This window comes from Vidua chalybeata, chromosome 6 (genome assembly GCF_026979565.1).
Source record: "Vidua chalybeata isolate OUT-0048 chromosome 6, bVidCha1 merged haplotype, whole genome shotgun sequence".
Lineage (NCBI taxonomy): Eukaryota > Metazoa > Chordata > Aves > Passeriformes > Viduidae > Vidua > Vidua chalybeata.
The window spans coordinates 6,021,058-6,091,933 of NC_071535.1; the positions used below are offsets into that span (position 1 = coordinate 6,021,058).

General features: G+C 42.9%; 2 protein-coding genes across 2 annotated transcripts; both read left to right on the forward strand.

Moving 5' to 3' along the window:
* The first annotated feature begins 14,864 nt into the window (after positions 1–14,864).
* On the forward strand, positions 14,865–49,170 carry HIF1A (hypoxia inducible factor 1 subunit alpha). Its single transcript, XM_053945021.1, has 15 exons — positions 14,865–14,981; positions 29,232–29,422; positions 30,370–30,515; positions 30,610–30,694; positions 33,944–34,056; positions 35,113–35,315; positions 36,915–37,021; positions 37,205–37,352; positions 38,235–38,455; positions 38,640–38,920; positions 39,444–39,566; positions 39,788–40,182; positions 41,031–41,139; positions 43,800–43,926; positions 44,086–49,170. Exons 1-15 carry the CDS (start codon positions 14,947–14,949, stop codon positions 44,235–44,237), a joined length of 2,436 nt encoding a protein of 811 aa, XP_053800996.1. The 5' UTR covers positions 14,865–14,946; the 3' UTR covers positions 44,238–49,170.
* Positions 49,171–52,508: 3,338 nt separating this feature from the next.
* On the forward strand, positions 52,509–61,277 carry SNAPC1 (small nuclear RNA activating complex polypeptide 1). The gene is made up of 10 exons (XM_053946740.1): positions 52,509–52,710; positions 53,428–53,587; positions 54,601–54,741; positions 55,203–55,307; positions 56,262–56,420; positions 56,826–56,900; positions 57,528–57,590; positions 58,535–58,673; positions 59,361–59,441; positions 60,879–61,277. The coding sequence occupies exons 1-10, from the start codon at positions 52,583–52,585 to the stop codon at positions 60,911–60,913; spliced, it is 1,086 nt and encodes a 361-aa protein (XP_053802715.1). The 5' UTR covers positions 52,509–52,582; the 3' UTR covers positions 60,914–61,277.
* Positions 61,278–70,876: the final 9,599 nt, after the last annotated feature.

Sequence of the window (70,876 nt, forward strand, 5' to 3'; positions counted from 1 at the left end):
TGTATAAGCCTGAGCAAAATCCTGCTCAGGTAAACATTTACATATATTTACAAGCAGAAGCTCATTGCTTCCTTTGTTAAAAAAAAAAAAAAAAAAAAAAAAAAAAAAAAAAAAAAAAGGGGAAAAAAGAAAAGAAAAATGAGATCTTTGAAGTTTTTTGGCTAACAGAAAAACATCTAACTAAATTAATTAACTGGCCAAGATCCAGAATGAATTAAAAACCCATTACAATTTTTCTCACATTAGTAGTACTAAGTAGGTAAAGTCCCCAATCCAGAAGAAAGGAGATCAAGGTGTTGCTTAGCATTGTGCATAAGCAATGGCACTTCCCTGGCTATATTGGGTCTACCTTTGAAATGCTGTAATTCCTTCTCCTGTCAGACCATATTTTAACAATCTCCATCACTTGATGCTTCACTAAAATATTTTGTTCTCTCTGCAGTCTTAAATGCAATATGAGAAGGGGAAAAAATGAAATTAGGTTGGACAGGGGAATTTAGAGACTGTAAGCACATCTGGATTTAAATATTTAACCCCTGCTGACTTGTTTTTTACTGTCCTGTTCAGAAATACTTTCAGTGTAAGATCTGTTGTCAGTGGTGAGGCCTGAAAAGGGCTGATGGTGATGTGCCTGGCTGCCAGCAGCTTTCTGGCTCATCTTTCCCCAGAGGAAGTGCTTGAGCTTCAGCAAAATGAAGGATGGGATCAAAAGCTAAGGAAGGGTTGGTCTTGCCACAGAGCCTGAGCTGTTGCCATCATCCTGGGTCACATCCTTGGGAATTACAGCCCAGAGGGCAAGTACCACAACAGTCTCAAGAAGAGTTAAATGCCCCCACAGATGTGTGGAAAGGTAGCAGAGGGTGCTGGAGACAGACCAGATCTTGGGGTCTCTGTTGCATTCCCTGGCCCAGAGCCCATTCCAGCTGCCTTACACCCCTTGCTGGAAGGAAGTGGTTGTGCAGTGACACCTGAACACATCCCACAGGAGTCAAGCTCAGTGCACAGACCCCTGAACCCAGCCTTGGCAGCAGCATCCCTCCCTCCCTCCATGCTGGTTTTGCTTTAGCAGAAAGTTCTGCATCATGCCAGGAGTTTTTCTTCAGCCTTCTGTGGTTGCACTGAAAGTTCTCCTCTAGCAAAGCTCCTTGTCATGGTTTGAGCCTTAGATTACAGTTTGGGTCCAAATATGCAAGTGTGTCACATTGGGAATTCCCACAAATAGAGTAAAAGTAATGTAGTTGGACTAAGTTCATATTTAAATGCAGTAGCTTTTTTTTTTTCTAAGCCCTTGTGAACTTCACCTTGATATAAAATTATATTTGGGTTCAAATTAATCTTTTGTTTTTTCCTCCTCTTCTTCCCAAATTCATCTGATCAAGCCCTTGTCAGTTTTAAGAACACCTAGCTAATCCATTTATATTAATTACCCTTTGGAATATTCTTGTCTTATTACCTTTCCCTCCCATCCCTTTTCATCCTCTTTTTCCTGTGGTCTTGATTCACTATGGCTTAAAGTCCCATGAAATGAGAACAGCCACATTAGTAACAATAAAAGGATAAGGTTCCTGCAAGGGTAATTGAGTCTTTTTAGGATTTTATCTGCCTGACCGTGTTAGCAAAAGGACTATTAAGGAAATGTGAAATTTAAAACTAGGTATTGTGTATGATATATTGGCTTCTACAGTGCACCCATGTGATCAGCTGGATGGGTGATTCATCATTACAAGGCTTAGTAGTGCTCAAGAGCTGGACAAGGCAGCATTCATCAGGTTCTCCACATTGACTGCCCTGCCCTGGACTGCTCTGACCCAGCTCTCCTCTGCCTCTCCCTTCCCACTTATTCACCAGTTTGATCTCCCAGATCTGGCTTCAGACCATCACTGCAGATAAACTCATCTATCCAATGGGTAAATACACCCATAGACATGTTGTGGCAGGGTGAGGGTCATAATATTTTGTCCATACAATTCTGTGAGTCACACTGAGTCCTTGTGTTCACAAGAATGAGGAAAATCCTTAATAAGCGTTATTACTATTGGTGTTTAGTGACAGTCCTGTCACTGGCATAGGTGTTCCCATGTAAGCATATATTAAATGCCCATTTAAAATCCTCAATCTATTTTTTTTCTACGCTACAAAAGAGCTGATAAATGATTGCAGCCTTTTGGGATTATAACATGAATTGACATTCAAAAAAAAAAAAAGTTCCAGCTCCATCTGTTTAGGTTACATAACTCATGATCTCAAGCAATCTCAGGGGCAGGATTTTCTGCATAAATAGTACAATTTCCAGTAAGGAGATTAAGGCTTCTTTGCTGGGAAAGGAAGAAATTACCAAAAAAGCTGTCATGTCAATGGACACAAATAAATCATGCTCCAAAATACACAGGAAGACAAATTTATGTCATTTAGTCCCTCTGCCTCAGATGCTCCCTCCCCACCTGTCAGAAAAAAGCATTTTGCCACAAAATACCATTCATCCTTTAAACATTTACGAAACGCGGTCAGCTCTATTTTCCACATGTTAACTCCTTAAAAAATCAGTGCTGCTATTAACATTGTACATTTTTACAGCTTTAATCCAAGTGTTTTTTGGTTTTTTTTTTTAATATCTAGTGGCTTTCTGCAAGTGCTGGACTTCAGTGAATCCAAGCGCTGGGAATCATAAAATATATTCCACCAGGATAAAGAGAGGCACTCAGAGCAGCTACTCTGGGGCAGCCTGGCAGCAGATCCTGCTCTGTGTGATGGAGAGAAAAGCTCTCCCCCAGCACCTGACAGCGCTGTGTTCGTGCTCCATGAAAGCACGTGAGTTTTAGGTTAAAAACACACCATTTGTGTGTGTGTGTGTGTGTGAATAAGGAGAAAACTCCTGGTTTGGCCTCTTTCTGCACACAGACAGGCAAGTGTTTCTGCAGACAGACTGTTACCACACGTCACATCCTCCCGAGGCAAAGCTCCCATTAAAAAGCTGCTGGCAGAAAATGTTTATTAAAGAAATTCACAGCGATGGCAGCGCTGCCCCACAGCCAGCACTGCACAGGATCACTGCCCCAGCCAAAATTCCCTTTGCTGGAGGGGAGAAAAAGCAGAGCCCACCTGGGAAAGCCCCAGGTCAGGCTGTGTGCTGAGCCCCAGCTCAGGGCAGGTGGGTCGCTTCCCCAGCATTGCCCAGACCTCTGCCAGGCTGTGGGCTCTCTCCAGGGCTCACCCTCTTTCTGCCCCTGTTTATTTTTCATTTCCTGCTGCAGCTCTTATGTGCACCAAGGCCCCTCTTATGTCTAAGGTTTAAGCATGGACCAAGCCATGGCTACTCAGCAGATCCCTGTTTGTCCTTCCCGGTGTCTTTTCCTTGGAAAGCCAAGCGAGTCTGGTGTGTGGTTAACAGGAAATGTTCTGCTGGTGGCTCCCATCTTGCTGCTCGTGCATTACCATCCCTCTGCTGAAACCACTTCATGCCTGAGTCATGTGTTCACCATCCCTGTGGTCTAGGGCCACATCCATTCTTTTACTCATCCCCTGTGTGCTTCAGGAGCTCAGGGACTTCCAAGGATGTCCTGGGAAATCCTCCCTCTTCCTAGGCTTGGCTATTTGCTTCTCCACCAAAATGGCATGAAAAAAAAAAAAAAATGAGGAGGCCCTCATGCTGCTCTCACTCACACAAGTCCCCAGGACTCTAAAATAACTCTTTATCTCCTTGTTTCACAACAGGGGAAATGAACTTGCCCATGCTGATATGCAGAAGGAACAGAGCAGCAAAGGGGGTACGGCTTGCCTGGAAGCTCCTGTGCTCAGCAGCATCAGCAAACTGAGTCAAAGTGCTTTGGAGCACTGTCCCATTTAATTCCTGGGAAACTGCTGCTTATGACCTACCACAGCAAAACATCACAGAGATGACTCAGGAAAACAGAGATTGCTTCGTGTACGGGGGAGATACTCACATGAGTCAGTGCCTTCCTGCTGCCTGTCCTCCCCTCTTCTGTGCACATCCCCTCAAACTGGCAGTGGACAGTCTCCATCTCCAGGGGCTATCACACCTGCTTCCCTCCCCAGACAACAGTTTCCCATCAAAACCCCTTTGCCTCAGCTTCACAAAACCCCATCCCAGCTCCTCTGCACTTCCAGCAGGGTAAATGCAGACGTGGGTTTCCAGAGCTGGTCCCCATATTCCTGGAGATAAGCTGAATGTTGAAGGGGGAAGCCCTGGGTTTCCCTGTCCTGTGGTTTTGTGGGAAACTGTCAGTGCTACATAGAGAAATGACTGAAGAGTTCCAAAATGCCACTGCATGTATGACTGACTATGAACATTTCCCATCATCTGAAAAGAGAAAGGACAACTTCTGGCCTGGCCAAGTGGAGAAGAGAGCAGCTGCTGGAGCAGGAGCTGCCTGGGAGCAGGGAACAGAGCCAATGACCTGAACCCAGCCCCATTTAACTCCTGCTGCCCTGCAGAAGCTGCAGTCATTTCCTAAAGGTCAAAATGGTGTTATAGCAGGACATGAACCCTGGTGTTGTTTCAGAGGGATGGATCAATACTCCTGACATGGGAAAGTGGCCAGAGATGAGGCAGAGCCCCACTGCCACGGAGAGGGCTGGCAGCACTGTGTGGCTTGCAAGCCAGTTTACAATATAGACTTGCTAATGTACTTATGCTTTAATTGCTATTTAGCAATGAGGTGTTTGGGAGGAGTTGCCCAGACAGGAGAGATTAGAGAGGACCAACAGAAGAGATGCTAATCAATGAGATGATGGACTTTCTCTGGTCTGATATGTTGGCTAACTCCAGGAAATTATTTTTTTCCTCATACCCTTCTTATAAGCCAGCAAGAGCTTGGCCTGATTTCACTGATATTCAGCACTTTGAAGGTGGCCACATCCAACATCAGGATGTGTCTGACACTGGCCACAGCCCTGGGACCAGCAGCTGCCTCTGCTTAGCAGCACTTTTCAGGTGATTATCCATCTGCACCATTAACGTTCTTGCACTGAGATGTGTGGTTTTATAATTTATTTTAAAAAATAAACCAGTCGTGCTGTCTCAGACATGATTGACAGAACTTCATTACTCTCTCCACGGGGCTGCAGCAGCAATTTCTTTACCATCACATTCAGTAGAGGCTGCAGGACACTCACAGGCTACAGAAACTCTGAGGTCATGCGGAAACTTTCCACATTAATGAGGGCTCCTGAACAGAATTCTGTTCTGCAAAATAAACATTGCTCCTGGGTAGTTTTTGCTCATTTAGATCACTTTCAGCCATTTTTTACCATGAGTTTGCTTAGCAGGGAAAAACAATAAAAGATGTATGATGCAAGCTACTTGTCTTTTCTTGATGGGGTAAAAACATATGAGGGACTTTTTACTTGTAAAAAATCTCTGTCAGGGTGACTGTGGTTACCTCACAGATCTGTGAATTTGGAAACTGTGAATCCCTGAGAAGCTGACTGGCTGTCTACGTGATCTAGAAGAAGTCAGTGGGCAGACAACAACCTTTGGGTTGAGCCAAGCCTACTTTGAGGGGAAAAGGGGTGGGTTTTGTTGGGTTTTATGACTGTGGCTGTTTTCTCACATCTCTGATTTTCCACTGAGAAGCCACAGAGTCGGAGCAGGCTGCCTGTCCCTGCCTTTCCTGCAGCCCAGAGCACTGGGGACACCTCACATGGGCTCTGCCCCCTCCTCTGCACATACCTGTGGGGAAGAAAGGTCACACCAAGATACCACATAGTGGGCACTGCTCAGCCAGCCAGGCTGGCTAGAGAGGAGCCTCAGATCTTTCTGAGGTGATTCCCTAAGGGATTGATTTTTGTTTGCTCATTTTCAAGCTTATATCAATTAAAAACCTTTCAAAAGTGTTCCTGTTACACCAGAATGGATTCTTCCCTCTCAGAAACCCACTCTCTACTCCTGCAATTAGATTTTTTTTTCTGTTGCTTTGGGAGAAGTTGTTCAGCTGCTGGTCCTATCAATAATCCACGAGCTGCTATACTCAGGCCTACGCTTGCTTTTACCTGGGGGAGATTGCAGCAGTGCTTCCTTCTCTGACTTTTGCGTAACAATTCCAGTAAAATAAATGAGTAGTAGAGATGCTCTTGCTACAATCTTCCTGCATTTTTAAGAAGAAAGTCATGAAATGGTGATGAAATTTAACTGGTTTTTGGCCTTGCCATCCAGTTTTTTGATGACGCGCTTTGTTCACGATGAACCAAGGGTTTCTCAACTAAAAATGAAAATTACATCCATGAACGAACTTTTTTTTTTCTTTTCCAAGAAAACAGGAAAACTAAAATTGATTAGCTTGTGTGTCTCTCTCTGTTGTAAGCATGAATACCTATATGTACTAAAGGTTTGCCCTGAGCAAAAGCAGTCAGCATAAACAAATTTTCATTTGGTTCTGAAAATGGTGAGGTCTGTGGTCATTCTTATCTTATCCTAGAAAATCTTTATTTCCCACGCTCATGAGTTGCCTCTTATTGATGAACATTTCATTATTTAGGGCATGATCTCAGATAGCAAAGTGAGGTTTGATGCACCAACTTTGTCATTATGGTTCTGAATTTTGCTTACTCAGTTCCTTGGCAGGCAAACTCCTTCTATCCTGTGTTGACATCTTATAAACCCAGGGGTTTCTTGGGCTCTGAAATGCTGGGCTTGTCAGTTCCTACCAGGACCATGCCAAAGTCTTCATTAACAATAGAGAAATGCCCCCAGCCCATTCTATGCCTCCATTATATTGCTTTTTCTGATTTTCCCACCTGCCAAAGTGCTCTGAGAACCCAGCACTGGTGGTCCTTATTTCACTGCCCTTCACTTCACACTTCCTGTGCTCCACAGCATCTCCAGCTAAAGGAATGTGGAGTTTGAACAAAGAAATGGCTGGAAAGCCATCAAAGGGGATGCTGGTCTCCTGCTGCTGGCTAAGGTGGGTAGCACTAAGGAGAAGACACCAGGCAGAATGCTCAGATGCTGCTTTGTGGCCAAACACCTGGAGCTGCTCAGTCACTGCCCATCCTCAGCTATTACTTGGCCTTGGCTTTTTGTGACAGGAGTTGTTCTGCTGAAAGTACCTATTACACCTTTCCTAAGTGGAGAACTCAGTCTTCCAAAGGACCACATCCACAGACTATTTATGTATCTAGGTCCAACTGATTTTTATCTCAGCTGCCTGGATACCTTTGCATATCTGGACCCGAGTGTTTTGTCTGTGGTCACGAGGGAAGTCTATGGTAAGCAGAGAAATGAAAACACAGCGCAAGCTAAAGCTGTAACTACTTGTGCCACTCTTCCCTTCACTGGGAATGTTTTGGGAGCTGGAGAAGATCTCAGTCTGCTGTGAATAACAGCAGTATGTTGCCTCTGCATTTTAATATTTGTCTTTAAAATAAAACCCCATATCACTGCAGCGAAAGATGCCTATTGATTGTCCCCTCAGAAGCTGGAGAGCTCATTTCAGCTGGCACTGCTGTGGCTGAAAGCCAGCGCTGCAATTGATCATTTAATTAACTGGAAGAAAATTAAAGGAACTGTAATCTGTGTCTCAGCTCTGTTGTTATCAAGCTGGCAAAGTGCTTGTTTCTGCCTAGAGCAATGATTGGCTCCTTGACCCTGTGATTTAAAACACCTGTTTAGGCATCCCCCCTCACCTACCCACCTGGATTTCTGCAAGGCAGGAAGCAATGCAGCTGGATCCTTCCTCCATCTTCTTGTGCTTCCCAGATACTTCAGGGGTACCTGACACCTCTCACAGTGGGCTGGAACAGCTAAACCTACCTCTCATCACCTCCATGAAGGTGAGATTAATGTGAAGAACCATGAAGGTTCAAGATCAATAGGTGGAAAATCTGGAAAGTCTGGAAGAAAAATGAACGTACTGTAGAAGTCATTTATTTAGAGGCTGAAATGAGAACTTGGGAGCTCTTGAGTTCAACATTTCCTTAAAGGGATTGAGATATTGATTTTTATTTTGCTACTTCAAATAAGTAAGATGGAACAGTGTGTTTGAGAGAAAAACTACTGGTCCTGAAAATCTGGCAAGCTCTAAAGCTTTGGCTTAAACAAGCAACTTGAGTGGTCTGTGAACACAGAGAGGAAAAAAAGAAAGGTATAAGAAGGCATTGTTTTAACAATTGTGTTGCCATATCAAGAGAATAAAGACAGCTGCTTCAAACTTGTCTTTGCATGCCCAAGTAATATGTTAATTACCTCGTTCCCCCATACATGCCTACAGTCCTCCAAAAGGCATGTTAAAACAGACATAGTCATTAAAGCTTGCGCTGCATTTTAATGTGTTGCTGGGAAAACAAACAAACAAACAAATAAAACCTCAAGCCCTTTGTCTTTTAGCTAGATCCAAGTTGGGGAAATGTTAGGCAAAAACACTTAAGAAACTGTGTAATTGGAAAGAAAGTGTGTTTTAATATCAAACCAGGAAAAATCCCCAATCAGAATTTGAAACTTCTTTATGTTGGATCAGGTAAAAGAGTTTGGTCACCTTTACATTTTCATTACAAGTGCAGCCCATTTAATTTCATCTTTTTTTGGATATTTTGGACTCTTTCTTGGTCTGTGTGAGAAACTTGTGGTCCAGGCTGTGAAATAACAAAGGGCTTCGTAGGAGGGATGAAAAGGATCAAAAGAAGGAAAAAGAAGCCTCTTTCTGAATGTTCCTGTGGATCATAACTAGCTGTAGGAGTCAGAAATCTGCATGAAATTGAAAGCACTCCTTCTGAGAAAGGCATATTCCCTCTGCTCTGGGTTATAACTTATGCAAAGACTGTTGTCCCATTCACGCTGCTGCTGCTGGCTGCTCATCTGGCTTCCCTTCCCTGTCCTCAAAGAGCTTCACTTGTGTTTATAGTGCCTTCAAAAGGGAAGAAGTGCAGAGAAGAAAGTAAAACTAGCCTGGTAGGTCTGAGGTGTTACGAGCTGATTGGCAAATGAGGAGTGTCCTGCTGGCTCCTGAGATGTGGGTTAAAACCACTTTGCTGGTCACAAGGAGAACCAGCTGGTGTCCTGCTTCCCAGTGTGATGACAGACTGTGCTGCCCTGGTCACCACAGCCTCACAAGAAAGCTGTGCTTGGAGTGTGCGAGCAGAGCAGAGGAGGAAAAGGAGGTGTCTGTGTCTCCATCTCACACAGTGAGACTGGTGGCCATGAAAACAGCACGTGGTGAGCTCAGGAGCACTTAGGATCATGCCAAGGAACACCAAGCCCACTGTTCAGGCACTCTGAGTGGGGAAAACTCTGCCCAAATCTCTTTTGCCTGGTGTGGTGAGAGGATTTAAACCCAGTTCCTTCATGTCCCCAATGTTCCTCTGGAAACTGCAGTTAAGGGGCTAAACTGAAACAGCTCCCAGAGGAGAGACAAAGGGAAGCTTTGACCAAGTTGTTGCCAAACCTTACTCTGAGCTGGACAGGACAGGGGCTGAAGAAGCATCTCTGGCCTCCAAGAGAGCACTTTATGCCCCAGACTTTGGCTGCTCTTTCCAAGTCCTGTTGCTGTGCTTTGCTGCAGGGTGGAGTTACCAGCTGGGGATCCTGAGCACAGACATATCCTGAAAGCCAAAACCTGGACCTGGATTTGACAAGGTCCTTTTTTTTTCCATATTTGCATTGTGGTTGTCTCTTGCTCCCTCCTCAGCTGGTTCCTTAGGGTTCCAGAACTGCCAGTTTGCTGCATGGGGAACTGGATTTCATGTATGGCACGCAGTGGATTCCTCCACTCAGCGCTGTGGCAAAGCATTGCAGCACTGAAAATAGAAAGCCTTTCTCTAAGTGAGTTGTGTAGAGTCCTACAGGAAGCCTGGAACCAAACCTCGGCCCCCAGAGCCTTTGTTCAGGGCTTAGACCACAAACCCATCTTTTCTGTAAGGACAATTTTAAAATTCCATGTTGTTTTTTGTCCACATCAGGAAAACCACTGTACAATTGGCAGTATCTGCTCAGGAGGGACCTGGGATAGGCAGGATGCAGCTAACTGGTGAAATTGTACAGTGTAGCCTGCTGAGTGCCTGCTTGCCTTATGCTTTCATCTGTTAAACTCATTTCATGGGTAGAAAATCCTTCCCCAAATCTAATTGCACTGAATTGGACATAGTGCTTTTATTACACTGAAGAATTTGTTATCATATTGGGGTACCTGTATAGAAACAACAGTCCAGAGAGTATTTCCAAATGCCTAAGTGTACACTGACCCAAACAGACTTTAAGAGGTGGTCATAGTTAAAAAAATGGGGATTGTGCAGATGCAAAAGGAAAAATAAACAAGATCTTGGCACAAGAAGGAAAGAAGAAGCACTGAGGTTAGAAAAGACACGAGGAAACAACAACAAGGAAACAATCTCCAAAGGGAGATTCTGTCTCCCATCACGTACTCTCATTTCAGAAAATATTTTATATTTGAGAAAGAGCAGCATTAGGCTTCCAATGCCAATGGTTTGGTTTGAATTAGATTCAAATTTCAGTTCATTTTTCTATTGTGAAATGAGTTGACCACCAGAGCTCTCAGGTTCTTGCACTGTTAAGTGCAGTAAGTTGTAGTAACAGCTATTAGCCTGTGTTACAGAGCCCTGGGTCTGCACAGCATTTGAGACCTCATGGCATTCCTCTGTCAACTCAACACTTCACAGTGGTGCTGTGAGCAAGACAGGTTTTTTGGTCAAATATTGATAGACTAGAATGTACCCTTCATTGTAGCTCAATTACTGAACCAGTGAGTGTTAATTCCCTACATGTAGGTGATGCTGTAAGCTTTAGTGTTCATATTTTTCAGATTCTGTACTGCATTAGTATATAGCTCTGAACTTCATAAAAATTGTTCTCTTCACAGTTTAGTTAGAAAAAACAATCCTTTTCCAGCCCAAGAACCAAGGACACCCTTGCAGCTTCAGCCCCAAAAAGTATAAATAACAGGAGGATGGGACTTCATAACCTGAAGCTGTAATTGGACAATTAACCCCAATATGTAAATGGACCAAAACTTATAAAAGTGTGAAAACTCGTATCCCGCCATCCATCTTGGGTATAGTCTTGGCCAGGCTCTTGTACTGCCCAAGGTGTATCCTTTGAAGACTTTTAAAATAAATATGTACTTTATTCCTTTAACACTGTCTGGCTTTTGTTCTCAGTAGCCTCTCAAGGCAGCATAGGGGGCTGTACAATGAGGCAAAAGCCCAGGAAAGCCAGTGCTGAGGGCAGGTTGTTTGTGACATCCCCTGTGATGTGAGCTGCCGGCTCCAGAGAGATAAATGAAGCTTCTCTTGAACACCCTCTGCCTGCCCCAGCGAGTCCCTGCTCAGAAATGGTGAGTGGTTTTGGGAGGTAAGATGCCTTAACTAAATCCCTGATTTCTTCCCACCGAAGTCAGAAGTTCTACCAGTCGTTATTGATGGGGATGCACTTGGATCCTAATAGTAAATGCCTGCAGATCCCATCACGGTGACACCTGACTCTTCAGCAAACAGATCCGAAGCCACAGGCAGGAGCACTTCTCATATCTTCACCCGGATTTGTTCTGCTGCCCAGTCGCTGCCGCTGTCCTCCCGAGCCGTTTGCTGACTCATCAGCTTGTGCATTTGCCCTAATTAGTCATTTGCAAACACCATTGTGTTCAGGAAGTTCTCTAACGTAAGCGTGAGTGTGAACTTAGAGCAGCAATAAAGGTCAAGAAAAGTGACTAAGGCATCATATACTGGAATAAGTTTCTGTTATCAGCCACTGGGAAAGCAGGAAAGAAAGTGTATATGCAGACTATTCGAGGAGTGGCACAAAAGTTTAATAAAGGGAAGGATGTGTGTGAGGGAGAGCATTTACTTAACATCTCTCAAGAGCTGCTGCAGTATGAAATGCTTAATTGCAGAACAAGTTTCCACTAACACCCTTCAGAAACACAGCTGGGTTTTAAAGCATTATTCTTTATTATGAGCTCGGGATAAGCATGTTTGGCATGAAAGAAATGTGTCTCACAAGGAGACCACAACACTTACTCACAGGTCCCCAGACAGTTCATGCTGGGAAGTCTGATATCTTTGAACAATCATTTGAGCAGCATTAGCAAAGTGTAGACCAGGAATTTTCCTCCAGTGATTTTTACTCAGGGGTCACCAACACATCTCGAGCTGTTATGTCCAAGTGATTTAAAGTGAGCAGAACCTTAGGTAAGAATACTTAATGGGAAACCCTTTTGATGTGTTACACATTATGTGAATTTGCACAAGTGAACTCTAAGACATCCATGCTTATAGACACTAATATTGTCATTCCAAGAGTGACAAGAGTTAAAATAAAATCCTATTGGGTAGGGTAAGGCGGGTTCTGTAGGTTACAACTCAGCAGTCCCTGGTCCAGACCGCATCAAGTGCCTCTTGGTCTTTGAAGGACACTGAGATTGCAGTCAAAGTAAAGAAGAGGCTTTCACTTTCAAGTGTGCCAGGCTCACCAGGAACCACTTCAACCTCAATCTGAGCGATTAGAGGAGCTGCAACGGCTGCTCTGAGTTGCACCAGCCTCCTCTAAGGCATGGGAAGTACCTCTGCTATCACCACTTCACTACCAAAACTCCCCAGATGCCTTCCAGGGGCTCTGGTGGGGAAGATTGCATTGAGCTGGCCTTGTCATTTCTGCACCCACCAGGAGATCCCTCCCCATTTAACCAGAAAATTCTCTAGGGGCTGTTATGGTGATTCTGTGAACAGACTAAAAAAACCTGCACAAGCTGCAGTGCACAACTGAATTTCTTCCTATGTTTGAGCTGCCTAAACCTCATTTTGAAAGATAAAGTTGTCTGTGAGCCCTTGGGGAGGGCTTCTTGGCACTTATGCAAGACACTTGAGTTTGAGTCTTCCTTAGATTGTTTTCTTCTCGAGGCTCCAGTGAGCAGAGAACAACAGAAATATCAGTAGTTCACAGCCACACTGCCATGGGCTATTGTGTTGTCACAGCTCATAAGCAAAGCAGAGCTGGGCTTTGTCCATGTTTGGATGGAAAAACCTTGAAGGAATGAAAGTAGTCAGAAGCACCTGTGCCTCTTCCACGTATCTGACTGCTGTGGGCAGAAGCAATCATTTTCTTACAGGAACTCCTTGTGATTGCTAACAAATGTCACTGTCACTGCTTTTTCTTTTTCTAAACAAAAAAAAAAAAAAAAAAAAAAAAAAAAATTAATAACCCCCCTCAAATACAGAACACCCATGACTGTATGCCTAAACCAACTGCTTGTTACCTGGAAGTTGGGAATCCACAGCAGAAGTGTTAGGAAGGTGCAGAAACACCATCACTTTGCCCTGCAGGTGTTTCTTATGTCACCACATGTGCACAGAGCAGCTAAAGAATGCCACTTATGCCTGTCAAAGCTGCTTTTTTTTTAAAGGTATCATTACTGCTGAGCTGCAAACTGAGTAGTCTCGTAAGGTTCAGCTCCAGATGGTCACTTGAAGTCCTGGCTAGTCGGAGCCCACAGGATGTAAAGGAACCCCTGAGCTCTGTGGGGTCACTCCACCTCGAACTGTGCCTTTCCTGCCTCCCCAGAGTGCTTACCCACCCATGACCCTGAGCTAAGGGTACAGCGCTAAGGCTTTTAACTTTAAATGTGTGGGCTCTGCCCCAGTTTTCCTCTCCTTGCTCTCCCATGGCTGTATCGTGGCTCCTGATCCAAGAGGCCACTTGCCTGTGTGGCCACGGCAGTGCCAGGTGTCCACTGTCCAGCCCCTCCTGCTGCACCTCCAGGGCCAGCCAAGGTTAGCAGGAGATCTTGGGGCTCTCAGGTGAGCAGTGCCTGAGGCCATGGGGGAGAGCAAGGAGAGGAAAATTGGACACAGGCACTGGGAAGATGGCATTTGATTTAGGTCAGCCTGGGTGGGTGGCAGGGAAGGCAGAGGGGTCACAGTGCCTCAGCACAGCCTCCTGGCTCTGCTGTTGGGTTTGGGAAGTTGTAAAACTTGCTCAAAATGTGCTTAATTACCTGTCGGTTCCCCTTCTGGGCTGCCCGGCTGTGGAGCTGACTGTTCCCTTTAATTAATGTGAGGTTCTGAACCCTTTAACTGGAAATGGACTAGAAAACGTCTCGTGAGGAGTGGCTGTGGGAGCTGGGTTTGCTTTGTCTAGAGAAGAGAAGGTGCAGGGGGGGCTGCATCACTGTCTAAATCTCACGAGAGGAGGTTGTAGGGAGCTCTCTGCTGCCGTGGCTGCAGTGACAGGACAGGAGGACATGCTCTTAAGGAAAGACAGGGGAGATTCAGATTAGATAGTAGAGAATAAAAATGTCTCAGTTAGGATGGTCAGGCATGGGAATAGGCTCTTTGGGTGCGGTGGAGTCACCATCCCTGGAGGTGTTTAAGAGGCGCTGGGGATGCGGTTTAGGGGCTACAGGGGCAGTGCCAGGTGGGTGCTTGGACTGGATGATCTTAAAGGTCTCTTCCATGAGTCTAAACGTCCCGGCGTTTTACTGTACTACGACACCTCTGGGAGAGGCACCGGAGTCAAGCACCGAACAAAGTGAGAAAGGAAAAAAGGAGGCGATAAAGAAGGGACTAACTCCTCGCGCTGCGCCCACGGGGGTGCGATTTGTGGCAGGATCCGCACGGGCGGTGCTCGGAGCGGGCCGGGCCCCGCCGGCGGGCGCTGTGGGGCCGCTGTGGGGCCGGCCGGGCCCGGGCCCGCCCCGCACGCAGCGCCGCACGTGAGGCGCCGGCCCCCGCCCAGCTGAGCGCTCAGCTGACCCCGCGCGCAGGGGCCGGGCCGCGCCGCCGCTCCTCACTGGCGCAGCGCGGGCCCCGCGCCGCGCCCGCCGCCGCCGCGCCCGCGCCTCCCCGCAGCCTGCGCCCCGATGCTCTGAGCCCGCGCGGCCCCAGACCCGGCCAGCGCCGCCATCTCCCCGCGCCCCGTGGCGGCCATCGGAGCCGCGGCCGCCTCGCATCTAGGGAGCCGGCGGGAGGAGAAGCCGTCCCGCCGCCATGGACAGCCCCGGCGGCGTCACCGACAAGAAGAGGTACCGATGCCGCGCCGCCCGCCCCCCGCCTCCCCCCTCGCTCTCTGCTGCCGGCCCCCGCCGCCCTCTGCTTTGTTACCGCCGCCCCCTCCTCGTCCTCTTCCCCGCTGCCCTCCCCGCTTTCCCCGGGCTCCGCTCTTCCATTCCTCCTTCTCCTTCTCGTCCACGTCGCCATTTTGTCGGCGGGGGGAGCGGGCCGGGGCTCGGGGCTGGCGGCGGGGCCGGGGGGGAAGCGCCCGGTGTCGGCCGCGGTGCCGGGGAGCGGCCCGGGGGCTGCTCCGCTCCTGGGAATGAGCGGGCAGGGATTGATCGTGTCCCGTGCCCGGCGCGCTCCGAGCCCGCCGTGCCCCGGCTTTGTGCGGAAAAGGGCCGGCTCGCATTCTGGAGATATTAAGCTTTTAAAAAATCCCCAGAAGTCGCGCTGGGGAGGTGTAAGGGGGGTGGGGGGGAGGGGGAGCGGATGGACAATGTGAGTTGAGGAGTATGAATAATTCACCGAGGATTGTAAGCGCAAATTAGAGGAAAGGGGGGGAATAAAAGCCTTAAAAGCCTTTGTTAGGCGGTGAAGTTTAAGGAGCCGGGGGGCTCGGGTGAGCAGGTCCCGGCGGTGGGGCTTTGTGGGGGGATTAATTGCGGTATTCTCCATCTGCAGAAGGTTTGTTTCTATGGATATCGATACCTTTTCTCAGCTTTTAATTATTCGAGATGGGTTTTGCCTGCCCTTGTATCTAAGGGTCATCTGAGCAGGTTAAGCGCAGTAAGTGTTACAGCGTGTAAGTTGTGTCGGGAAGGAGCCTGGCCGGCTTGTAAAATGGATGGTGAGCTTTGTGCTGAGCTGGGAGGAGGCACCGGGAGCGCCCGGACAGCACCGGCCCCCTTGGAGCGCCTTTGGAGCCGGTGCCGGGGTGGGATGGGGGAGAAGCGCCTCTCGGTCCACTGAAATCCCGACACGGGGGCACCTGGGGCGGCACTCAACCTCTAGTTTCTCGGCTCCAGGCGGATGGCTCTTGAGAAGCCTGTGAGAAAATGTTGCAACCAAAATGATTAATCTGCTCTTTGCTCTGATGCCCTAATTTAGTGGCAGGTCTAGGAAAGGGGTTTGAGAGTTGAGTTGTTTTCTGATACTTTTTATTTTGGTTTATTGGGCTTTTTTTGTTTCTCTTTTTTATTTTTTCTTTTGCCCTTGAGCATTTGTTATTTTTTACTTACCGTTCTCCCCCACTGGAGGACTTTTTTATTTTTTGAATTCTCTTATCCTGGTTGTAATCTGCTTTCTTCAGAATGCAAGAATGAGTATGCAAAGCTTATCCTTCCTTCCTAAAGGCAGGGCTTAAGAAAGAGAATTTGTTGTTTTCTGTTTCCTGCAGACAAAGTTCAAAGTCAGGAATGTTTCTTATAAAGGAATGTTCAGATTACTCCAGTTGTAGGGTTTTAATGGAAAACATAAAGCTGTGTCTGTGGTACATTCATCCTGGGGGCTGTGGATGTACAGTTGAGCGAAGATAGCTAAGCAAAAAAAGGAAGGATATGAGCTCAGCAGAGGACTCATGAAAATAGCAAGCATTTCTCAAAAACCTGGGTTGTTTTTGAAGGGTTTAGGTTTGATAGTGTCCATATTCAGGATACCTTGAAGGGAGAAGTCCTTTACGGCCTGTTTTTTGTCACCTTTGATGATAAAACTTTGGTTAGTCATATATACAGTACGCCTCAATTTTGGTATGGGTTAAGATCCTTTTATTCCTTGCCTCTCCCTCTGCTTGTATGTGGATAGTGTTTATCTCTTGATAGTTAATGTAAAGCTTGTTGTTCAATTAGAGGCTGTGAGATTCAGAAAATATGGAATTTGCCCAAGTTTGTCTCAGTCTTTAAAGTGAAGTTTGGTCATAGCAGTATCCGGAGGTGTGGATTTTTATACTGGCCTGTTGAGTCCATTTTTTGATGTGGTTCCAAGCTTCTCATATATGTACAGGGGTCAAGATTCCCTAAGAAATCCAGTATCAGTGCCATGATTAGATACTGAATTATTTGGGTTTTAGCCATTCTTCAGTTGTTGTATCACTTTGATGTGCTCCTGGGTTTTCCCCCAGGTGCTGCAAGGACAGCGTTTCCCTGCATGGAGTGGGTGAAACAGAGTTGTTGGGAGCTTTGTTTGCTCATCGACTCTCATTTGAGCCAAATTTAAGGCTTTTGGTGAGAAGTACGAGATTTTTCTCAATATTCTTTTAACAAACTCCAGTGTGCAGATGGCTGATGCAATGAAAAGAAAAGCTTTTCCTCGGGTCTGTGCTGTGACACTTCACTATTAGCAGAGGAATTCTGGTGTGTTTTTAAGTAAATGAGCCATTTCGGGTTATGGGTTAGTCGTTACTTTTGTAGTGGCTTGCAGCTGGTCGGTAACCCAGATTCATTTTTTTAGTGTGCTGTAAGTCTTTAGAACATAAAATACATATCTTAAATGCTATAGGTACTAAATAAAAATAAGTGATTTCTGGAGCATTCATTCTGTGTCTTAAGATGGTATAAGCCAGTGAAATTTAATATTCTGACATGAATGCCTTGCAGAAGAACTTCAGCTTTTCAGTTTCTCAGAGCTGGGCCCTGAAACTTATTTTTTAGTGTCTAAAGTGGATGATTTGGGAGATCGGCGGTTTTCTGCTGGATTTTTGCCACCGAAGTCTAGCTCCAGAATCTGTTTGAGAAGCCTGTACCCTGTGCTGATGGCACTGAAGGGCAGTGGCTACCCATGTTTTTTCTTAAACCTGTGTGAGGTCTTTAAGATTGTATGTGCCACTGCTTTTGTCTGTTAATTTCTCTCCGCGCTGGGGGAGCCACCGTTGCTAGAGTCGAAAGTGAATACAAAACCCTTTTGTATAATCTGGGCTGTAAGAAGAGGAGGAATCTTTCAGTAAATCTCCTGTAGAGTCTCCCCACAGGTATGGGGAAGGCTGAGTGGTTTCTGGCTCATAGAACAGTGGTTTTACTGCTTTCTGGGTTTTTCTGGATTGTTTGCTTTGCCATAGGGCTTACCTGTGTTGTCTGTTCTTTGCACTGCCTCAAACATGAAAAGTTTTGTGAATTCCTTTAATAAAAATGACTAGAAATGGTTTTCTAGTGCCCACTAAAGATGAAGGGGACAGCATAGTGCTACTGCCCATCCTCATCAGCATCAAGGCACTGAAAATCAGGGAAGAATAGCTGTGGAGGATTTGCCTGCTGGTGCTTTGGTTCCATTTATCAGTGAAAGTCTGATAATTTGCCAGTGAGCTGATGGAAGCAACAGGAGGGTTTTCTGGTTTTCGTTTTCAGTCATGCTTGCTTTGCCCTTTAAAACACAGTGTCTCCAGTCTGCAGTCTGGGTCTCTTGGTTGGGGTGCCTGAAATAACAGCAACCAGTCCACGCTTAGCTAAGAGAGCTGGTGCAGCTGTGATCAGATGGTCCAGGTTGTCAGGGGGTATGTAACAGGGTGATGTGATAGTAAGAGGTTTTCTTTGAAGCACTTTCAAGTTTTTCTAGCAATTCAGCCTTCTGTTGAAATGCTTTTCCTTTCCTGGAGGCACACGCTGGACCATGTTTGGAAGGTGTGGGGGGAACAAACGTAGCTGCATACTCTTATCAGCATCCTAAATGTGGCAGTTAAGTCAACTGTTGGTTTAAAGGTGGAGGTGTGAAGTGGATAATCGATTTTATTCTCTCATTTAATTGCTATCGCTGTCTTCTGGTTGGTTTCTTTTATCAGAAGTGCCCATCAAGGGTTTACTTAGGTTAGGCTAAGGTGGCATGCCCTTTGTGAGCCTTGAGGAACTGAGAAGCAGTGCCATGCTGTCTTCCTAGTGCCACTAGAGGAGACCACGCTGCTGTCATGCGTGTGACGCCTGAATTCACCCACAGGTGCTTGCTTCCTCCCCTGCACGTTGTGCAAGCAGCCATAGACCTTTGTTCCTCCCTATCCTTGAACTATAATGCCTGGAGTTCATGTGTCTGGTTCCAAGACTGATTGCTGATGGTGAAGTGGAAACAAAAAAAAAAAAAAAATAGTCAATAAATATTAATATCACTGTCAAATGTCAGCGGCATTGCAGTGTAAGCCCAAAACTCCTAAGATTGTTCATGTTCCCGTTGGTGTGCTTCCAGCCTGGAAGCCTGGAGGACTCTTGCTGAGCCTGTGTAACACAGTGGATTGAATTCTTGGATGTGTTCATGTTGCTCAATATTAATATTGCACTAATTTGTGTTAGAATGCTGGATTTCAAGTAGGCTTGCATGAGATTTTTTATATTAAAGGGGACATTGAATGACAGAAGCTGCTGATTTTTTAGTTTTTTTTTTTTTTTTTTTTGTACTACCAAAGAGAATTTGGCAGTATTAATTTATTCCTAAGGAGCTTTGGTGTTAGGACATGCCAAGAAAATAATTTTTACCTGGTTGTAGAGTGTGCATGGCTAAGTAAACCCAGGAGGGAAGTCCCACATGGTTTAGTGGTGATATACAAGAGCATCAAGCTTTTCCTGATGATACTTCCAAGGAGATGCAAATACCAATTCAATTACAAGATGTGTTCTTTAAAAAACAAGCAGATTCAAAACAAAAACAAACTTTGCAAGAGCCTTACAAGAAGACACAATAACCCATACCTGTTCCTAGCAAGCTGGTGTCCAAAAGGAAGGAATGTTCCAGATTATTGCACCTTTTATCTTCACATACACAGTTATATGGGCAGGTGTTTACATGCCTCAGAAAAACCACCTAGGTAATGCATGGAAAGCGTGGACCTTAATCATCTTTTCATGTTATAACAGCCCTTTCCCTTTTGAATTTGAGAAAGTCTGAGCATTTTGAGCCTCTCCTGAGAAACTTCCTTTGTATTAGAGTGGATGGAAGAGAATGCAGGAAAATCTGAGCTTTCCACTGAGGACTGCTCTGAAATGGGAGACACGGGGAGGTTTTGTGACACTGGAGACTACAGGAGAGAAGATAAGACTTTGCACTTTAACTAATGACTGAAAATGTAAGGAAGATACAAGTTGCCAAATTACCATTGGACATGAAGCCTGTTGAAGTTTTTCTCTACTGAGATCTCTGCTATTTAGCTTGGAATAAAAATCTCTATGAAAATTACATTCGGAAATCATTAGGAACATGGAATCAAGTGAACGCATGCCAGCATATGTATTTTTTGAATGCAGTTTTCGTAGGTGATGAACACTTCAGGGTTCTTTGATGTGGAGCCACAGCCCCGGTTGAAGTTATGCCTGTTCATACCAGCCTGGGGGTTGGGTTTGAGAACTCAGAGAAAGTGCATTGATAAAGAGCAATTCCATCATGTGCATAATCTGTCCTTTCTTCCTGTTGAAGTCTGATAACACTGGGACTTGTAGAGAAATGTAGCCCTTTAAAAGCTTGAGATATTTTAGTACCAAGAAATTCAAAATGGATTGGCTGGCACTGAAGAACTGGTGCTTCAAGATGGTAACTTGAAACATGTACAAGTTGTTCCTAAAGACACCAAAGCATAACTATGTGTGTGTTAGCAGAGATACTGTGCAGCTTCTGTTTAATTTGGTGTGAATGAATGCTCCTTAAGCATTTTGAGAAATGTTACAACAAATCTCTTAACTCACTGCATTAAAATAGAGCCTGAACTTGAAGTGAAGAATTGAGGTTACTGAATCAGCAGCACTGATTATAATTACAACAGTGGAAGGTTTTACCAAGCAACTTGTTTAATAACCATTTTGACTCGATTTGTAATAATCCTGGAAATGTTACCTGAAAAAGATGACCTGTTTTGTTTACCAGAATGAGTTCCTTCATTGTCAATCTTAAACCAAAACTAGACTGATGTCACTTTATGAAAATTTGTACATTTCAAGAAGCAAAAGGATTTGAGGCCAAGCCTCCTGTTTTTTGCTCACAAATGAGAATAGTAAATGGACTGTTATGATAGAAAGGGAGTTACTAAAGGCTTACCTCCTTATGTTTGCTCCCTGATCATCTCCCTTGGAAGACATTAAGTAATCCACATCAAACATAAAGGCTGCAGCCTCCACTAGCTAAACTATAGAAAGGAATGGTTTAGCTGGGGATGGGAATTTTGGTGCTCAGTCCTTCAGAAAGGACTTTCTCCTTGCACCCTATTGAGTCTATTGGATGCTGAGCTGACATTGCTGCAGGCTTTTTGTCCTAGCTATTGTAAATGTTTCTCTTGACTGCTTAGTGGGTCTGTTCTTTATTCATACATATTGATATCTCTTGCTTCTGTTCTTTTTTTTTTCCTGTTCTTAAAAACCTTTGATTACAAAATACCCTGTTAACTGAAAGCAGTTGAGAAACTTGAGGTGAAGGGATGAAACTTGGATGGAAGCAATGAGGGAAAATATCCAGCCTCCAGTCTTGAAAACCAAATGCAGTGAACAAAACAGAAGATACATTTTAAGGCCATGATTTAGACTAAAATTATTTACTTTTTCAAGAGTCTGTGTCTGTCTGAAGGTAGACCAGTTCTTAGCTAAAACTTTGTTAACTGAGAGCCTGACAGATATCTTGGGGATATGTTTTGCATCATTTTTTGTGAGCTTGGTAGAAGCAAAAGCAGAAGGGCTGAAGGGAGGAGAGCACTTAGTGTCTAGTTCTGTCAAGCCCATGTTCAGATAACTCTTTTGAATAGCTCTGATTTTTCTGTAATACTAAACACAGTTTTACTACCATGTACTTTTAATCCTGAAGGGTAAAGCACAACTAATTAAGGAAAAAAATATACTCAAGAAAAAGCCAAATAACGTAGCTGAAAAAAAATTTCTTACATGCCACCGCTGTATGCCATGTGGTTATTTTAAAACAATATATTACAGCACAAAGGTAAACTGTGGGTGGGTTACATTGTATAGTAAGACAGGATAGAATCACTTCACCATGATCTAAATTAGAAATGACAATATTTAAGCTTTTCCCCTTTTACTCACGCTTTCTATGTGGGGAGGTAGTTGGGGTTTCAGGTCAATCCAAGGCCAAATCCAGTTGATGGATAATCTTGTCAGTGTGGTGCTGTGATGGGTTCAGGCCATTAAGGCTCTGCTGCTGGCTCCTGTGTGCTGTGATTTGTCTGTAGGATGGGTGTTTATATGGACTTTGTGGTGTTGCCAGTAAGACTTCTCTAGGTGAGCTGAGTGAGTCTCCTCTGGCTGCCTCTCCCCACTCTCATTTTGCAAATGCCCGTGGCTTTCAGAGCATTGGGGCTGCTGTAGCTAATCCAGGCTGACCTGCCTGCTTGCTCTCCTGATTTGTTAGGGGTTTGTTTTGGTGGTAGTCAGGCTATGGGAAATGCCTGCAACTATCCTCATGTAAAGAAAATGGTTTGAATTGCTGTGTTAGAAAGAAATATACAAAGGAATTAATTTAATAGTTTATGTACAGTGGTGTCATTTCTGCTTGGATATTATGTTAGTTTCTGCAGTTAAATCTCTTTTAAATCATTCATACTGTATGTAAGGAATTTGAGTTCTTTCCTGAGTTGGATTAGCGGGCTGTGATGTTCATTAATTCATGAAGAGCAAGACTTTCTTCTGCGTAATCACATGCTTCTGATTGCACACGAGGTTTGGGTGTGGGTTTTTTTTTTCCTCACAAGAACTTTGTACACAGACTATAACATAAGAACAACTAGTAAATAAAATTGGCCACAAAGCAATAATACTTTAAAAGGAAATCACGTCAAAGCAAGGTGAGTCAAAGCTGGAACCCATGGAAAACTGGCAGCTGAGAGGCTGCAGTAATTCTGTACAGCTGCAATAGGAGGAAGGAGCACCCCTCCCAGCCAATTTGAAAAAAGTTTGCCTGCTGAGGGATGAACAGTCTGGGCTGCTGGTCAGGACAGACAAGTGTGTCACTGCAGGGCTGGGAGGGAAAGGGAGGGGGGCTCTTGGGGCTGCCTGCGACCCTGGGCCATGTTTGTGTGGATCTGTCTCAAGACTTGATAGATGGTGCTAACACTGCAGCTCTGTCCCCCCTCACTGAAGTTGATCAGCTCCTTAGCTCCCCTATACCTAAATAACTGGATTTGAGTGGTGTTTTCTTTCATTATAAACCAGTTTTTCATATCAAGTTGTCGAGAGAGCAGTTCCACTGTTTTAGTTTGTCTGTGCTAAGTACTGGGCTTACCTGGACCTTCTTTCCATGGAGAAATAATTTAGCAAGTATCATGGCTAGCAGCTCTGGACAAAACACAGATCTTGCAAACAGTGAAAAAACCCAAGCGATCTTGTATTGAGCAGAGTCAGGAGAGTAGAACTTTGTCCTAATCCTCTGTGGCCGTGGGTGAGAGTGGTTGGTGGGACAAGCCTGGGGCTGAGCCATTCACACTCTGCATGGACACAACTGGTTATTCTGGGTGTTCTGCAGGGTATGGCTGCAGACCAGGAGCTGCCCCTCAGTCCTGTTCAGCTGTGCTGCCAGAAATACCTTGCTTAGGCTGGGCCTGAAAAGGTGACCAAGTTTTATACCAACTGCAGGAATGCATTCAGCCTTAAAAGTTAAATGTGAGACCAGGTCTACTTTCTAAAGTTCCAATACCATCCTGATGTCATATACTTTTATTATATTACTGTGTTGTAATATTTGCATTTTTTTTGGTTTAATGAAGAAAAAAATGAAGCTATGTTATAGTGGATATAGTTCTTGTGATTCCATTTCTAAGCCAGGTGTTTCCCATAGTAATTTTACAGTCTGAAAGGAGAGATTGTTACTAACATGGAAATACTATCTGAATCTTTTACTGGCAAATGATGGCAATTAATGTCAGAACTGAAAACTAGTTAAAGCTCAAGAAGATGTTACCAGATTTGAAGCACATTACTAATTCAGATTTCCTGTTTCCTACAATGTATATTTCTATGAAACTTAAGGAACAAATAATGTGATAAATACAAAACCACTTGGTTAAAGAAAGCAAATCTAAAGAGAAAAATGTGAAGTGCTCTCAGAAGATGTTTATATTTTAGAATATTCTCAAAACCTGTATCAAGAAAGATGAGCCTGGGTTAATTAATCATGCACAAGTTATTTTACATGGGAACTGAAAACACCTATAGAGCAAAATGTACCTGATTAGAGAAATAGTAAGTTTGAATGGGAGAAAATCTGTAACCATAGCAAAGTGACATAAAGGAAGCCTCTTGATTTTTTTTTTAATCTAATAATATCTACACAGGATAAAATTTTTCTTAACGCTGGGTGGTGATTTTTAAAAGCTAGAAGGAGACAGAGTTGACTGCTAGACATATTAAGTTCTATCCATTGACCATTTTTAATCTAATTATTTTCAACCAAAATTACCAGTTACTGGTGGCATTTTCCAGGGTTTTGTGGGGTGGTTTGTTTTTTTGGTTTTTTTTTTTTTTTTTTTTTTTTTTTTTTGGGTCTATTTGCCATTGGTAAATAAGGAGGAACAAGCCAACTTATATGTGATTAGTTTTTCATTCAAGGAAATGAAAAATTGCAGCTTCATTTAGACAATTGGGGGCTGACTTGTAGGAATCTGCTGTGGAGGGGTCTCTGGGATGGTGTGGGGAATGATGTGTTATTTGGGAGATGCTGTGGCCCAGATGGTTGGTGTGACCACGATGACAGGAGCTGCACACTCAAGTTTTAACATCTGTATAACTGGTGGGCACGGGCTTGCTGCTGGTGTGCTTTGCTCTCAAGGCTGTTGGGCAAATTCTTGCTGTGCAGCTTTGTTTCTGTTCACCATGATTTGAGGCAGGGGGTAGGAGTCTGGGTTATATCCTGCAGCTGAGCTCTTGGTTCAGCTGCAGTGATTGCTGGTTGTGAAATACCCTTTTGCTCTGGGTCTCTAACTCAAATATCTTCTGGAGCCCAGATTTTTATTCAGCTATTGCATGTAAATATCTCTTATATACAAGAAGTGGTATTGGGTTTAAAGGGGTCAGTGAAACTGCTTTCACTGTGCTCTCATGGATAACATGCTTATGATTTTCTGCTTCTGTATTCTGGTGGTAGAAATACAAAATGGAAATGAATGTCTGGCACTGAGATTGTGCAGGAGAAATGAGACCTGCAAATGCATGCAATTTCCTGTCCAGCACCGGCATTTCTGATATTTTCATTGCACGTATAATCCACTCAGCAGCTGAGGTTTTCTTCAGGCTCTTGAGGTGTTTTTGTTTCGTGCCAGACTGACAGCAGAAGGCTGCAATACAGCTCTGAGGTTTGAAGGTTGTTTTAAATGGAGCTCGGCTCCTTTTCTGCAGAATGCTCTTGCTGTTGAGAAGATCATGAGCTTTACACAGGGGCAGCTCCAAAAGAACAGATAAGAGAAGTGATATGATTTGTTTAAACTGATCTTGTGGCACTTCACATCTCACTACTTAAAATCCTTGAGCTCCCTTTCCTTCCCCTCTGGTGAGGAGATTGCTCACTTTGGAAATACATTTTCTTTACAGGAATTCAGTGTCATTTAATTGACTGCACAGAAAAGTGTGAGCAGCTATACATGCTGATGTGTGGTTTTTAATTTACTTTATGCAATTGTAACAAAGCTCAGAGTATTCACAATAGTAAAGAGTTTTTTTTTTTTTTTTTTTTTGGTTTGGTGGCATTTCAGTGTTGAGGCAACAATGACTTCACTTGGTAATTAAACCTCATTTGTGAAAGACCTTCTCCCTATTAATTTGATCCATTAAAGAAACGCTCTTTGAAGCTGGTAGTTAATCTTCCTATTTAAATGGCTGGGTTTTACTCAGATTGGTTACAGCTTAGGTTTAAATAGCAGCTAAAAATAGCCAACTGTTGTGCTGTACAGTTTAAACATCTATCTATAGTAGTAGCCTTTCTAGAAAGGAAACATGTAGTAAAAGGGAGAGGAGATGCTGCCACTCGGGCAGCACTGGTTGGTTCCAACATCCCTTTTTCCTTGGGTTTTGCCCATCAGCTCCAGCTGGCAGCACTTGGTGATCTTACTGTGGGATTAATTTTTACCAGAAAGCACTATGGGCTGGATTTGAGCAGCGTTTGGGTTGGTAATTAATAATTCAATGGCTGGGAGAAGTTTTGACTGTTCCTGCTGAAGGCTGCTGCCAAGGGTGCTAAAAACTGGCAAAAATCTGGAAACTACCCAAAATATTTTCAAGAACATTAGGCTATCAGAAAGAAAATACAAGGGCTGAAATCACAACTTGTGAGGCTAGTGTCTATTTTCATCTCTTGAGTGCCCTGTGTGATTCACACAAGCCTGACAAATCTGTGGACTTGAAGTGCTCAGCTTGATTGCCAAAGCAGGGGAGTTTTAACTTAAAAGTGTCTGCAATTGAAAAGGAAGCCGTGACAAAACTTCAGGAATCTGGGTGGATGGCAAGCATTTACTTCCAGTAATTCTCTCTTGAGTTTTTCTTGTAGAATGAACGTTTTGCCAGTGAAGGGGTCTTGAATGAGTAGCTAACAAAAATCAAAGGTATAAAGGTGACTCTATCTAAGGCAACAGAATTTCATGTGCTGTTGTTACAGTTTCAGCTGGGATAGAGTTAATTTTCTTCCTAGTAGTTGGTGCAGGGCTCTGTTTTGGAGAATAGTGCTGGCAGCACACTGATGTTTTAGTTGTTGTTGCACAGTGCTTCCCCTGAGTTAAGGACTCCTCAGTTTCCCCTGCTGTGCCAGTGAGGAGATGCACAGGAAGGCAGGAGGGGAAAAAGAAAGCACAGCCAGGACAGCTGACCTGGGCTGACCAAAGAGACATTCCAAAGCACAGAGCATCGTGGCCAGTGTGTGCACTATGGGAGTTGGCTGGGAGGTGCTGGGCCGTGCTCTGGGACAGGCTGGACATCAGTCAGAGGGCGGGGAGCAATTGCATCGAGCATCACTTGTCTGTCTTGAGTCTTGTTTCTTTCTTTATGTTGTCTCCTTTGTCCTTGCAATTATTACTTTGTTTCAGTTATTAAACTGTTTTTAAGTTGACCCATGGGTTTTACCTTCATTGCAGTTTTCCTCCCCATCCCACGAGGGTAGGACAGGTAGTGAGCAAACAGCTTTGTGGTACTTAGTTGTGGGCTGGGGTTAAACCACAACAGTTACCTTGAAATACCTTTGACAAAATAGAGTCACAGTGAAATCTGGGTCCAAGAAAGAAGACAGATGTTTTTTTTCCCCTCCACCCTTAGTTTTCCACCAAGAGAAAAGGTACTTGAGGCCTGTCTTCAGTAATAAATATTTAATCAGTCAGGTTAAATAGCTAAAATATTTTTGCAGTATTGTTAAAGGTCAGCCTTTTCGTAATGGCTGTTTCCAGATATACCTGTATGTCAGGAGCCTCAAGCTTCTCGGACCAAGATATCCATCACTACAACAGGAACATCTGTTGTCACAGGGAAATTCAATGTGAAGAAATCTGCAATATGGGGAAATATTGTCAGATATTTTATGCTGCCTTTCTGAGGGACATGGGCTTATATTCACAGGAAGCAATGGAACTATTGTATGTCCAGAATTTTTTACAATTATAATTCCCATAAGTTAGTTTTCCAAAGGTCTTTTTATTACTATTATGTCAATCTATTAATGTTTCTCATTCTACAGAAATAGTTTTTCTCTGCTGGCAGGAGTAGGAGGAGGGGATGATGGGGATGGCATATAGTTTTATCAAGTTGGTAAAAAGGAAGGTAATTGTAAAAGAGATTCTGATAGCTTATTTTGTCTTTTTCATGGATTATTAAGCTTCTTCCATATGTCAAGGCATTTGTGCTTCCAACATCCAACACGGTATTGTCACACCTGTGTTTCTGCTCAAGCTGAGGAAGGTTTTGGCCACTGTGGGTAGCACGGCAGGTATAGGACTGAAATGTGGTTTCGGGCATGTATTTGCTAATACTGAAGAGGGGAGATACAGATTAGATATTGGGAAGAAGCTCTTTGCTCTGAGGATGGTGAGGCCCTGGCACAGATTGCCCAGAGCAGCTGTGATTGCCCCATTCCAGTGCTCCAGGCCGGGTTGGATGGGGCTGGGAGCAACCTGGGATAGTGGAAGGTGTCCCTGCTCATGGCAGGAGGGTTGAAACTGGTTGATCTTGAAGGTCACTTCCAACCAAACCATTCTGTGATTCTTTGAATCTGGTTCATTATGTGAATTGCTTTGCTCTGTAATTTGTGGTACCTCTCACAAGATGTGTGCTAACTAAAAAGGACTTCTGCACAGATCCACAGACTTAGCAACAGAAATTTTGCAGTGGTAGTAGATGGCTTTTAAGTCTTGTGAAATCTTTAAAAAAGTAATTCCCAAACTGCCTTTTATATCTCAGGTGAATGCAAAATGAAGACCGGGTTCCTTCAGAAGATGTAAATGTATAAAAAGAAAACATTAATACAATAATAGTGTGTGGTTTTGTATTGTTCATTTAAAAATAAAAGCATATTTATTTCCTCGGGAACCACAACAGCACTGAGTTCTTGTTTGTATGTGGGAAAATTTGGAGCTCCCATGTGAAAATGTTTAGTTCAAAACTCATCTGACCAGATGCATGAGGCAGAAGTGACCTGGTGTGTGTGATGTGAAAATGGGGAATTCTCCCTGTTACTCACAGTCTTAACTGTTTCAGTGCTTTCTCTCAGTGAGCTGCTCTCTACCTTGTGTTCTGGAGGAGGCAGGTCTACAGAGGCAGTGAAAGGAAAATGAGGTATTGTTTTCCAGTATAGGGGAGACTCTGGAAGGGGCTTTTTCTGGAGAAAGAGTGAATCATAGAACCATAGATGGTTTTGGGGAAGGGACTTTCTGGATTGCTTGAAAAGCAGTGTATCATGTTAAATGAGTACCCTTGCTTGTCTGACCTGTTAGGTGGGCTTTGTAAGGATGGTAAAAAAGGAAGAACTTGGAGAATGTACGTGATACATGATGCTGGAGCATTGAGCTGGAAATTACCTACTCTGTAATTTGTTGAATGGGCTTGAAGGGTCAGGATTTGGAGGCTGAACAGGTAGCACTCAAAGTATGAGATAAGCAGGAAGGGTTCTGTGTATGAAAGTCTCTTTGAAGAACTGATCTCGTTGGAAGGCTGTGGGTTTGAATTTAATTCTGGCAGAGCCCAACTGGGGCAGAAGTTGATACAAAGAATTACACTTGCACTTTTAAACTGAGTCTTTACATTATTCAACTTCCACAACTGGTTTACTTGATCGCTGGGCAACTTAGTTTCAAAGACACCTGTCCCAGAGAGCTCACTTCCCTCTACTAACCTGAAACTTTGTTTCTATAGGATTAGCTCTGAGCGCAGGAAAGAGAAGTCGAGGGATGCAGCCCGGTGCCGGAGGAGCAAGGAGTCAGAAGTGTTCTATGAGCTGGCCCACCAGCTGCCCCTGCCCCACACGGTCAGCGCACACCTGGACAAGGCGTCCATCATGAGGCTGACCATCAGCTACCTGCGCATGAGGAAGCTGCTGGATGCTGGTGAGGGAACAGTGTGGCACCATCTGGGAAGGATATTGAGGAAGAATCTATTTGTAAGGCCTGTCAGCAGTAAAAGAAATGAATGTGTTATTAGTTGTGTCCTTGCTCTGGGAAGACGGGAGACCTTATAGTAGAAATCAGCTATTAGCAATGAGGCAGGAAAATTCCACTGTTCAATGGACTTCATTTTTTCCCTTTCTGTTCTGGTGATCCTGGTTGTCTCATCACAGCTGTCGTGCCCTTTTCAGTCTCATTTGACCCTTCTCCCAAAGTTAGATTTCTTCATTTAAACCTCTTTTCCCTCTAAACTTGTTTGTTCCAGCTGTGCTTTCTTGACTGTAGGTAATTGGTTCAAGGTTGACCGAGCTAACTATAGTTATGTCCCCTTAAAATAAACTGCAAGGAATCATTTTGTAAATTGTGTTTCTGTGATGTGCTCCTCTGGAGGTGAAGTCAGCTGAGGATGTGTTGTCTCTGCAGCTACAACTGCAGGAATATCTGAGTCAGGTTGTGAGCCTGTAGCTGATAGCCTGCCATGGGCAGTGTACTGGTTATTTGTGCTCATGCATGTCTGCCTCCACTATGTGGAGGAGTAACTTCAGTAGCCAGACTTGGAAAACACTCCCAGAAAGCCCCTGAGACAAGTTTAGAATGCCTTTTTGAAATAGGTGATAATTTTTTTGCCATATAGATCTTTTCCTTAAGGTGGAAGGCTTATTGGTTAATACATAATAGCACAGAGGGTTAACCTCACTCTGATTTTCTGTGATTTCTGGTACCTAACTAGAGCTTGAAGAATTGAACTGATCATTTATCTAAATGAATCATACTGGTTTTGAATGGTCCTGCAAGATTGACTCCTTGCAGACTGGTGCCAGAAGTCATTCCTGCTGGTAAGTGAAGAATGGCTGGTGTTTGCTTAAACAAAAATGTGTGGCTTCTTGCAGGTGAACTGGAGACAGAAGCCAAAATGGAGAAGGAACTGAACTGTTTCTACTTGAAAGCTCTTGATGGCTTTGTCATGGTTCTGTCTGAAGATGGGGACATGATTTACATGTCTGAAAACGTGAACAAGTGTATGGGACTCACTCAGGTGAAATACTGACATTTCCTAAGACTGTTTCAAAAAGCTGTTCCATTTTTGTGTATGTGAAGTTAAACACCTGTATGCCTCTTCATTTTTGCAGTTTGAGTTGACGGGGCACAGTGTATTTGATTTCACTCATCCATGTGACCACGAGGAGCTGAGAGAAATGCTTACGCACAGAAATGGTGAGAAGAAAGGAAAAAAAATCAATTTCATTTACTTATGGATAGTTTCTGTTGGCATTAATACAATTGGATATCTGCCAGAAAATGGTGTTGAGTTCAAAAGCTAATATGTTTTTATTTCTTAAATCTAAAATTAAACCTTGTTGAGAGACACTAACAACAGGAATCACCTAAATGTTTTGGCTATATACTCATTATAGAAGAAATGAGATTTCAGTAGGATTCCTTAATCTAACAAAATTAATTACTAAAATGGAGTTTTTGAGGGCTGAAAGAATTAGTGCCTACAGGAATAAAATTTAGAGGTAGGTTGAATGAGAATACAGCAATTGCTTAAAATCAGAGGGACATGGAGAAGCTCAGTTGTGCATTTGTCTTGGTCTGGCCTTGCCTTTACAGGACAGCTGGGAACAAATGCTTTCTTCCAGAAATCTGTGGTCGTATCCAAGACAAAAAACCAAAAATACTGTATTTAAATTTTAGGACATGAAGACCCTGATCTGGGAATATTTGAACAGCCCCAAAAAGGGCTTTGGGGTTGATGCTTCTCTGTACCTTTTAATTGGTGCATGAAATTGGTATCTTTTCACAGATTTCTGGCTCTTCTTTTCTCCCTCTGTGGGAGCAGAACACTGTGTTTACATGTGCTGTGTGCTTTGATATTTAACAATTGCCCATGAATTACAGCTTTTGTGCCTTCTAAAGATTTGATAAAGGCTATAAAGGCTTGGCAGCCTGCATGCCTCCAAACAAATCTGCTTTACTCAGTAGTTAGAAGCCTAAAATCTGACCTCTCCACTTTCTCTTTCATCAAATGAGGTTTATATGGACTCTGAATTCAGATAGTGATAAATTAATAAAGCTGACCTCTGCTTTCTTGTAGCATTGTAAATCTTATGTAAGTCTTATGTTGTCATCTATTTAATTCAGTGGAAAGGACCTGATAAGATATCATGGCATTAAGGGCCCGACTTTGATTTTGTAAGCATTTTGTAAATTTGTCTGCCCTTAGAATTGAAGTATGTTTCTAAGGCTAGATTAGACGCCTCCCCTGCCTCCCCCTTTGGAAAACAGTAATACATCTTAGGAGTGGGAGAGCAATTTCCCTAAAGCAGTGTAAAAATCCTGCTTTTGTTGCAAAAGCTTATTCTTAAAAATGTAGTATCACTGAGTTTCATGCAAACCATCTCAAGCATGTCTAAATTGGCCAGACTGGAATCAGATGTCTGGAAACCATTATTACAAAAGCTGTTTTGCAAATGACGTTGGCAGACAGAAGTCTAAATTACAGTAGTAATAGTACATTTTTATATTTATTAGTATTCCCAGGTTGCTTTCTACTGCAGCTCTTACATCAGTGGAATTATTTTGGTTTTGAATTGAGTATTAAATATTCCCCTTTGGGACTGTACAAGTGCAAGTGAATATAAATGCATTTGGCAGAAACAGACTTGCATTCTCATTTTATGAAGCTGCTTTTTAAACTTTCAAAGCTGGCCATTTTAAAAAATAATGTCTGGTGCTGAATCAGACTTGAAAGTTGCTCCATCTTTTACAGCTGCTTCTCGAAGCAGAGCCTCATGCGTCAGGACTTGGTAACAGTAATATGTGATCGTCAGCTATCAATTTATAGATTGGTTTAATTCTTAAAACATGCTGAATTAAATAAGTTTTTTGCTGCTTCTGTGAATTCTGCTTTAGTTTCTCCCCCACTTCCTCCATTATCAAGGTTGTTTTAAAGTAGCATAAAATATGCTTGAGCCCTTTAGTCTTTTCCTCTGCTCGAAGCAATAAACAAGTTAGCATAGGGGCTTTAACATTTTTCTAATTAATTTTGTCAAGCCAGTAACTGCAGTGCAAGCCATCACAAAGAATTTCATAGCTACTATTGTCTGTGCAGGATGAGAGCAAATTATTGTATAAACTTGTATCAGAAGTAAGCTCACGTGTTCTAAACTTCCCCCTCTGCCATGATTTGGTCCTTGCTCTTTAGCAAGCCTCAGCAAACTGGCTCTTCCACTGCTCCTTCCCCTGGGTGCTGCATTGCCTCCTTGCACACATTGTGAGCTGCTTGCAGCTCTCCTGATAGCATCAGTTACATTTTCTTTGCCCACAATAGCATAACTAGTAATTGACTCTGCAAGGTCCTCTGTACAGGCAAAAACTTAACTTAAAGCCTGCTGGTAGAGAGACTAAAAAATAATGCTGCAAATGTTGATTGTATTAGGGTTTCTCAATTTTTTTCCTCCCAAGAATGTTAATAATGTGTTTAAAAACTTGGTCCCTGATTACTTCAAGAGTGTAAATCACTGTGGAAATACTTGGATGCATATAAACAGCTGAGTTGTTAGTTTTGAATTGAAAAACTTGCAGTCCTGAAGAGCAACAAGCTCAAAAGGTCCTTTGAACGAACTCATAGTGAATTACTGATGCATTTCAGTGGAAACCACCTCAACAAGGTTTCTTATTCTACATGTTTTTATTGTCCTCTGTCACAATTTTAAAATATATTGAATTTCCAATTGGTCTCTCTTTCTTCCTGCTCCTTTTTCCTGAATATGGGAGTGTGGAGTTGGCTACAAATATAATCTTGATCTTAAATTATTGAAACTGGACTGCATCAAAAGCCTCTCCTGTGAGGACAGACTGAGAGAGGGCTGGGTTTGTTCACCCTGGAAAAGAAATGGCTCTGGGGAGATCTTTGAGTCTTTTCCTCTACCTAAAAGGGCTCCAAGAGAGCTGGAGAGGGACTTTGGACAAGGGCCTGGAGTGACAGGACAAGGGGAATGGCTTCCCACTGACTGAGGGCAGGCTCAGGTGGTTTTTGGGAAGGAATTCTTCCCGCTGAGGGTGCTGAGGCCCTGGCACAGGGTGTCCAGAGGAGCTGTGGATGCCCCATCCCTGGCAGTGTTCCAGGTGAGGTTGGATGGGGCTTGAAGCAACCTGGGATAGAGGAAGGTATCCCTGCTCATGGCAGGAGGGTTGGAACAAGATGGTCTTTAAGGTCACTTCCAACACAAACTTTTCTATAACTCTATGAAACTTCAGGGTTTTTTTTAATCTACTTGATAGTAAAACTTGCTCTGAAAAATACCATTATCAGAAGTGCTATTAGGTGTATGAATACTTTTAGTTTATTTTTTGGTCCCTTAGTCTCAGAGTTCTATAAGATGTTTTTGGAGGTTTTTTAATGCCTTTGGAAGATGATCCAAGTATTTTAAGAATGGGTTTGCTGTTTGCTTCTGCTAGGTCCTGTGAAAAAGGGCAAAGAGCAAAACACCGAGCGCAGCTTTTTTCTCAGAATGAAGTGTACACTGACTAGCAGGGGAAGAACAGTGAATATAAAGTCTGCTACATGGAAGGTAACTAATGCAAAGGAATATTTGCATAATTTGGCAGCTTCCTCTTCAGATGTCATAACACTGTATTTCAACATTTTTGCTTCATGTAACGAGCTTGAATTTCACTAAGTACTTTATAATTTAATAATTGTGCTTCATTATGCTGAATTTTAATGCTGACTACATCACAGAGGTAACTGAAACAATGTTTTAAAATTGGTTTTTCAAAACTCTTTTAATGAATTTTCCATTTTAAATTAGAGGTCATTTACTTACAAACAATTATAATTACCAAATATGTCTGCATAAAGCCTTCTCTGGGAAAAAAGTACTTGACATTACTTATGCTGATCCCTGATTTCTTTTGATTTGTCACTGAAAATGTGATAGTTGAGGTCTCTCTGAAGGACTTCAATGCCATTCTTTTGAAGCTGCTGGCTCTCCCTTTTGTAACAGTTGGAACAAAAAGAGGCCAGCCCTATAACTTTCTGCAGTGAATGCATTTTCTCCTCTGGACAAAGTAACCTTTTACTGTATCCAGTGGATTATGGCTCACAGTTCTCTTTTATGATTTGAATTTGATTACTCTGGATCAAACAACTTCTTTGCTGCTGTCTGTGAACTATTTCTGCTTCAGAATGGTTAAAAGAAAACCCCACAAAATGCAAAAGTTCCTGTCTGTTGAAGAATGTATTTGATCTCTGTCATGAGCTCTGCAGAATATCTAAAATGGGGATTTCTACTATTACCGTAACTTTCAGATTTAAATTGTGAATGCCTTTTGCTGAGGCATCTGCTCATCAGAGTTGACATTACAGTGACTAGGAAGAAGAGTTCACAGAAATGCAGCAATGTTTGGTGTTGCTTCAGCCAGTGCTGAGGAAGGAGTTGGGCTGTGAAGCCATCCCACGATGTGTGGGGTCTTACAGGACACTGCTCTCCTCCAGCCATCCCTTGTCACTGTCCCCTTGAGGGGTGGGGTGGGGAAGGACTTGGCTCTGGGTGTGCTGGTGGCAATAGGATTGTGTTGTCTGACAGACTAAACCTCGTCTCTTTCTAAATCCAACTACCCTGCAGGTGCTGCACTGCACTGGCCACATCCGTGTGTACGACACGTGTGGGAACCAGACTCACTGCGGATACAAAAAGCCTCCCATGACCTGCCTGGTGTTGATCTGTGAACCTATTCCTCACCCATCAAACATTGAGGTCCCCCTGGACAGTAAAACGTTCCTCAGTCGTCACAGTCTTGATATGAAATTTTCCTATTGTGATGAAAGGTAATATATATGATTTGTACTGTAGAAAATCATTTGTTTGAAAGATTTGCAGGGCTGGTACATGTTGGCTAATGTTTGCCTTCTCAATAACATGATTTATCTTGACAATGCAACCATTGATGGCATGCTTGGCCTTTTCCTAACTGATCAGGATGTCTTAAAAGCCAGGTTTTTAGATCTAAGGAGGACGCAGGGTTATTACTTTGGAATAACAAAAGGGAAAGGGAATTTTTATACAGGCAGCTAGTGACAGGACAATGGTTGTAAACTGACAGAGAGGGCATGTTTAGATTAGATATTAGGAGGAAGAAATTCTTGACAAGGAGCTGTGGCTGCCCCATTCCTGAAGGTGGTCCAGACCAGGCTGGATGGAACCTGCTCTAGTGAAAGGTGTCCCTGCCCATGGCAGGGATTTGGAACAGGATGATCTTGAAGGTGCCTTCCAACCCAAGCCATTCTATGATTCGATGAATAAAACCTTTGCCTTTAGTTAACTGCCTCTTCAAATTGGTCTTTACTGTAGTGGCAGTGATTTAAATTGAAATGAGAAGATTCTTCTAGACACTGAAAAAGCAGGATTTTAGGTTTGTCAAAGATGGGGCATTTTGATGAAAAGAGTGTGCATGTAACACTTGTCAGATGTATTTTATTGCTACTGCTTCCCCTGTCTCCCTTCCTCAGGGGACCAGTGTCTGATTTTTTCTGTCAAAAAAATCCAGACATTCAGCTGTACTTATAATGCAATACATCTGCTGTTGAAAAATGAGATTTTGTGTTCTGGTGCAAATCAGGGGTGTAGTCAGACACATCGGACTGATTTTCCTATCCTCTGGGAACTTAGCTTGATAAATTTGATATATGCAAATGAAGGAAATAGCTCAAGTTTGGGGTTGGTTTGTTTCATTTTTTGTTTGCTTTTAATTTGGTGTTCTTTTTTACTACCCATTTCCTTTATTTTATAAAAAAAGTGAATTTCTAGTTAGTTGTTGCAGTTAGATGCCAAAAGAGGTTGATGCATGGTAATTTCTGACCTCTGCAGTAACCACCTTTCTAGGACAGATAGTGTCACATAAAAGGTACTTATTTGGTCACATTCTGCATCTACATTGGGGCAAAATGCAAGCACTTCCCTGGTTAGCACTGCCCTCTAGAGACTGAAGAAATCCCACTTGCCTTAAAAGCAGACAGTGCTTGAGTGGGTTGATTCCTAATTTCTCTTAGTTGCAGGATTAAAACTGTTGAAGTGTATCTTTATTATTTTGTTAAATTCTCATATTTGCCTAAGCTGGTCTGTAAGTAGCTGGTCTACCTTGAAGCAAAAAGACAAGATGTATAAAAAGTGGGGATTTGTTTAATCCTATCTCCACTACATGATTTATAAATACTCAGTGAGAAGTGAAATCCTATGCCTGCTAAAATTTCTCTTTTAAAGAAGCATCAAAATAGCAATTTATTTCAAAATGAAAAGTCCCAATTTGCTGCTGATATGTGTGGTAGTGATTTTTAAGGCTTTTCTAGATGTGCAAGCATCCAAATGCTCTGGTATTTGTGTTGGCCCGTGTCTGCTTTCACATAGCAATTTTTTCCCTTGTTTTAAAGAATTACAGAGTTGATGGGGTATGAGCCAGAGGAGCTCCTGGGTCGCTCAATCTATGAGTACTATCACGCACTGGATTCTGATCATCTGACCAAAACACACCACGACAGTAAGTGAAAACTGAATTTAAAGCCCTCAGACTACAGGAGATGAGAGACAGCCCTGGGGGAAAGCAGCAGAAGAATGAGGGCTTTCTTTTAGTTGCAGATAGGAATCTGCAATGAATACTGACCTCAAACAGTTCTGGGGTTTTTCTGCCTGTAATTGAAGCTGGTGTCCTTTCTGCTTTTAGTGTTCACAAAAGGGCAGGTGACAACAGGACAGTACAGAATGCTGGCCAAACAAGGTGGCTATGTCTGGGTTGAAACTCAAGCAACTGTTATATACAACACTAAGAATTCTCAGCCGCAGTGCATAGTGTGTGTGAACTACGTGTTGAGGTAAGTTGAGTGGATTTCAGCGTTCTTCATCATCATCATTTTTACTGAAGATCAAGTCAAATTCTGATGGCACTGGTCCCCTGCTGAGTTATGTTGTTATGATGTTACTGTTGCCTACCAGTGAATATTTTCTTAGAATACTGTCAGTCCTAGGATTAGAAACTGTGTTTGAGAACAAAATGCTTTTTTGGTCTAGCGATGTCAGTAGATGATATCTGCAGGCAAATGAGTGTAGAACCAGCCTCTTCTGTATGATTGGAAGCACTTGAGCATTTGCATTCTAGACAACTCTCTTATCTTTGTCCCAAGTCTGGAGCAGTTAATTGCACTAATAACTTAGTCATGGAGTCAGAGCAGTAGTGGTGTCATTCTCAATCCCATCTATCTTTTTATTCCTTAGAACTCCTCTTTTAATTGAAAGCTTCAGCTGAAGGCAGACTGGTTGACTATTCTGCAAATGCCTGATAATCCTAAATTACTTTTTCAAAACTTCAGTGAATGTCCTAATATAAGTCTATCAAGATACTGCACATTCATTTAAAACAAAGAAAAGTAGTTTAGGAAATATCTAACTTTTTTCCCCTTTTTTAAAATCTTTTCCTTTTTCAATGCTTTCAGAAAAGCATGTTTATGTTTGTTACTTTTTTATGATTGCACCACAGTTAGTGCTTGCTTGCTTTGTCTTTTACTTTTGAGGAAAGAATGCTTAAAGCCCTTATCCTGGTAATTTTGTGGGATATGTGTGATGGGGTGATTTTTGTTCGGTTTGGTTTGGGGTTTTTGGGTGGGGAGAGTGAGTGGGTTTCAACCTACAAAACTATTAGGCCACAACTTATTCCTTTTAGCTGTTCTTTAACAGTTATCTTCTTCTCTGTCTGACAGTGGAATTGTTCAGAAGGACTTAATTTTTTCCCTTGGACAAACTGAGTGTATGCTGAAACCAGTGGAGTCTCCTGACATGAAAATGACCAAAATACTCAATAAAGATGATCTGGATGATACCAACAGCCTATTTGAAAAACTTAAACAGGAACCAGATGCTTTAACTGTGCTAGCCCCAGCTGCTGGAGACACAATTATCTCTCTAGATTTCAGCAGTAATGGTGGGTGTGTGTTTAAATTGGAGAGCATGTTCATTAGCAAAGTTACTTTTTGTTGTAGATTTCATAAAATAACCTCCCAGTACCACTTGTCCAGTGGTATTTCAACTGCTGTTTCAATTTAATGAGGTCCATAGACACACACAGTACTGTTACTTAGGTTGATGGTTTCTTTTAATTTTTATAGAGTCTGATGAACAACAATGTGATGAAGTTCCTTTGTATAACGATGTAATGCTCCCCTCATCCAGTGAGAAATTGCAGAATATAAATATGGCAATGTCCCCACTACCTGCCTCTGAAACTACAAAGCCACTTCGTAGCAATGCTGATCCTGCACTCAATAGAGAAGTTGTATCAAAGTTGGAGCCAAACACAGAGCCACTCGAACTTTCTTTTACCATGCCTCAGGTGCAAGAACAACCAACCAGCCCTTCTGATGCAAGTACCAGCCAAAGTTCACCTGAGGTGAGTTTCGTAATTTGGATATGCTGTCATTAAAATGGATGTGCTGCTGGAACTTGTGGGGCAGATCTGGTTAAGGATGCAGCCAGGACAGGGATTGGAAATTATTTCTACCTTATGACTTAAGCTCACACCATGATCTGAGGAAACTGAGAAATTGTCATATCTTTTCATTAAAGTGAGTCTTGCAAATGTATGCAATACTATCTGACAGAAATAAGGAGAGCTTGGGATTGGTCTTTTTCATTCAGTTGGTTCAGATACAACTTCCCTAAACAGCAAAGTATTTGCTGTGAATTATTGTAGAGGCTACTTCCAGGTTTCAACTAAGCAAGTGCTTCCCTGGTTGGGTAAATTCAAATGTATACAGGTAAATGTAAGTGTTTTCCTTTCCCATTTTAATTTAGTGCAGCTACAGCTTGGGATTTGTTTCTACATTAGAACATTTTGCAGGGAATCTGTAGGTAACAATGTCAAGTCATGCAGTGACAGAAACCTAAATCTGTTCAAAATGTTTTCATTTCAGCCCAGTAGTCCCAACGACTACTGCTTTGATGTGGATAATGATATGGCCAGTGAATTCAAACTGGAATTAGTGGAGAAACTCTTTGCCATAGATACAGAAGCAAAAAATCCATTCTCTACTCAGGTAATGTACAGTAACTTAAAATGCTTTATCATCTTATTCTGAATGTACTTCTTTTCCTTTTTGGAATGTTTTCAGGAACCTCCTTCCCTTTTTACATAATATTTTGATTAAAACATAAAATAAAAAGAAATTTGTAAGGATTTGGTAAAAGGAAAAGCCTTGAAGAAGTCATAGCTGAGGTTTCTTCCACACTGATAAGTTCCACCTTTTGGCTGTTCCAGGAAACCGATTTAGATTTAGAGATGTTGGCTCCTTACATCCCGATGGATGACGACTTCCAGCTGCGCTCCTTCGATCAGCTGTCCCCGCTGGAAAGCAGCTCCTCCAGCTCTCAGAGTGCAGCCACCACCATCACCATATTCCAGCAGGGCCAGACAGCAGCGGGCAGTGCTGAGGAGGTGAAGCCGGCGGAGCGCGCGGATGACGTGAAGACGATAATTGTCCCTTCCTCGCCCGCACGCGGGGTCCCCGAGTCCAGCAGTGCCCCCGCCTCGCCCTACGGCGGCAGCAGGAGTCGAACTGCCTCTCCCATCAGGCCAGGGAAAGCAACAGTGGATCAAGTGGAAAAGCCTTCTCCAGGAGCACCCAGCTTGCTAACAGTCACTCTGAATGAAAGGTATTTAAAAGTGCAGCTTAAGCTCTGGTGTCTGTTCAAGGAATTAGATATAAATTCTGTGAGCTGTTGTGTGTTCATCCTCAGCGTTCTTCAGAATAGAAATTGAGACATTTAAATTTGGACATGTCAAATGAGTCTTTTTTTAGTAGTAAACTCCCCTAGAGGTAATTTCATGGTAGCTTTTACCTAAGCACCTCATGTAAAAACCATCTACTGTAAAAATTCTGTTCTGCTCTTGTACCTGATGTGCAGCCTTTATAAAGATGCAAGCAATTAAGGTAGTTACACCCACACAATATTTCTGGTTCTTTCCTTGTCCACTGTGTTAGAGGTAAGAGGCAACTACAGTCTGTGCTGCAGATACTGCAGATAGCAGATATACAGATATCTATCTACAAGCAGTAGATATTGCTTTTCAAACTAAATGTGTTTTGTGATGGTCTGTGATGCCTGTAGTACATATTCATCACAATAGAAAACTATATTAAGTCAAACATGAGATTTACGATATGTAAAAGATTTATCTGTACATAAAAATATTCAGAATAGACTTTCCCTCACTCTTCTTTCCCTTTTTTCTGTTAATAGTGAACTGCTGAACTTCTATGCTTTTTTTTCTGCAGATTTAAAAATTTTTGTTGAAACTCATTCAGAGCTTCACAGCAAGATTAAAGGCTAACATTTGTTATGCTCATAGAAAATGATTATTGAAATAAGTCAGTTTATGAATGAAAAGTAGTGGAGTTCATAAATTCAGTTCTGTGATGTTGTATATAAAAGTGTCCACGAAAGAAGAATGGCTCGAGGAAAGTAGAAACGTCTTAACAGCCTGAATCAATTTTTCTTAGATCTACTGCACTGGATGAAGAACTAAATCCAAAGATGCTAGCTTTGCATAATGCTCAGAGAAAACGAAAAATGGAACATGATGGTTCACTTTTTCAGGCAGTTGGAATTGTGAGTTTTGTTTTACCATTTTAAAATATTCACTTTTAACTTTGCAATTTCTGAAATGAGGCATCAGTGCAGACTCCTGACTTGAGCTGTTGGTAAGCAGTGGAATCTTGGGATGAGAGATAATTGATAGTGAGATTTATATATATATATATATGTATATATATATGCAGATACTCCACTTTTAGTTCTCTTTTACTGTCAACTTTTCAAAAGTGCCCTCTACACCCATGTGCATTTCTTGATTAGAAACATATGTGAACATGTGTTTCTTTAGTAGAATATGCATAAATGTAAGACGTCACATTTGAATGTGTAATTGCTGTATTTATTTAACTTTTGAATTCATACTCCATTTTCATATTTGTCAACACTGAAGATTAGTGTTCTTATGCTTCTTCCTATGCTTTTATTTTTCCATTGGGTCTGAGATTCCTTTACTTAATCAGATGACAAGACCGTCTGAACTGTGAGGGAAGAGAGCTCCTATAATAACCTAGCTAATGTCTATTACTGCCACTCCCTTTCGTGCATGCTCTCTCTAGTATTAGTGTGGGCACTTGGGAGTAGCTCATCCTCATCTGTCCTAGCTATTCAAAAGAAACTTTGTAGTTAGTCCGAGATTTCTGACTTGACTGGGGGTTGTCCAGCTTGTTATTTTCTGCAAGAGTACATTGTTTCCATAATCTTTGTCTCACTGTCAGTTCTCAGTATTTTGACACCTGAGCTTTGCCATTGCACACTGTTCTCGCTCTCTCTCATCTTCACTGCAAATTCCCAATTGTCAAGTTTTGAGAAGTCTTAGTCTTAATTCCTCTACTGCAATGTAGCCCTTGAGCTTCTTTGTTTCTCTTCTGGGCCACCTCCTAGTTGTAGTCATCTACCGTATCTTACAGTGCAGGATTATTTTTCCTCTGAACTCTCCTTACTTCTGTACTAGCATTCTAGTCTGGGCATAAGACAAATCAGTTTGTCTATGCCATTTCTATGTGGTTGTTTTCATTTGCTAAATGCTTTGCACTTCCATGCATGTTGTTCTGCACTTCCAGAAGCCCTGTAAGAATTCACAGCTCTGCAAGAAATGTTATTGCCTTCCACTTCCCTTTTCTCATTCAAAGGTGCTACAGCTCATAGTGTTGCTGATAAAATATTCAAAACAGCATGGGATGTCATTAAATGTACAGAACACAAGCAGTTCAGTGTTAACTGCTGGAATACTGTTCAGGCTTCTGTGCTTAGTGCCAGTTCAATGCTTACAGGTTCAGACTTCATCCTATGCTAAACTTTTTCTTTTGTCTGTATCTGACAAAAGTGTTACAGATATTTTGATGGTTTCTCAGAATCAGAAGCTGAATTTCCATGAAGCTGGGTCTTAGTGGAGTTATTTTAAGAAGGGCTTTTGTTGTTTGGCTTGTCTCTCCACCATGGATTTCTGGGAGGGATATACAGGCCTTTCACACAAGCAGAAGAAAAATTATGTTGAATTCAGGCTTAGAATACTTGCTGTTCTAGGGCTGTACAAACACTTGCCACAACGTTTTAGCTCTAGGGAAGTGGGATGTATTTTGCAAAGAGTGAAGTGAAGTGAAGACCAAAGTAAAATACTACTTTAGCTTCCTAGAAAACAGGAGAATCAGACAAGGACAAGATACAGTAAGGTTATAAAATATTGTGTTATAGGTTATAAAATAATGATACAAATCATTACACTGGAACAGTTACAAGCCATATCTTTCTTAACATGAAGGGCTGGAATGCACTCATGGTAGAATGCAGCAGCAATGTAGGTGACTAATCTCACTATGAACTGCAGCTCTGAGTTAACTATAACTTTTACTATACAGCTGCTCCTTTGACTTACACGGGTGTTTTATAACCTGAAAACATATGCTCTTCACTATTTTGAGGATAATGGCAGTGTTGTGAAATCCCTTCTCCTCTTTTTGCAGCAGTCAGTATCTCTAACAAGACCAAACTTTGCAGATTCAAGTACTTTTGCCAGCAGACTTGATATTAAGATGGTGCCTTTTCCTTCCATCCCATCTGTTTCAGTGGAAGCTTCTTCTTCCTTATCACAATTATATGAAGCCCTTACAGCTTCCTAATCTCCATATCTTCTGTTCTGCTGTCAAAACAATATGCTAAGGAACCATATCTTCACTAGACTGGTGTAGGACGGCATTTTCCACAAGGTTTGGGTTAGGTGGCTTGGTGGCAATAACTGGAGTGCAAGCAGAATTTACATCCTAAATGTGTAGATAGAATCGACCTACTGAGGTTCCTGACTCTCCTGCCTACACTATTAATTCAAGTGCAGAAAGCCATTAGAGACTTCAGTGAAAACCTGATGCTTACTCACCCCAGAGCAGTGGTAATTAAATGGGTGTGTTTGTGTACATGTACACGCTAATCTTGAGCACGGTAACTGATGATAACCAGGATTTTGTAATTGTTTTCTCTAAGGGAAGTCAGGTCAGTTTTCTGTTAAACAATTTTCAAGTTAGTGTATTTGGAAATATATTTCTCCCCAAATTCTGAACAAAATCCACTTTAAATTGTAACAATGCTATATTAGTGACAGGAACTGTTCATTTGGAAGAGGGACGTGGAGGGTTATGAAGATACAATATTCACTAAAGAAGATTAATTTTATTTCTTTCTAGGGGTCTTTATTCCAGCAGACAGGTGACCGTGGAGGAAATGCATCACTTGCTTGGAAACGTGTAAAGGGATGCAAAACAAATGGTCACAGTGGAGTGGAGCAAAAGACAATCATTCTACTATCAACTGGTTGGTATCTTCCTTTCCTAGGCAGAGGGGGTGGAGGGGGCTGTGTGAAAGAAAACAGAGCCTCCAAAACTATCCAAACATAGCTCCTTGTGAACAGCTCTAGGAGAGGTTAAGCATGGTGAATAAAGTGCACTTTTTCTCCTTCCCCTCCCTCTTTAGACATAGCAAGTAAACTTCTAGGGCAGTCGATGGATGAGAGTGGACTCCCCCAACTCACGAGTTACGACTGCGAAGTAAACGCTCCCATACAGGGCAACAGAAACCTGCTACAGGGGGAAGAACTGCTCAGAGCTCTGGATCAAGTTAACTGAGCTTTCACAAAACTTGCTCCTTTTTTGGACACTGGTGAATCATCACCTAAAGCAGTCTATTTATATTTTCTATATCTGATTTTAGAAGCCTGGCTACAGTACTGCACTAATTCAGTTAGTTCAGTTTTGATCCCCTTTCTACTTATTTTGACAGTCTTTTTAATATGTTCTTTATGTAACAATAACTCAAACTCTAGTGCATTTTTATAATTCTTTGGTACATACACTTTTAAGTCCATTACATTTAAAACACACTTGCAATAGCAGCTTTGAAATATGCACCTGATTTAAAAAAATATTTATTTTTTGGCTGGGGAGTTGGTCACCAAAACTTATCATTAGTAAAATGTCAACACAGGAAAAACTGGCAATACTTCCATCCTGCTTTTCATAGGTAGTTGGAAGACTTGTGCTCTCTTACTCTTTATGTTCAAGTAAGTTTTTTATGTTAATAGTTTTTATAAGAAACAACAATGCTTTGCAGCGGTGCATTGTAGCCACAATCGCACAATATATTTTCTTAAAAAATACCAGCAGTTCCTCATGCAATATATTCTGCATTTATAAAAACTAGTTTTTAAGAAGAATCTTTTGTTTGCCTATGAAAACATGTTTAAACCTGGATTATGTCATTATTTTAGTCACGTTGTAATATAAATTGTTCTCAAATGCTGTCTTATGCTTTTGACTTCAGTGGGTGTGGTTAGTCAAAGGAAAGGCTTTATCTGGAAAGGGCTAGCAGCATTTTCTTTGGATACGTTCTCAATTTAGAGAAAGTTTGATGTTCTTAAAGTAGTCACTTTGCCAGCTTAAAAAAAAAAATCCCTGCCTGTAGTTGTTGAAGTTAATGCTAATATTGTGTATGATCTTAAATCTAAATGTTCAGCTTACCCTGTGTGGTATAGGTGATATTTCAAGCAGATTGTAAAACATCTTGCATTGTTAGCAAACTTTTATCTAGTACATCATTGAGTTGCTCAATATTTTGATGTTTTGGTTTTATGCACCTTGTTGCTATTAACATCCATATGTTTTCATGTAGATTTCAATAACTTGAATATATTTAGAAGCCTTTTTATTTAGAAATATATAGTTGTCACAAACATCTTATTTTCCTATATGTACTGTACAAAACCTTAATTCACTCATTCTTTTTGCTCTTTGTGGTTGGATCTAACACTAACTGTATTGTTTTCTTACATCAATAAACTATATGTGGACCAGGCCCCCTTGGGGAGTGTGTTATCTGAGAGAAATGAGATAATTTATATTTTTGTTAGTGGTTATTGTTCATCCGTGTTCCCTTTTTAACTTAGAGTTGATTGGAAACTACTGCTTCCTTATTTTAATTGTAACATCTCTGCGTTAATTATTTGAGCCTGTTCAGTACTGAAGTCTCCCAGACAGTGTTGTACTACCACTCGCCAAAGACGTTACACTTCTCAACCTGTAATCACAGCAGTGAGCAAACCTGGCAGCGAGGAGGCAGCATCTTTGTTTTACTTTAGAGCAGAAAGAATTCATCTTTATGAACAGCTTAAAGGCTTGTCTCTGGAAGCTTTATCAAGGTAACACAGGAAAGCAGGAAAAGGTAAAATTCACAGGAGTGATTGATCTGAGATGGATTTCTATCACAAAACTCCATGATTAAAAAATTAAGCTGGTACTTGATGAAACTTGTTCCACGTTTTTGTGCTGTTGACCCAGTGACTTTCCTCATTTTGCTGTCATAAACCACAATGCTACTGTTAACCCTGTGTTGTGTAAATATGGTCAAGATATTCTGTGCATTCTCCAAACTATTCTTACAAAACTTATTTCAATATAAGTAAGCAATCGTGGAGTGTCAAAAGAGTTACTTTGGGTTTATGTTGTAAACTCCTTGGTTTCATTGCACTGTTTTGAAATCAATGTCATAGTACATAAGCGTAACCTGTTCTCTAAAATTACTGTTTCACTGAAAGGAGCACTTTCCAAACTGCCACAACTCTATGAAACTAAAAGGACACTTAACAAAAAATCATAGGGCACTGGCAGCAGGAGATAGTTGCACACTTGTTTAAGTTTTGAGTAGAAGCTGCACAGAGAGGAGAAGGTAGGGGCAGTCAGCTGCAGCTGAGAACGTTTTCACTAGTGAACATTTTTAATGCATTTTTAATGGCTAAAAGCAGCAGAGCTCCTCCCTGCCTGCTGTGTCTCTGCTGGCATTCTTTCTATGGTATAGTTAGGAGGTTTAAATAATGTAGTTGGGTTAAGCCCCCACTCTTTCAGGCATCCCTCCTGCTTTAGCTCTGCATGGATTGATGTGGTGCTTCTGTGAGAGTCTTGCAGGCAAGTGAAAAGTGCAGCTGGGTTCTACTTCTGTACTGCCCTACCAAACTTTGAGCTGGCCTGAGGGGGGTTATCCCTTTGCACTTCCAAGAGACAGGTCAGAGGTGTTCTGCTGCTCTCTTGGCTGTGTTTTGGAGGAGCCTGACCTGTTTGGATCTGTCAGGTCCTCTTGAGTGCACTAAGAGGGCAGAAAGTTTTCAGACTAAAATCCATGTTAAAAAGAGAAGGAAGACTGGAGTGCCCCATATGATTTATGGTCATGAGCCCGCTGGAGTCAGAGGATGGCTTGGGTTGGAAGGGACTTTAAAGGTCATCTTGTTCCCACACCCCTGTCATGGGCATTCCATGAGATCAGGTTGCTCAGAGCCCCATCCACCCTGTCCTTGATCATCTCTGTTCTTAGTAAGAGCAGCTGTGGATTTAACTGAGCTAGGTTTCATCTAAAAATCTCAATTCTAACACTTTTTTTACTATGCATAATAACAACATTTACGATGCATAATAATAATAATATTTTAATTACTGTGATGAACTGCTGTAGCTGTATTGGTTTACTGTAGAGGACAAATAACCTAACAAAATCCCCCCAAGCCTCCTAAAGACACTGAACAAGGCACAGAAAAGGAGCAGTAATTGTTCTGGCCTTGTAAGAGCTTTGCTAAATGCAGATGCCAGTTTGCAAAACCTAGTTCACCTTTCAGTTGCTTTTGCATTTGTAAAATCTATCTTTTACTAACTTCCCCCCACCCCCCCCCCCACCCCCAAACATTTTGGTCTCTTTAGACTCCAGGAATATACAGTCTAGTCTGATTCTAGAGCTAATTTGGAGTACAAGCTTCTAGAATAAATCGTTTTCTAAGTGTTTTCTTAATGATTTTGCATGCTTTGTTTGCCAACTTGCTGCCTTTTTAAAATGTTGAGACACCGTATTAGAAATAATGAAGAAATTAATAACTGTGAGGGTGGTGAGACACTGGCACAGGTTTCCCAGAGCAGCTGTGGAGAACCCAGCCCTGGAAGTGTCCAAAGCCAGGTTGGATGGGACTTGGAGCAACCCAAGATAGTGAAAGGTGTCCCTGCCCATGGCAGGGGCTTGGAACTAGGCGAGTTTTAAGGTCCCTTCCCACCCAAATCATTCTGTGATTTATTCTTTGTTGTAAAGAAGAAACTGTGGGTAAATACAGTATTTCCTCCTGTATCTAGAACATGCTAATTATGTGAAAATGGTAAACTGAGGAGAATAACAGAGTTACCTTCCAGGTTTTCCTGACTACAGCAGTAGTCAAGCCAGGCCTTCTTCAGGGCACAGTACAATTACTGTTCTTACATACAGATTTTATTGATGTTTTAATCATCAACAGTGATGATTTTGTTAAAGGGTAAAGGAATTTTTAAGCTAGTATTTATGATGACATAATTCCTTCCTTTACCTGAAAGTTAAAATTAACTACAGCTGTAACTCCTCAGAAATCACTTAAATAGGGTGTGCAGTAACTTAACTTGGGTGTAAGATATGAGTAAATGAAGGTATTCTGAAGTCCAAAGTACCTCTTGCTAACATACCTTCCTCCCAGCTAGTGAGACTGGTTTGGACTTCAGTGACCTTTGAAAACCTTTGGGTGAAATGGAAACAACTTACCTGAGAAACAAAACTTAATAGTATCTGTGTACACACATTAAACTCTCCCAAAGTAATTACTGAATTAAAGAATCACAGATTAGGGCCCAAAAGACCCATTTACACATAACTCTGATGAGGGTTTTAAGGACTTCAAAGCTTAGTTTAGATGAAATGATCAGCTCTGCTTCCAATGAAATACAACTGTTGGGTCAGGTAATTCTGATGATTACAGGTTAAACTACTGCATATTTACTAGTAATGTTTCATTACTTAAAGAGCTGTTTAATTAAACAGCTAAGCACTGGCAGCTAAAGGCAGTATCTGTTGGCAAGTGTTCTCCCCTGTTACACTGCTGAGTGAACCTTTCCCGACAGTGTGGTGGGATCTGGGAGCATCCTGCCCCTGTCAGCTGGGCTGGCCAGGCCCCAGGTCAGCCGTCTGTCCCTTCCCACTGCTGCCCTGCTCCTGACCTGAGCACGCATCTCACTCAGATGTCACTGCACTTAGGCACGTTACTCAAACTGTAACTGCCCAGCATGAATATAAACACATCACAGGCCACAAGGACTTCGTAGGAAGTCCATTTTCATAGGAATCCCACAGGAGTTGGGTATCCAGCTTTCATTAAAAATACCATTATGACTTAACTGCCTGAAAAGCTCCATTCTGGAGGACTGTGATTTTTGAACTCAATTCTATAATTGAATTATCATTTTCCTTCTGCTTCCCTGTTTACCTTGAGCAAGTTACCAAAAAGTTAAAGAGTTTGCTGCTGGATTTATACAGTACAGTAGATTTTGTGAATAATAGCAGTATTCTCTCATGAAGAAGTGGTATATTTTAATGGAATTCTTTTTTGGAACCAAGTACAACGTATTGCAATTGATATTTCTCTTGAAACATTTTGACGTACTTGTGACTGTATTTCTTTTTGATTGTGTACCAGTATAAAATTCAATAAAAGAGAGGGTTTGTTTCTAATTTGTGACATCTGTGATTATTCTGTCCATCCCTTTTCCCTGTTGTAAAAGGTGGAGGTGACTTTAAAGTGAACTAAACCACTGTGCAGAGTAACAAATTCCTCGCAGGTTTGAGACTTTACTGCCCACTGTCAGAAACTTGGGCATCAAGCAGCCATGGTCACAGTCTCCAGAAACATACAATTTATATTAAATACAATATAAATAGATAATATTTATATATAAGCTGAATCCTATTCACATGTGGTTATCCCACCTGAGTTAAGTAGATTGCATGTGTGAACAAAAGAGGTCAAATATAACAATTTCACAGTTTGGATATGGGAATGTTAAATCAATGCCACTTCCTACTGCACAGATTAAAAAGCTTTTGCAAAATTTGTGCTTCTTGGGAAGTCTGAAAGCAGGAGGTGTGCACCAGTGGAGTATAATCCTGTTACTAGCAATAGGTTTGTACATACCAAAGGTGGAATAAGCCATTTAATAAAATATATTAATGATTTATTTTCACGTTTTCAACCTGAAAATATGTTCTGATGCAATCATATATGGTATTAAAAGAGAAACTTGTTTTGTGCCATATGCACCTGGAAAACCCCATTATTTATACCAGTGCAGGATAAATGGCTTTTAAATTGCAACTTATAAACTAGGAATTAATAGAGCAAATAGGATTTCATGCTTTTGTTTAGCAGTTGAATATGAAGAAGATACAGTAACCAGCACACTCTTCCTTACATCATCTAATTATATTTTTTTTTAGTTTGAAGGCATTAATTGTACTAAAAATGTACTAATTTGAAGAAGCACTGAAAACACAGGTGATGAAGAGTATTAATTAGTCTAAAAATTGATACTCTATTTAATTTTATATACCACACCAGAGAAATTGCATGAAGAGACCCTGTCACTTTTTGGTTTTATTCTTCTGCATTTTGATTCTTTACAATGTACCCAAACTTCCTGCAAAGGAAGACTTAGGGCACATTCACATGGGCACAACAGCCTCATCCTCACTACATCTTGCATCATGCAGCCCCATCTGCCTCAGGAAAAAAAACATCCATATAGTGTTCCTTGAAGCATCATCTCTGAGAAATCACCCCACTCACTGCACGCTTAAAATACAAAAAGTCAGAAAACACACTCTGAGCTTTACAAATTCAGCATCACTCCAGAGCCAGGCTCCTCTGCTCCTATTAAATTAAGGGATGACTCCTATAACTAAGCAGGGCTTGGTTTGAGCTGTATGTAACGGTGAACTCTCTCCATGATGTGTCAGTTTTGACTCATTTGTGCTTTGAATCCTTAAATCCATTGTGGGGGTGAGAACATTATTTCTGTTTTCCTAAAGTGTTGGCATTCTGTTCCAAAATCAGTACAATCTGTTGAAGTCGGGGTCACGTACTGGATGAATGGGGTCACTGCCCTCCATCTCTAAACATGAATCCAAATCATAGATTAAAGTGTCTTTTCAGAAAAAGGAAAAAATGCAAACCAAACCCTGGTAGGTGCAGTTCTCCTGTTAAACCCTGTACAGTTCATATGCAACAGCTCTGCAAATATCTCTGTTCCTATAGTCAATGACATTGGCAACCATTTGTGCTCAAAGGCAACTGCTGTTCAGCCGATGGCAAATTACCTCCTAATAAAGGCTGCTAAAGGTTGCATTCCAGCAACCTTTTGGGAAATACAATAAATATGGAAAGATGCTTGCATGCCTGGAGCACTGTGGGAGCTCCTGACATTGTAGGAGCTGACAGCTTGATGTGCCTCGCTGTAAGGAGCGACCTTTGGATCAATTAGTTGATGCTTTTGGTGAACTGGAGAACATCACGGTACCGTAGCCAGCAGAATTCAACACTCATTTTGCAGTGCATGACTATTTGAGAAAGCCAAATGTGATTTTTTTTTTTTTACCTGGTCGCTGGGAAAACTCCTGCAGATTTAAACATCCCAAACAATCCCACACAAGGCTTTATCCCAAGCCCATACTTCCCCGACACGCTGCAGGGGAAGCGTGGTTTCCCCTGCGCAGGGGATCTCGCACCTGCCGAGCTCCGCACCCCGTGGGTGCACGGGCACCCGGCCGCTCTCCTGCCCAGCCCGGGAGCGCTCCCGGCGCAGGTGCCGCTGTCCAGCCGCGCTCCCACAATTCGCAGCCAAGCCCCGACCGCAGCGAAGATCACAGCAACACCGCCTTGAAACCCGAGCCCCGTCCTTAAACCCTCTAGGGACCCGCCCGAAGGGCTGCGGAGCCTCCCGAGCACCAGAAACTGCTTCCCCGGGACACTGCCCGCCCCCGCCCCGAGCGGTGCCCGGTGCCCCGGTGCCGCGGGTCCGTACTCACCGCGGCGCGGGGCTCTCCGACGCCGGCGCTGCTCCCGGCAGCCGCCTCGGTGGCCGCTCGCCCCTCTCTGTACGTGCGCCGGGGAGCGCGGGCAGGGGAGCCCCCGCCGCCCGCACCGCGCCGCCGGCGAGGCCGCACCCACCCACCCTACGTGCGGCTCGGCAGCCGCGGCCCCCTCCCCGCCCGCCCCGCTGCCCCGGCCGCCTACGTGTGGCCGTGCATGCGGGGAGCGGGCGGCACGGCACGATATGACACGGCAGGGCAGGGAAGGGCAGGGCACGGCATCCCGCCGCTCGGGGGGGCGGCCGCCGGCTTATCCCTGCCTGCCGCGCTCGCCCAGGAGGAAACGGGATCCCCGCAGCCGTCGGGGTTTTGGGATAGTCAGGGGAGCAGCGGGGACCGGCGCAGGGGGCCGGCAGTGGCCCTTCACCGGAGCGTGGCGGCGTGTCACGTCCCCACGGCCGCGCGGCGCGGGCGCTCCGCGGCGCCGCCGGGCGCCCTTCCCGCGGGGGAACCGCTGTTCCCGAGCCCGCCGGGCCACGGCCCCCGAGCTCGCTGCCGGGGGAGCCTGCGAGGACTGGGGCGGGGAGTGTGAAGCCCCGCGCCTCGAGAGCGTCCCCGGGATCTCCGGGCTGTGGTACAGCGGCGTCCGCCCGAGCGGACCCGCCGCTGCTCATCCCGCCCGAACCCGCTCATCCCCGCGGGCTGCGCCCCGGGACCACCCAGGGATGCGCTGCTCGGAGAGGCATTTTGCCCGTGCACCGGGCTCGCCCTCCACGGCGGGAAGGAGCGGGACAGCGCCCGAGGCGGGCAGAGCGAGCGCCCGTCACTGACGGGGTCTCGCCACACACAGCGGCACCGGGGCCGGAGCGCGGCGGGTCGGGACAGCCCCGCTCCCTCACGGGCAGCCCGAGCGGCTCCTCCCGGCCCCTCCCGGCACGGGCCGTGCGCAGGCGCGGAGGGGCCGCGCAGGCGCCGCGCGGCTGTTGTGGGGCGGGAGCGCATGTGCGGAGCGGCCGCGGGGTGAGCGCGGGGCCGGCGCGATCAGCGCGGAGCCGGCGGCATGAGCGGCGTGCCGGGGCTGAAGGAGGACTTCGAGGAGCTGCTCGGCGCCTTCCAGCAGGCAGACACCGTCCGCTTCGAGCGCTTCGCCGAGCTGTGGCGGGAGCGCCGCTTCCACACTATCTTCTAGTGAGTGAGGAAGGGAGGGAGGGGATGGATGGCTCCCGGCCGCCCCTCAGGCCAAGCCTCGCCTTCCCCTCTCCTGCCCCTCACCTTCCCCTCTCCTGCCCCTCGCCAGGCCCGCAACCCCCGGTGCTCGGCTTCCCCCCGGGGTAGGCCAGCCTGCGCCGTGTGCCCCCTCAGGCCTGGCTCGGGGAGAGAGTTGCCTGGCTGGGCTCTAAAGAAAGTGGAGCATCGGTCCCTCTGTAATGACGGAAAAGAGTCTTAAATTCAGTGTATTTCGTGCATTAGCAATGTGTGCCATTTGAGCGCTGACTCCGCAGGGGGCTTGGTGCAATCCTCGTGAGATTTAAAAGTGTGATCGCAGGACATGCATGTTTCACTGAATCATAGAATATCCTGAGTCGGAAGGAACCCACACGAATCATGGAATCCAACTCCTGGCCCTGCACAGGACACCCCAAGGGTCATAGCCTGTGCTGAGAGTCTTGTCCAGACTCTTCTTGAACTCTGTCAGGTTGTGATTCTTGGGGTCGTCCTCTGCAGGGCCAGGAGTTGGACTCAGTGATCCCTGTGGGTCCCTTCCAGCAGAGGACATTCAATGATTCTATATTTTTAAAACATCTAAAGCTTGTTTCTGCATTACAGATTTTTGTAAAGCCTGCAGTTTTATATGTATGTGCTTTAACATGCTGCTTTTTTTGTTTGTTTGTTTGTTTGCTTTAGTGGTAGAATAAGAGCTTTGGAGAGGAATAAGCTCACAAAGAAGACTCTAGATCTGGCCCAGCAGTACTTCTTTCCCCCCTACTCCTTCCAGATCCGAGTTGGTGCTCTGTACCTTCTGTATGGGCTCTATAATGCCCAGCTTTGTCAGCCAAAACAAAAGGTAATTGTTCCTGAGGTTTTATTCTCAGGAGATACTAGGCATAAGATATGTGGTACGCTGCTGTCTGCTTTGTCATCATAAACGGTTAGGGCATTTCCTCTTGCTTTCTTAAAATAAAAATACTTAAAGCCAGATTGGAAGCTATTGGAAAAGGCAGAGATAGAGAATGTGTTCATCAGCTGTAGGGTGCACCCCATTTACAGCCTGAGTTACTCTTTAGAATTCCAACAGAATGGAGACTGAATTATTTCCGCTTCCAGCTAACCAGAAAAGGAATTCATAAGTAGGTTGAGAGGGCGTGTGCCTGAATGACACTCTCCTTGCTGCTTTTAGGATAGGAGAGCAATATCTAAAGGAATTACAAACTCAGTGCAAGGAGAAGTGGCTTGCTTAGGAACTTTGTGATCTGTGTTGAGTGCACATGCAAAATTGAGTCCAAATTCTTTAAATAACAAACTGAATTTGGAATAGTCTACAATGATGCTGTGATGTCTCATATTTTGACCTCAGAGGAATCAATAACTTTTTATGAAGATGAATTTAGGCAATTTTAAAGCCACTGCTGAATAGCAGCTGTAAGAGGGTACATGAGTTATCCAGAAAGTTAAGCAGAGAGAAAGGGAAGTGGGCAGAGTGGATGTGACAGGAGAGAAAGGAAGAAATAAGGGAAAGAGAACATTTATGAGCATTTCAGTGGCAGCACGACCTGCTATGAGTATTGTTTCCTAATCACTAGTGAAAGGAAATGTCCTAGGTGCAGACTGTTTTTCACACACTTCAGAATGTGAAGAATGAATGTTTTCAAGTGTCAGAAAGGACTTGTGTTCCATGTCACTGTCAAAGAAAGTGACATAATAATAATCTTAGGTGCATAAAATGATGATGGTAATAACGAGTGTTATAGTGGGATCCTTTCTGCAGCTCTGGACATCCAGGTGTTGTCACAGTGGTCAGCTCAGTTAATTTTTATGGTTGAAGTATTGCTTTAACAGTATGTAACTCTTTGGTTACAGATCAGAATCGCACTCAAGGACTGGCCTGAAATCCAGAAATTTCAGCTGGATCTGCTTGACTCCCAGCACTATGATGCAGCCTATATCTTTAGGAGACTGCGACTTGCCAGAGCCTTCCATTTCACAGCAATGCCAAAGCTAGTGAGTTATTACACTAATGACTTACATTTTAAAATAAAATTTTTAAATAAAATGCATCCTTCAATGCCTGACAGTTCAACAGCACTTGTGGTTAGCTCCGCCTTGAGGCTGTGTTAAAATGCAATATGTGTGGCTTTACATAGGTAGGTGATGAAGAGCTTAGAGGGTGTTTGAATGCTTCTCACCTGAAAATATTTTTTCAGTGTCTAATGTTCCTAATGGATTTGAGATGTCTTACCAGTTGGGGAAATTAGTCTAGGTGCTGGATTAAATTCTTAACTAGAGAATAATTTGTGAAAAGTGCTGGCTCTGCGCATGTGACAGCAAAGCTGTTGTTTTATGTGGTTTTATGCCTTTCAGTATCTCCCATCTCCTGATTGATGGATATGCAGTAATAATTCTCAAGAGGAGGTGCCTTTTAAAGTTTTCTTTTAGGTTACAAACATTTCCTCTTGTTTTAGCTGACCTACAGAACTAAGAAGAAGATTGAGGAAAATTATTTTAAAGAAGAATTTAAGGACCCGAGTAACAGAGTAAACAGCCTCATCACTAATGATGTATTGGAGGTCAGTAAACTTTAAACTACAGATTAATCAATGGGGTTTGTTTTGTTTTAATTTCTCTGTTGTCCAAGAGCTGCAACTTCTCTAATCAGCAGTCTTGTCCTTTTGTGACATGCAGACTAAGGTAATTTTACCAGACACTCAGAAATGTGGCATTTAGTTTGGAAGAATTGTGGTACCTTTTCCAATACTGAAATATGCTCTAATGTTTTGTGGTTTTGCCTCAGTAAGATGTAAAAGGGTGTAAATGGTTAATTGTCACTTAGAGAAAAATGGAAAATGGGGGAAGCATGTTTGTTTTGATATGTCTGCAGGTTGCAACTGGAGGCTTGATACTTGTGATAATATGAATTTACTTACCTGCAAGTTCATAGCCTTCTCTCACCTTTATTTCTCCTTTCAAACATTAGGTTTTTTTATTATATGATGCATTTGATAAAATGCATTTTATTTTTATTATATGATGCATTTGATAAAAACCTGAGTAATTCAAGCCAAGTAAAGGTTCTCATATCAAGCATAAAGATTCTTATATCACTCAGTGATAGAACTTCCTTTGCAGGGTTTTTCATTTGTCGCTGGCAAATGTGTATCAGTAAGGTTGACTGCAGTGGTACAGAAATCTGTGAAGTAAAATGTTTTCTCCAAAGAGATGAAAATAAACCACAGTATCAGAATGAGCCCTGTGTGAACAGTGGCCCTGAATAACCTTCTTACTTCATAAGATACTCCTTCTTCTTTAGCTTATTTGATGAGTCAAGTTCTGGTTAACAGGATTCCTTGGCTCTAAAACTCAAATAGTCTAACCAGAATCAGTTTCTAACATTCCTCCTGGTCTAATGATCTCCTTGGAATGGTTTCTATATCCCTGGGTTTGTACATTGAGGACTGTTACTGCTTTACTGCTGGAATCTTTTTTTTTCCTGAAAGACACTTTTTTTTTTTTAATAATTTCAGGAACTGATGAATATTCACGACCACTATCAGAAAATGAAGTGTGTCATTTCAGCTGACAAATCCCAGCCAGACAAGGCCCTGAGCTTGATAAAAGATGACTTTGTGGTTAGTCTCAAAGACATAACCTTGGAACATCAGGAATGGCAGCAGAACAGAATGGTAGGTACTACCAACCACTATGCTGTAGTGCCTTAGCAGGTTGGGTGAAGGAACTGGATTTCTTGGTGTGATTACCTCTGAGCTGGTACATCTCAGACTGAAGGGGAAGGAACTGTGACACTGAAGGCATGCACTGTGTGAGGCCTGAGGCAGGCATGTGGTATGGAAGAAAGGACTTGTGGGTGGTCTTGCCTCTGGGATACCACAACTGACTGCTGAGAGGGAAGCCCTGACCTCATGAAATACCTCTGTAACACATTCCTGGATCAAAGAAAGGCCACAGTGTAAGGTAGATGTAGAAAATGGGCATGTGTGTAAATACTTTTCTTGTTTTTTGGAGTTCTTGGATTTTAGCTTTCTTGCATATCACAGCTATTTAAAGAAAAACACTTTTCTTCCCCACAGGAGTTACTCCGAAATTCTAAAGTAACTAATGAAACAGAAGACAAAAAGAAAGAAGAGATTTTCCTACAATCAGAGGTAAGGAAACTTTGCTACATTGCACAGGCCAAATCTGTTCATTTTTTGACTTCAGATCTCAGACTAAGCAGTGTAGGCCAAAGTTTGATAGTGCCAAAATAAATTCCAAGGACAGCTGGTGGGGCTGGTTGCATGGTTTTGTTTTTAACTCATATTGTTTTCTATTGACCTGCGAGCATTTACTGCTGTGACAGCTCTTAAATGATCACCATAAAAAGTCTCTCTCAGGTAAGGAGGGAAAAGAGCTGTATTTTCTCAGCCAAACTCCTTTACACTTCCGCCTGGAGTTTCAGCTTAAGGCAATATTCATTTTTTATGCTACAGAATTGTCTCATGTTGTCTCAATTGTCTGCTTTGAATTTGAGGAACATGTGAAGTTTTGAATTTGATTTTTTTCCTCCTGGGCTTTGTAACAGTGAAGGCAACCAAAATTATGCTCTGTCTTTTTAATTAATTTTTTTTCCTTGAAGTACCATTTTGGTGGTGTGGAAATTATGTAGAACTAATTATAGAGTTACAGCTGTAGTGAGAGACTGCTCAAGTGGTTGCCTGATGTAATATTTCAGTAATATTCAGTACTATAATAGAATAAGAATCTTTTCTGACTGGACTCTTGTTTCTTTACAGGGTTCTGAAAGAGCAAATGCCTTGGCCAGAATCAAATACAAGTCTTATTCTGCAGTTGTTGAGGTAGGTATGAAAATTGATAATGGGGATGTATTTATTTTTCAAGAACAATTTTAAGTACCAGTTTAATGTAAATGTAGGCTCAAAAAGGAATGAGTTAAAACTGCACTCTGTAATTCAGTTTTTTGAATGTTTTAGTTTTCCTAACACAGAAGGGAAACCCAAAGCTCTTAGTCTTCTTAGATTTATGGAACAATGCAGATAAGGCCTGTGCTTGGGGGATTTTCCTTTACAGGGCATCTTTTAGTATCTACTCTCTGTTTAAGTAGATGGAATTTTAAGATGTATAAAAATACATGAGAGTTTCATTGCTCAGAGTCTTTGTATCTTAGATATTGGAATCTTGGAAAATGCCTGTGAAAATGGGACTTGGGAGTTTAAAGTCAGTTGCAAGTTCTTGGAAACTTTGTTTCAGTAGCTTCTACCTTAAAATAATATTGTTGGTTTGTCTTTTTCTCAGCAGTCCTATGAGAAACATCTCAACTTCCTCTGTTTATTAAAATCTCATATCGAAAAACGTGTCATTAAATGAAACACAGCTCTGGATTTTATAACAGTCCAGACTCATGAAAGTGCAGTGATGTTTTCTAGGCACTTAAGCAAAATATGATGGTAAGGAGGCTTTACAGGACAGCAGTTTTTGGAAGTGTTTCTTTTGTGTAGGGGGATGCAGCATGATGTGGCTTGGTAGTAACAGAGAATGGATTGGGAATTAATGAATGTTTCATTATCTGCATTTTGAGTTACACACCCATTAAATCATAGAAGGGCATTGTCCTGTTAAAGCTGAAGAACAGCAACTAGGGGGAGTCCTCTCTCCCTCCCTCTTTCCACCTCTATCCCTTTTTCACCCTGACATCAAGTTGATGCTTTGGTCTCTGCTGGTTTGTCAGGTGACCCACAGCAAGATCTGGCTGTAGAAGTTCAGCTTTTTTTGTGTCATTCAGGTTTCCAAATCCAGGAGACATCGTCAAGTGCAGTTGGAATCCTCTGAATCAGGATCCGGTTGTGGGAAGTCTCCAAGTCGAAGTAAAAAAGCCAGCAGGAGACCACAGCCAGCAAGGAGAGGCTCTTCAGAAGTTAGAGGTACTTCTCCATTGCATCCATGAGCCTGGGGAGGTTGCAAAAGTTTATCCATTGCTTTGCTAGCTGGGTTAAATTTTGCTGTTGATCACTGAGAAGTTACTTTTCCTAAGGAAATTCTTTTTCTGATATCCAACTTTTCAACTGATAGAAGTTGCTCTGCTGTCTAAATTTTTTGTTTACTCCTTATTTGTTACAGTTTAAATGAAACTAAACAGCAAAATGGTTTTGGCTTGTCTTTATTTTTTGGCTTGTCTTTATTTTTTGGCTTGTCTTTATTTTGAAGATGTGAATTTAATTTCAAAGTTCCAAACTCAGTTTTCAGACTTGCTTAGCCTCTGCTAGGGGAAAAAAAAAGTTACTGAGGAAATTAATCCCTCTTCAGAGATGAGCATTAGGCAGTGTTGCCTTTGCTTGTCTTTAAAAGAGAAGATGAAGTGTTTTGGAGCTGTAAGGGCACTGTGAGTTATTGAACTGAGTTGGTGATTAATTTGCTTTAAATTGGTAATGTTAATTGCTTGTTATTGAAGGTTTCTTAGTGAGCCATGTGGAAGGTACTGTGAAAAGTAGGTTTGTCTGCAACATTTGACAGTGTCTCAGGAGAGCAGCAGTGAACAATCTTTTAACTACTGGATGAGGGATGTAGAAGCAAAAAAATGCTGACAGTTTTTCCTCAAAATCTGTGTGCAGGTGAAATGCAAGTGGCCAAGGAAACTGTAACTCAGCATATCGGGATGCCAGTAATCATAGAAGAGGACTCAGATGAAGGAGGTACAAGAGTTGCAATTCCAGCAAACCAGTGACTTGTTTTTTAATATCCCTCTGCTGTGTTTTTCTGAAACTAAAGCTGATATTTGGATCATGTCTTGATGAGCTAGATTTGCTTTTAGCCTGCAAATTGTTGCATGAAAATTGAAGCTTTGAAATGCTGTGGCAAAGTGCCCAGAGTAATATTTTTCTGCACAGATTTCATTGTAGTGTGTTCAGAGTTAAAATTGGTCGAGTTTAAAGCAGTCTCATTCTTTGTAATGTCTTGAGGAGTTCCACTGTGTAGGGAAAAGTGATTTTTTTGCTCAGTCACCCACTTACAGAAGATGCCTGTTCTGGTAACTCTGTGAACTTAGGAAAGAATAACCTTGACTGCCCTCACCTTTGCTGAGGGGAGAGAAGGTTCCTCTCTAGCCTTACTTTCAGCTGGGCAGTGTTTCATGGATTGAGCTCCAGTACAGCAATAGCATCCTCTGCTGTACTGGAAGTTATCTGACATTGTCAGGGGAGGACTGGGAACTGCACCAGGGGAGTGAATGGCTTTGCTCTCTCTCAGGTTACTGGAAATAATGGGATTTTAATTGTGAAGCAGTGGTAAAGCAGACTGCTCAAAGCTTACAGTGGAGTTGCTCTGCAGAAGCATCAGTGTTGGATGATGTTGAGCTGCTTTGCAACTCAGAAGCTTCAGGGTCTGTTCTCAGCTGTTTGAAAACATGGCACAGTATAAGAAATCTTCTGCAGTTAATTCACTATCCAAAATTCTATGTAATGGAAAGATATTTAATACAATTTAATACATTTAAATGTATTAAAATACATTTTTAGTGACATTGTATATTTATATTTGCTCCGTTTAGAAGCAAAGGAGCATCTCGTACTGAAGATTACATTCTCTGGTCACTTTTATTTGTAGACAGTGGGAATTCATTCAATTTTAAATGCTCAGATTGAAGGTGCCATGGAGCATTTAATATTGTACTTTGTTTACTTTCCCTTCACTTGTCCACTTGTTGTGGACAAAAAGTTTCTTTCTAAATCAGAAACCTTCTCCATTTCTCAGAATTTTCCAGTAAATTCTGAAGCATTAAAAATACCCATAAGCAGTCTCTTCAGATATTTTGTGAGTATTCCATTTGTGAGATTCACAGCAAAATCTGAAAGATGTTGGTGAGGAGCAGAAAGCTTTTAAAATGGAATAAATTTTGAAGTACAATATTCATCAGTGGAATTTCAGGTGATACTTTGAATCATAGTGTGCTGTAGAATCCAGAAAGATTTTTTTTCATATTTAAAAATCATGGGGAGAGGGACTGGGAGGGGATCTCAAGAGCTCATGTTAATTTCCTGTGCTGGATAGAATTCATTCTACTTGAACAAATCCCATGAAGGAAGATGGATTTAAAAGCTTGTAAAAAAAACCTTCTCTTTATTTTGTTTCAGGAGTATCTCTCCCCAAGAGGAGAAGACTGTTTTAGAGGATGCAGTTGGAGAAGCACTAATGTTAATTTTAATGACAAAATGAAGATGTCAGAGGTAACACCAAGTGCTTGTTTTGGATACCTTGGAACATAAAAGAAGTGTCTGGGACTAGAAGCACAGGTGATGTTGGAATACTGGTAGTGACTGGGATACTTCAGCTGTCTTGTGGTGCCTTTATTCACCTGGTGAATGCTTCTTATGGGAGACTGAAGTTGCTGTATCCTGGCTGAGGTGGAAAAAGAAGGCTCAGAAAATATTTCCCCATGTAAGATATGTCTATAATCCCTTATCTGTGAACATTAGGTTATTGACTGTTGAAAATTAGTACAATAAATTATTTTTCATGGTTGACTTGCTCCATTTTATGGTGTGTAAACTTCACTGCTTATCATGGTTTGGTCCCACACATGTGGAAATGAATTTGCTGATAAGCTTTTTGTTGTGCCCTGTCTCCAGCAGATCTGGAGTTACTGTATATTCAAATGGAGGGATGTAAAGGGTGTTCATTAATTCTGCAGATAACCCTAAGCTGTACAAGGGGAGGACTGAAATTCAAAATGATCTTTATAAATTGGAGGGGAATGAAAGAAGTGGGTGCAGAAATAAACACGGATCTCAGCATTGAGAACAGGCACAGCATGGGGAAATACTTGCTTGGTAACAGTGCAGTAGAAAAAGCAAATGGGCTGAGAATCATCAGCTGGAATGTTTTCTGTAAACACTAAAACAGTAGAATTTGTGTCACTCAGCCTTAAAGATCCCCATCTGACCACAACAGTTTAAGAAGAATGTGGAGTTACTCTCCTTGGAATTTCTCCAGTTGATCACAGCTGTTTTTTCAAGAAAGGCAAAGGAGTTAAGTGTCCTTTTCTACAAGAAGAAATAGAAATTAGAAATTTGAAAGATTTTGAATACAAAAAGAACCTAATTTGAATTAATTAGTTGGTCAGTATGACTCTCAAAGTCTGGAGAAATTAAAATGCTCTTACTAGAAGAAAAAAACATTTCAATGGAGATACAAATGGTTTTACTATCAAAGGTTTCCATATTAAATGTGTTGGTTGGCAAGGAGAATGGGCCAAAATGAGGCTGGACACTGGAAAAGCTGATGATGAAGTGCCAGTGTTGCACTCAACCTTGTTAATGAGAAAAGAAGAAACACTTTGTAATAAAGCCAAACCTTACTGCACTGTAAACTGAACAATCAAATATTCAGTTGAGTAACCAAAGTCTTGATAGTCTAATCCAAAAGTCATTATTAGCTTAGATCTAATTATTACAGAAGAGGAATACTTCTACACAGATTAAAAATCCCTATAGTGGTAACAACACAGTTAAAGTCATCATACATATATTTAGTTTCTACTCTTTTTTTTTTCTGGTTTATCATTCACTCTTCCACTGCTCTCTTTGTGCTGAGGTTGGGCTAAGGCTGTGGATGGTTCAGATGTGGCCTTCTTAAAAGGACTCATCTATGGTTATAAATGTTTTGGAGGTATCATTTCTGTAAATTTTGAACAGCTTGATTTTATTTGGGTTTTCTGACAGTGACAATGCCTGTGCTTTTCTGTTGCCTGCACAAACCATGCCTCTGTGCATTTCTTCTACTTTTTGATGAGCAGGTACAAAAAAAACCAGAAGAGACCTCAAAGGGAAACTTAATCAGACTATTTTTGCTCAGTAACTTGTTTAAGGAACATGTTTAATACTGTTCCCTGCAGTGACACTTTTTTGTAACGTGACCATCTAATTTGCCTCTCCTCATACCTTTGAGCCATCCCAAGAGCTGAAATAAGGGGTGGAATTTGTCACAATTTTTGATACTCAGTGACATGAGTCCTCCTTGCACTCCTCTGCAAATGATATACAAAGTGTGCAGAGGCTTGGCTAGGCACAAGGATGGGTGCATTCAACTAAGTTATTTTCATATTGTAATCATGAAAACAAATTTGTTTATAAAATTGCATAGATGTAAAATGGAAGTCATGATTAAGAATAAACTTAGAACTGCTGACTATATGCATGGTGATGTTTCAAAACTAATCCTGAGAATTTAGAAGCAGCTGTAAGCAGAGTTTCACAATGCTGGTGTAATATTTAAAAGAAAAAAAAGTCCCTTGCTGCAGTCTGATGGGCAATTACAGGCTTTGAAAAACAGAAGAGGGACTTCCTAAAATGCTTAATTGAAGCAAGCAGCTGTCATTAAAAAAAAACCTTCAACAATAATTCTAGAAATCCAAATAGTAATAGTAGTAGTAGACTTTCTGGGATCTAAATTCTCTCCTACTTGTAGCCTCAGCTACTGCAGTGGTTAAAGTCTGCAAAGAAATTTAATCACTGTAATGCCAGCCTAACTTACAGTTGTGCTGGTTGATAGGAGTGAGGCCATATGACAGTGTGTATCTGGATGTTGTTACAGTTTTCAGAAATAAATTGAATAAATGTGTTTTGGCTGAAGCTTCTCTGAGGTAGATGCACAACTGTCTGTTCATCCAAAGGCAATCACCATTTCTTTAGCAAAGGTGAAAGATCCTCTTAGTGGAGGCTTGAGCCAGTGCTCAGTGTTTGCAAGGATAATGTGGGTGATAAAAAACAAAATACACCTAACCTAGACGTGACATCAGTTTACAGAATCACAGAATCAATTATCTTGGAAAAGACCTCTGGCATCACTGAGTCCAACTTTTGACTGATCACCACCTTGTCAACCAGAGCATGGCACTGAGTACCATGTCCAGTCTTTTCTTGAGCACCTGGAAACTGTTTTAAGTGAAAGTATACAACATATTTTTTATTCTTATGAAAGCAACCAAAGATCTAATTAAGTCAAAGTAAGTGCAAAAGACTGGACAAATTAAGCTCAAATACCAGCTTGGGAATGCTCCTGTAAGCAGCTGTGCTCAACCTGGAGGTTTTTGCAGCCTTCAAACTGAAGCTGAAACAGCAATATGGGAGTGATGTGAAAAAATTCCAAATGCTGTGGATGACAGTGGAGATCTCTGTGTGTGTAGCTTAGTGTCACTGTAGGTATCACCTCTAGAATAACTGGAGAATCCTACAGTAAAAGGGATTTTGCTGTTTAAGGCCAGATTGTTTACTGTGAAATTCTCCTATTAAGTAAATCCATGTTGGTACCAATTGCACATCTCTACTGTAGTGAGCACAGAGAAAAATTAATTAATCACCATCTGCATAAAGACACATTACAAAGCTGGAGAGACTGTTCCACTTATTCTAAACTCTTTCTTTTCCAGACTAAAATCAAAAGCAGTCTGCTTTCTTTTTGTTGCTTTTTTTTTTTTTTCCCCAGGATTCTAAAGGTAGACCTGATCCTAAAGGACTAAAAGATACTTTGAGGTTTATTCTGGTGTCATACTTAAATGTCTTATGTAGCAGGACTCTATGCAGAGTGTTTGTATTCTCTCATCACATGAGACCTGCATAGCAGGTTTCTTCAAATGACACTATTTTATCCCTTCTTGTCTGGAATGTTTCATTTTGAAGTTAATTCTGCATCTGGAATTGCCTATTTAGATTTTACAAAGCTTGCTAAGTGGCTTCCTCAGCCCATTTTCATCTTGGTCCTCAAACCTGGGCACGTGATTAAGCCAGATAATGGAATATTTCCCTCCTCCATGTGCAGCCCAGCGTTTGGAAATGGGACTCCTGGAACTTCATCAGCTACAAGGAACTGAGAAAATGTGCTAAGCTCTGTCATTCTCCTAGCACTTAGGACTTAGAATTGTAGAAGATCCTGAGATGGATGGGACCTACAACAAAATTTGAAGTCCAACTCCTGGCACAGCAAGGGACATGGCAGGAGTCACACCAGGTGCCTGAAAGCCTTGTCCAAATACTGAACTCTGTCAGCCTTGGTGACCAGTGCCCTGGGGAGCCTGTTCAGTGCCCGACCACCCTTTGGAGGAAGAACTTTTTCCTGATATCCAACCTAAACCTCCCCTGACACAACTTCAGGTCATTCCCTCAGGTCCTGTCACTGGTCATCAGAGAAGAAATCAGTGCCTGCCCCTCTCTTCCCCTCAAGGGGAAGTTGTAGACTGTGATAAGCTCTCCCCACAGTCTCCTCCAAGCTGAACAGACCAAGTGACCTCAGCTGCTTTTGCATGGCTTCACCTCTGGGCCTTTCACTGTCTTCATAGACCCTGGGTCAATCTCTATGCTGTGACATAGTTTGGCTGTAATAGAAACCATCAAAGGAATATCTTTCAGCTGTTTGAGCTTTCTGTAACAGACACCAAACTGCTTCCTCTTTAGTCACAGCAACATAAACCTGGGTATGGGACATCAGGCAGGACATAAGAGCCAGCCCTCAGCTTCTAAGGACAAAGCTGTTGCTGGAGATGGGGAGTAACTTGTTTTTTTCTTACATTGGAGTTTTGTGTGGGTTTTGAAAAGTGAGGTAGCAATTAAATCCGAGAGACAAGCTCAGTGCACCCTGCTGAGCAGGTGATTCTGACACGGGGCTGCGAGTTGTCACTGTCCGTCCCGCTGGGCTGGGGGTTGCCTCTGGTAACCGGTCAACCAACCGGTCAGCCCAGTCCTGAGGACCCATGAAAAGACGCGGTACAACATTTTGGAAGACGCAGCGAAGCCCTTGCCCTCCCCAAGCTGCATTTTGGGGTGAAATGTGGCAGAGCCCCGGCGCCCGGTGCCGCCCCGGCAGAGGCAGCGCTGCTCCCTCCCGCGGGACCCCGCGGCCGCGCCCGGCTCCCCCCGCTGCCCGCGCCGGGCGGGGATGAACCGAGCGGGGCCAGCGCGCACCCTCCGCGCTGCCGGCCGCGTCCCCGCGGGGCTCCGCTCCGCGCAGCGAGCGCGGCTGCCCGGGCCGCGGCCATGGCCACGGACGGTGAGTGCGGGCGGGGGCGGCGGCCGCGCCCCGCTCTGGCCCGGGATGAGGGATGCTGACGGGAGAGGGAGCGGGATGCTGATGGGAGCGGGATGCTGCGGAGAGCAGGATGCTGACGGGAGAGGGAGCGGGATGCTGCGGGATGCAGGATGCTGACGGGAGAGGGAGCGGGATGCTGCGGGATGCAGGATGCTGACGGGAGAGGGAGTGGGATGCTGCGGGATGCGGGATGCTGATGGAAGCGGGGCACTGAGGGATGCTGATGGCCCCGGGGACGGGCACGGAGGGGGAAACCGGGCTCAGCTCCAGTGGCCCTGCCCCTGGGACGGTGAGGACCCTCCGCCGTGGGGCCCGGCGGGGTGGGAGAAGGAGGTTCGGGGGTCGGTGTCCCCCTCCCCGGGCCGGCTGCGGGCGGTGCCCCTCGGCCGATGCCCGCGGGTCTCACAGGGAGCCGTGGCGGGCTGTGCTGCCTGTGTGTTTCCCACCGAAAGGGCTCCTGTGCACAGACACGAATTTTAGGGAGAATAAAGGAATAGGAAAGCTGGCTTTTGAGACATTGACGAAGAGCAGGTGTTCTTGTAATCATGGGGGACTTGTCTGTTTCTGGGAGCCTGGGAGTTGTTGGGTTTTCTTATCACAGCATAACGATTTGAGGGAGGATTTTTGAGTGATGAGGGTGTTGTTTTGATTGATGGTGTTGTTGACTCACCCTGGCTCAGCTCATGGTTGTGACAGTGGTGCTGCTGCCAGGTGTTTCCCTTAATATTTCAGATCACAGCATCAGCGAGTTGCTGAATCTGAACTGCTGATATTAGACACAGTCCTGGCAGTCTCCTCCTGATTTACTGTAAAAATGACAACTTCAATGCTTCTTGAGGATTGCTGGGTTGATTTTGCTGCATCTTTTGCCAGCTTTGGGGAAAATAATCACGTGAGCCTTTAAGAGATGCCAGGATGTCATATAGCAGTGTATGAGCTCTCAGGAAAAAAAATCCTAGGCTTGAGCTTTTTATTAAAAAGCTTAATCAGGAGTCTAATTTCTCTCCCCCTTTTGCCATTTGGTGATGTCCCTTTGTGTTTGCTGTTCTTCATTTTCTTTCTGTGTCCTTAAGGAAGGGTCATCTCAGGCAAGGCCCAGGCTGATGGGTGGAGCTGTGGATTTTCCACAACATGGAGGAAATTTGGTGCTTCAGCGTGGCCTTAGCAGAACTAGAAACTAACCTGGTTTGTTTAGAGTAGTATTAGTACACTTTTACCTTGCAGAATCTGTGCTTCCATAATTTAGATTTTTCAGCAGGGATCCACATCTGACAGTTGACTCCTCATCTGTTTGAAAATTGCTAAATATTTTGATTGAGAAATAATAATCTGAAATGAAAAAGACTGGAGGGGAGTCTGAAGTTAAAATGAATAAATTGGCATTCCTTGGACTTGGTGTACTTGTATTAAATTCCACTTAGATATAAACTATGATTCTTATTGAAGTGGGAAAATCTGGATTGTTCTGTTTGGCTTTATATCCAACCTCAGCAGATTTCCTGTACTTGTATGGAGCAGTGCTACCATCAGCAGGACCGGGGGATTCTCTTGTCTGGGGAGCTCTGGGAGGAGCAAGGGCATCCTGAGAGCTCAGGTAGTGTCCACTTCTGTCCTTGTGTCAGAGCTGTTCCTCTGAGAAAGGCAGAAAGAACCAGAAAGTCTCTCTTCCTCTGTGATTCTGGGCTGCCAGAAGAGGTGGCAGTGATGACTTGAGGTGATCAGAGATATATTTTACAGCTGTCTGCTCTGGTTTAATTGCTGAATAATTCATTGTTCCTGCTGGCACAAGGATCAGAAGTGAGGGAAGTTTGGTTTCCAGTAATTATGGCTTCAGCTCAATTGGAAATGAGTTTAGCTTGGACAGAGTTCAGGCCAGTGCCAAACAGAACTGTGGATCATTTGACTACATTTCTAATGGTTTTAATTAAAGATGTGGGAGCCAGTGCTGTTTAGCTCTTTATTGATGATCTGGATGAAAGGATTGAGTGTGTGGGTGACAACATCAAGTTGGGTGGGAGTGTCGATCTGCTGGAGGGAAGGAAGGCTCTGCAGAGGGATGCAGGAGGCTGGATTGATGGACCAAGGCCAATTTTATGAGACCACAAGGGGAAGTGCCAGGTCCTACACCTGGATCACAACAACCCATGTACCACCACAGGTTGGGGGCAGAGTGGCTGGAAAGCTGCCTGGAGAAAAAGGATCTGGGGGTGTTGGCAGCAGTGAACATGAGCCAGTGTGCCCAGGTGGGCAAGAAGGCCAATGGCATCCTGGGCTGTGCCAGAAATAGTGTGGCCAGCCAGATCACAGCAGTGATTTTCCCTCTGTACTCTCACTGGTGAGGCTGCACCTCAAATCCTGAGTTCAGTTTTGGGCCTCTCGTGCCAGGAAAAACATTGAGGGGCTGGAGCACGTACAGAGAATGGAAGAGAGATGGGTAAGGGTCTGGAGAACAGGTCTGATAAGGAGCACCTGAGAGAACTGGGTGGGCTCAGCCTGGAGAAGAGGAGGCTCAGGGGGGACCTTCTGGCTCTCTACAACTCCCTGACAGGAGGGTGGAGCCAGGTGGGGGTCAAGTTCTGTGTGGAACAAGCAATAGGACAAGAGGAAATGGCCTCAAGCTGTGCTAGAAGAGGTTTAGATTGGATATTAGGAAAAAAAAAAATAATGGAAAAGGTCGTCAAGCATCAGAACAGGCTGCCCAGGGCAGTGGTGGAGTTACCATCCCTGGAGGGATTGAAAGGAAAGGTAGATGTGGCACTTGGGGACATGGTTTAATGTTGGGCTTGGCAGTGCTGGTTGGGCTTGGTGATTTTAGAGGTCTTTTCCAGCCTAAATGATTTCATGATTTGATGGTATCCTCATAATATTAAGACCATTCTGTATATTTTAAAATCAAAGATCTCCCAAGAGAATATATTTAAAAGAGGAGACATACGTGTGACTCTTCGGAGTAGTTTTTAAATACTGGAAGTATATTGACTTCCATTTGAAAGTTCATGTCATTGTATCTTGGTTTTGGTTTTAATTCTTGTTTCATTTTGATGTAACATTGCCTAAATTCTTGCTGATAATAGACCTGCATCACATCTGGCTGCATTGAAGGCAAGTCTTAAAAAATGTCTGCTTTGTGGAAAATACTGATTGCACTTGTGTGTTCTTTTCTAAACATGTGAAACACAGGTACTTCCACAAAGAGCCTGCATTTGTGCATATGCACCTGTCCCTCTGAGAAAACATTTAGGTACATAGTCAGACTTCAAAGTAAACTGGAGAATATTTAAAATCTGTTTCCTTTCTGTTTTGATGCAAGGGATGGGGGGATATTCTCCAGGGATGCTGTTTCTGAGCAGAGTTTGTTTTTCACAAAGAAAGGCACCTTTATATATCTTGGAGGAGAGGATGGAGAGGGCTTCACTGAAGAACTGGGCTGCAGTTACAAAGGTACAGAAACCATAAAGAGCCCTACAGCCAGGCTTATAATAACATTTTTAGAGGTTTGAAGACAAAAGTGAGTTAACAAACCAAGTATTTTTGAGGTTGCAGGGCACCTGAAGCCGAATGCATCCCCGTAGCCTTGTTACTGAGGGCTGTAGCACGGGTTTAATATGCTATTGTCACCATGAAATGGGTCCTGTTCAGTGCAGAGGGGTAATTATGGAGGAAGTGTTGTGGGTGTGGTGTGGCTGAGGATGTGCTGGAAGCACTGTGGCAGCCAGAGCACTTCCAGCTGTGTCAGGTTTTGGGAAGTGCAGCACTGTGCCTTGCCTTTGCTCCAAGTAATGATGCCAGCCCTTCCTCAGGGAGCCATCTGCAGGAGTCTGGGATGTTTATTTGCCTACTAGGAGTGTTCTTTTTCTTCCTGTGCACATGGGGAACAAGTGAATTCCATGTGGGTACGTCCTTCCATGGTGCTGCTCAGCTGTAGAGACATCTCTTAAGTAAAGAGGAGCAGTCATAATTATCAGGGGACATTTCTAAAAACATCAGGCAGCTTTGTGTTGAAAAGCAGCCTCAGATGTGCCTTAGGTGGGTTGATGTCATGACTGATGGGGTTGAGTAGTCACTAAGGAGACTTTGTGTTCATGTCCCATTTGTGTGATCTCTTGTTGAAGGCTCTGGTTCTGCACACAGAAAGTTTGATCAGTTTTTCAGCAAGGGCTTGAGTCTAAGCTGTCTCAGAGCTGGCAAGCCACTGCCTCTACAGACTGGTGTGGTTGGTTGTTATTTAGGCACTCTGACTTTGCACAGACTGTTCTTTGTGTAGTTTTGGGAGATGAATTCCCAGTCAGAGGAGAATATGGTTATCAAGCAGATACATATACACCCATTTGATTACAGTGGCTGTAATCAAATTCAATTAGGCATGCTTTAATCAATCTGGGCTGCTAAGTTATTTGTGCTGTCTGGAATGAACTTCTTGGATACCTTCCTTTTTATGTTTCAGATAGATTGGCTTTGTGTCAGAGGGTTAAACAGGGGGGTAAACAGTTAAACAGTTAAAATTTCCAAAATTATCCATCAGCAGCTGCAGGACTTGGTTAAAGCAATGAAAAGTGACCCTGTGGCAGCCTTCTCAGTGGGTATGAGGGGGACAATATGCCATTTGTGAAGTCCTGAGAAGAGCAGTGCCAAGAGGAGATATGATCTCAAGCAAAGTCTCTGATTGCATCAGCTGACAGGTTGAGGAGGACAGAGACAGTGTTAGCCAAAGAAGGGGTACTGGGGTGTCGAGGTCTCGGGGTTATGAGGGTCAGGGTGACCCCGAGATCGTAAAGAGTCTTTGCTTCCCTAGCTCAAAGCAGCCAAAGAAGGAGCCTGGAATGTGCCCGATTGCGTTTTCAAGGTTGTTTATTTCTTCTTATCTAAACATTCTTTCTCTGACCTGCTGAGCTCTGCCTAGCAAGGAGGCCACGGCATTCTGCCCTTTTTACCAATTTATTACCAATTCCTATCATCTATGTTAGACTGTGAATCTCTGCCTTAAGCCAATAGAAAAGTGTCACCATCACAGCAAGACATGGAGGACAAGAAGAACAAGAAAAAGGTCAGGACA

Excerpts from the sequence above, each read along its gene's own strand:
- SNAPC1 (XM_053946740.1), top strand. The coding sequence starts at position 52,583 with ATGAGCGGCGTGCCGGGGCTGAAGGAGGACTTCGAGGAGCTGCTCGGC. Across the intron at positions 52,711-53,427 it reads CGCTTCCACACTATCTTCTA|TGGTAGAATAAGAGCTTTGG; the intron begins GTGAGTGAGGAA and ends TGTTTGCTTTAG. Across the intron at positions 53,588-54,600 it reads TTTGTCAGCCAAAACAAAAG|ATCAGAATCGCACTCAAGGA; the intron begins GTAATTGTTCCT and ends CTTTGGTTACAG.
- HIF1A (XM_053945021.1), top strand. The coding sequence starts at position 14,947 with ATGGACAGCCCCGGCGGCGTCACCGACAAGAAGAG. Across the intron at positions 34,057-35,112 it reads TAAAGTCTGCTACATGGAAG|GTGCTGCACTGCACTGGCCA; the intron begins GTAACTAATGCA and ends ACTACCCTGCAG. Across the intron at positions 37,353-38,234 it reads TGTGTGAACTACGTGTTGAG|TGGAATTGTTCAGAAGGACT; the intron begins GTAAGTTGAGTG and ends TCTGTCTGACAG.